The sequence below is a fragment of the Oncorhynchus tshawytscha genome, linkage group LG09 (genome assembly GCF_018296145.1).
Source record: "Oncorhynchus tshawytscha isolate Ot180627B linkage group LG09, Otsh_v2.0, whole genome shotgun sequence".
Lineage (NCBI taxonomy): Eukaryota > Metazoa > Chordata > Actinopteri > Salmoniformes > Salmonidae > Oncorhynchus > Oncorhynchus tshawytscha.
The window spans coordinates 64,810,783-64,862,020 of NC_056437.1; the positions used below are offsets into that span (position 1 = coordinate 64,810,783).

At 40.3% G+C, this 51,238-nt stretch overlaps 2 protein-coding genes across 6 annotated transcripts; one reads left to right on the top strand and one right to left on the bottom strand.

The window, feature by feature from the left end:
* Nucleotides 1-19,096: 19,096 nt before the first annotated feature.
* On the top strand, nucleotides 19,097-26,445 carry LOC112251677 (nuclear pore complex protein DDB_G0274915). Its single transcript, XM_042327866.1, has 7 exons — nucleotides 19,097-19,954; nucleotides 20,702-20,797; nucleotides 21,754-21,987; nucleotides 22,159-22,318; nucleotides 22,572-22,613; nucleotides 22,723-24,759; nucleotides 24,934-26,445. Exons 1-7 carry the CDS (start codon nucleotides 19,238-19,240, stop codon nucleotides 25,848-25,850), a joined length of 4,203 nt encoding a protein of 1,400 aa, XP_042183800.1. The 5' UTR covers nucleotides 19,097-19,237; the 3' UTR covers nucleotides 25,851-26,445.
* An 11,733-nt stretch (nucleotides 26,446-38,178) lies between these two features.
* ypel3 (yippee-like 3) lies at nucleotides 38,179-47,322 on the bottom strand. 5 transcript variants are annotated; one of them, XM_024437193.2, is made up of 6 exons: nucleotides 46,917-47,322; nucleotides 46,178-46,249; nucleotides 40,064-40,182; nucleotides 39,346-39,389; nucleotides 38,722-38,830; nucleotides 38,179-38,547 (listed from the first exon to the last, which is right to left on the bottom strand). In XM_024437193.2, exons 3-6 carry the CDS (start codon nucleotides 40,178-40,180, stop codon nucleotides 38,458-38,460), a joined length of 360 nt encoding a protein of 119 aa, XP_024292961.1. In that variant the 5' UTR covers nucleotides 40,181-40,182; nucleotides 46,178-46,249; nucleotides 46,917-47,322; the 3' UTR covers nucleotides 38,179-38,457. The 5 variants fall into 5 exon arrangements, with proteins under 5 accessions (XP_024292961.1, XP_042183161.1, XP_024292951.1 ...); XM_024437183.2 differs by having other exon boundaries at nucleotides 38,180-38,547; nucleotides 46,153-46,249; nucleotides 46,917-47,321; XM_042327227.1 differs by lacking the exon at nucleotides 46,917-47,322 and having other exon boundaries at nucleotides 46,178-46,250.
* Between the last annotated feature and the right edge of the window lie 3,916 nt (nucleotides 47,323-51,238).

Below are 51,238 nucleotides of genomic sequence, written 5' to 3' on the forward strand. Positions count from 1 at the left end.
AATAATTACATGTATAGTATAATCACTCATACTGTACAGTACCATGATGGTTCTAGTTCTCCCTCTCTCCTGCATCTGGCCACAAGTTCTCATCAACATCACATCTTGTGTCTTCTCTGGTGATGCATCTTGGAAAGTGTCTTCTGGAATGTCTAATCCAACCCTGGCAGTCTTCAGGAGAAGTGTCTCCACACCCCGCATTCATGGCATCCAGTAAGGACATCTGGTCATGTGGATGGCAGTCATAAAACTTCCACCTACATGGAGAGAAAAAACCTCCTCTATGTGGTTTAGGAAGGGGGGAGTATGGATGCAGGAATAGTACTGACATCCTGGGATGTGTGGGAAACCAGTCTGTGACTGCAGCAAAACCAGTCTGTGACTGCAGCAGAGTGCAGGAATGCCACATTATCCCACACAACAACGAAGGTAGGGGAGTTTCTTGCCCCTCTCCCCTCTGCCGGCACAAGTCGATTATGCAGGTCATCCAGCAAGTATATGAGCCTCTCTGTATTGTCGGGGCCAATGAGTGGTTTCTCTAACAGCAAACCATCATTGGACAGTGCTGCACACATGGTGATGTTAACTCCTCTGGCCTGTGACCTCCACGGTTGCTCTCTGTCCAATCACATTTTTTCCCTCCGCAGCATGTTTTTGCCAGGTGGAATCCAGCTTCATCCACAAAGAGGAATGTATGTGCAGTTTGCCTGGCTTCCATCTCCATTACTCTAAAATACAGTAAATCCATAGTTTTACAGTACTTTACATTATGCATAGCTGTGTATGTACCCTGTTTGGTTATTGAACAGACATCTTACCTGGACATATTGATACCGGAGTTCATTCACACATTCCTCTCAAAGGGTACAGCGTACCACTGCTTCATCCTTATTTTATGTTTCTCTAGGACTCACATTCCCAAAAGTGATATTGTCTGCCAGCACTCTGTCCTGAATTTCCCACAGTTTTATTGCATTGTTGCCAATTACCATGTCAACAATGGCAATTTCCTGCGCATCTGATAATATTCTGCCTCTCCCTCCTGTGGGAGGCAAACTTTGGATCCTACTGAAAAACACAAAACAATCAATATATTTCAAAATGTCAGTACATGTAAAAATGTGAATATAATGTATTGTACTGTAATATGTAGTTCAATTATCATTGAAGGATGCACATCACAGCTGTTGTTTGGCCAGAAAATGCTTACTATTGATGCAACTGTTGAACGCCGCAGATTTGGTTGTGCCCTTTCAAATGCTCAAAGAGAGACCATGGTTTACAATATGGTTAATAATTGTGGCCCTTATCTCATCAGAGACCACTGCTCTTGGTCTTCCTCTCCTTTGTCCTCCACGCGTTCTCCCTCTCCCTGCTACTCTTCTTTCCCCACCAACCTGTCTTCCTTGATCCATGTTTCCAAACTAAACCATTCCGAAGCCGTCCTCTTTTGTCTGTTTGGTAACGAGACTAAAAACAGGACACTTGGGTCGGCTTTCAGCTGAAATTACAATTGGAATGATTAAATATTCTGCTGAGATTTTCTATGTTTCAATCTGGTTACTGCAGAAATGCATGACATTTGCAATTATTCTGTTTTTGAATGTTTTTAACAGTTTTGGAAACAGTGTTTTAGCATTAGAAAACATTTTGCAGGTGGTGGAGTATGAATGTGGAAAGTGTTCATGGATTTCGGAGAATGTGGTCATTGAATGCATTTTGTGTGAATGCATGAAAAATGATTCACAGTTTGGTCCACATACACTTCTGTTTCGCTGACTGTGTGAAGAGTTTTGACAATGTGACTTCAGTTTTGACCAATGCATGTTAGCATTTGAAAGAAAACGGCAGCGCGTCACTGGTACTTCCTGTTTGAGTTTCTGCTTGACAGCATGATATAGTTAGGGTCAGATTTGCCAAATGGAGTTTTGCATGGGTTTCTGTGTGTGGAGTAATGACCTAGAGTTTTGTTGCCTGTAGTTGCACAGGTGACATGCTGGTAAAAATGAGGTAGAACTTGTTTCAGTTTCCCTGCATTAAAACCACCGGCCACTAGGAGCGCCGCCTTTAGATGTGTATTTTCTTGTTTGCTTATGACCCTATACAGCTCATTGAGTGCTGTCTTACTGCCAGCATCAGTTTGTGGTGGTAAATTGACACCTATGAAATGTATTTGGAAGAATACTCTTGGTACAGTGCCTTCAGAAAGTATTCAAAACCCTTGACTTATTCCACATTTTGTTTTTACAGCCTGAATTCAAATGAGATAAATTGATTCATTTTCCATCTACACACAATACAGCAAAATGACAAAGTAGAAACGTGTTTTTTAAAATGTTTGAAAATGTATTTGGCAGCAATTACAGCTGTGAGTCTTTCGTGGCAAGTCCGGGCAAGCTTTGCACACATGGATTGTACAATATTTGCACATTATTCTTAAAAGAATAAGCCACAATCACCTCATTCTTTTCTCTGCAGATTCTCAAAACACAATAGAAAGACATGTCTGTAAAAATCCCCTGCAAAGGGCTACTATTGACAAGAATGATTTGTCATAGTCAATGGGCTGGGAGAGTTTTACAGATAGGTCTTTGAGATGAGGAAGTTTTTTTTTGTTGATTGTGCAGGATTGTGCTTAGAGACAATACATTATTGTTGTGTTTGAGAACGATTGAAGGTGCCATTTCTCCTCAATCTCCAACACACAGAAATACATACTGCACTTCTAAGACGTTTCAAACCCTCTGCAGCCCCCCAGCCCATTCACTTTGTTGACTGCTCTTCTCTCAAAAGCAGCTCCAAATACAATAGTCTGTCTCTAAACACTTAGGTCCCAATCGGTTGACACCTTTGCCAAATAGGTGTCAATACGTCCCTTCCACAAAAAGTGTCAAATGGTAACACCACAACCATGTCTTTCCAGGAGATGTGCAATACCAGAAAATCTTCTACAATAGTTCCAAACAGTTGGTGGTTAAGGTCTACGAGCCCTATACCACTTCTGGCAGACAGACCAATTAGTGGAAGAAATATCAGAATTGGTTGCCTGTGCAAACGCAGCCAGTGTGGCTCAGCATAAGACCATGTAGAACATGTGTGAAACTCATTCCAAGGAAGGCCGAGTCTCTGTGGGTTTTCGCTTCTCCCTTGTACCTGATTGATGAATGAATTAGTAAGGACCTCCGCTCACATGGTTGTCTAGGTCTTAACTTGAAAGGACTAAAAACTAAAACCAGCAGACACTAAGCCCTCCATGGAATGAGTTTGACACCCTGATATAGAACCACCATAAAATAAATATGGATATTTTCTATCGATCTTCGAAATTTGTCTTCCTTTATAGATTCATAGAAAAATATGTATATAAGCTGTACAGCACTTTGTAGAATCAAACAGATGTTAGACGTTCAGATATATCCAAAGAATGTTTTTGACAAAATCAAACATACAGGGATGTGTACAATATTTAATGCTAATTAAAAAAGATAACTGGATATTCAACAAGAATGTTATATGGTAAATGTAACACACAAAAAATACAGTATGAACAGTGTAGTGCAGTTCAGTGTGTCCGAGTGTGTCTCAGGTAGGGCTGTGGCGGTCACGAAATTTCGTCAGCTAGTGATTGCAAGGAAATAACAATCGGCCTCACAGGTCACGAAATTTCGTCAGCTAGTGATTGCAAGGAAATAACAATCGGCCTCACAGTAATTCACATTTGTTAACATTAACACATTTAGCACAAGCCATTTTAAAAAGCCATTTAAAAAAGTATAATAAATCCATGTAATATAGCCTACACCTTCACAATAAATGTATTATTTATTTTAGACAGGTCAAAAGAAACATGAAATTCAGAAAATGTAGTCTATTTCAGAAGAAAATAATATCATTCTCTGAGTTGTCCTTATGTTAGGTCCTGATCTGGCTATGCCAAATGGCTGTGGGCTACAGTAGCTCATTTAGGGTAGCCTAGTGGTTAGATCGTTGGACTTGTAACCGAAAGGTTGAAATCGCCGAGCTGACAAGGGACAAATCTGTCGTTCTGCCCCTGAACAGGCAGTTAACCCACTGTTCCTAGGCCGTCATTGAAAATAAGAATTTGTTCTTAACTGACTTGCCTAGTTAAATAAAGGTATTACAAAAATTTAGCTGGCAAGATTAGCTTAGAATTCCGTGGCATTATTGTATATTATTGTATAGTATGAAGAATACAACTGAATCAAGATGAATCAAATTTAAATATTTTTCCAACCGATTTGAGGGAGTGCGCACATGCGGCTATTCTGTGTTGAGCGGTTAACAAAGAAATAAGTCCTCCTATATGCTTAATTTAGAGTTATTAATGTAACTTGAGTTGTTCTTCAAACGTTGGGGAAAAAATCTATGCCATTTGCGGCCCAGGGTGCTGCGTTGTGCCCTTCTCACTGAGTGTGCTGCGCAATCCGAACCGTCTATCACTCACACGCCTCTCCATCACTTGAGTAGGTCACATCCAATTCTGAGGTGCATATTGAAGATATTGGAAGAACTGTCCACATTTACTTTTCGTCAGCAAACAAGATGAGTAGGCCTAACGAACAGCAAAAGAGCGCCATCTGCAAACCACCAGAGTACAAAAGCCAAACGTATTCTGTTCTGTGCGAGAACTAAATCTTCCAGACATAGTCTGGGACAGTTGTGGGATGCGCTAGATCCCAAATGAATACAACCACTAGCACAAAAAAAACTTTTTTTATGCAATGTGGCTGATACAACAGATCAGAACGTTTCGCTTAAAGTGTTGATAAACTATTAGGTTATTTCTTCACATTAGAAGCGCAGCAATGCGCACATGGTAATAAACTATAAGTGCAAATGTTCCATTACCAGAAAACACCATTATCAAAAGTGACCGCAAATGCAATTATGCATGTAATGCTTTTATTATAAAGGTGCATTTTTATGGTAAAAATGATCTTCCCCAAAGTTGAAAGTCAAGTGAAGCTTCTGCTTATATATGCCAGTTAGGCTCTACACTCATTGTAAAGCAGATTAATGTGCTTAATTTTAAGAAGTTATTTGGCCACTTTAGTTGTGACACAAGCCTTACTAAAACGTCAAACAGATGTGTGGGAAGTGTAGTTCTCCAGTGAAATGTAGTTTCAGTGATGTGAACGTTGATTATGTAATGACAATAGGCTCTTCAGCTAATGAAGGTCTATCACCTTTGAACTAGTGTAGTTCAATTGGCTGCTGTATCTACAAGCGATTTTCATGGGCTAGGCTACATGAGGTGTGCGTCTATGATTCGAACAAGTCCCAAAAAAAGGCATTGTTTCTTACGCTGGGCATCATTCACAAGTATAATATATCATTCACAAGTGATAGGCTAATACTGTCACCCATCAGACTATTCTTGATTTAATCTTGTCTTTACATAATACTAATATATATATATATATATATATATATATATATATACATGCATATATATATATATATATGCATGACATTTGTTTTGATTTAGAATGAACCATTATCATGCACCTGTATCGAAACAGGGGCAGGAGGAAAAAAGACATGTCATCTATGCACTTAAATAGTGAATGGAAGACGCTTTTCATCATGGTTTATTTTCATGCCAGCCAGGTAGGCTATACTCCTGTTGTAATTATAAGCAATGTGCTTAATATTAGGAAAGTTGATAAATAAATATAGTAGGCCTAGCTTATACAAATGTCACGCAACATTAGCTCAAGGGCTCTTTTGAAGGGTTTGAATAGATTTTCGAATACATTTACATTGATGTCAGCGTGATTAGAGGAACAATAGAGTTCTGAGTTCCAGGCAGTTAGCAAGTTCGGTAGGCTACTACGGCTACAGCAGCATCAGAGCTTGGAGAAGCCTAAATACCATGACTAAATGGTCATGTGGAATTAGACTGCCTTCATGACTCTGACTGCCATGTGAAATTTGACCGCCTTCATGACTCGTGACCGCTGGTGTGGCGGTAATAGGTCACTGCAACAGCCCTAGTCTCAGGTATAGTAAAGTGCAGAGAACTGTAGTGGCTTATTGTTACACCAGATAATTTGATTTAACCAAAGAATGTTGGTATCCATTACTGGGAGTTACAGCATAGATACTCTGGTGTAGCGCAAAGAATTTTCAACCAACTCTGGCAATACTGTCTTCATCCTCAATTTGTGGAAACAAGAGTCTCATAAAATGATAACGTCCAGTTGCAGGGGTTCCGTTTGAATTTAGAAAATGCTCTGTTTTTAAAATAAACATTTGTTTTGCTCCATGAAGTAATCCAACAAAGTGTACGCTGCCATCTGGTCTTTTTCAAGTCTTCTCTCATTGATCGAGACAGGTGGGTGATCACCCCAAAGTACCGCATGTCATGGTGACAGACACCTGTCTCGGCCACCCAGGAACTTTGTCTGTCTTCTTGGTAAACAACTCCAGTGTTTTAGGTTATTGTCCTGCTGAAAGGTGAATTAATATGTCAGTGTCTGGTGGAAAGCAGACTGAACCAGGTTTTCCTCTAGGATTGTTCATGTGCTTAGCTCCATTCCATTTATTTTTTATCCTGAAAACCACCCAGCTCAATGATTTCAAACATACTCCTAACAAGATGCAGCCACCACAATGCTTGAAATATGGAGTGGTACTTAGTAATGTGGTTGTTTTGGATTTGCCCAAGACAAAACAAAAGGGTAATTGTTTTGCCACATTTTTGCCACTGTTATTACTTTAGTGTCTTGTTGCAAACAGGATGCATGTTTTTGGAATATTATCAATCAATCAATCAATCAATCAAATGTATTAATTAAGCTCTTTTTACATCAGCCGATGTCACAAAGTGCTATACAGAAACCCAGCCTAAAACCTCAAACAGCAAGCAATGCAGACGTAGAAGCGCGGTGGCTAGAAAAAACTCCCTAAGAAAGGCAGGAACATAAGAAGAAACCTAGATAGGAACCAAGCTCTGAGGGGTGGCCAGTCCTCTTCTGGCTGTAACAGATGATAACAGCACATGGCCAAGATGTTCAAATGTTCATAGATAACCAACACGGTCAAATAATAGTAATCACAGCGGTTGTAGAGGGTGCAACAGGTCTGCACCTCAGGAGTAAATGTCAGTTGGCTTTATATAGTCAATCATTCAGAGGTAGAGACAGCAGGTGCGGTAGAGAGAGAAAGTCGAAAACAGCAGGTCCAGGACAGGTAGCAGGTCTGGTGAACAGGTAGCCGCAGGAAGAACAGTTGAAACTGGAGCAAGAACAAGACCAGGCTGGACTGGGGACAGCAAGGAGTCATCAGGCCAGGTAGTCCGGAGGCTTGGTCCTAGGGCTCAGGTTCTCAGAGAGAAAGAGAGAGAATTAGAGGGAGCATACTTAAATTCACACAGGCCACCGGATAAGACAGGAGAAATACTCCAGATATAATAGACTGACCCGAGCCCGGGCTGAGACAGGAGGGGTCGGGAGACACTGTGGCCCCGTCCTACGATACCCCCGGACAGGGCCAACCAGGCAGGATATAAACCCAACCACCAAAGCACTGCCCCCACACCACTAGAGGGATATCTTCAACCACCAACTTATTACCCTGAGACAAGGTTGAGTGTTGCCCACAAAGATCTCCCCCACAGCATGAACCCGAGGGAGGTGCCAAACCTGGACAGGAAGATCACGTCAGTGACTCAACCCACTCAAGTGACACACCCCTCCTAGGGACGGCATGGAAGAGCACCAGTAAGCCAGTGACTCAGCCCCTCTAATAGGGTTAGAGGCAGAGAATCCCAGTGGAGAGAGGGGAACCCCCCTGGCAGAGATTTGCAAGGGTTGTTCATCACCTTCACAACCCTGGGCCATAATACACTGAATCGTAGGACCTGCTGAAGAGATGAGTCTTCAATAAAGACTTTAAGGTCGAGACCGAGTCTGCGTCTCTCACATGGATAGGCAGACCATTCCATAAAAATGGAGCTATATAGGAGAAAGCCCTGCCGCCAGGTGTTTGCTTAGAAATTCTAGGGACAATAAGGAGGCTTGCGTCTTGTGACTGTAGCGTACGTCTAGGTATGTACAACAGGACCAAATGGGAGAGATAGGTAGGAGCAAGCCCATGTAATGCTTTGTAGGTTAGCAGTAAAACCTTGAAATCAGCCATAGCCTTAAAAGGAAGCCAGTGTAAAGAGGTAATATGAGACATTTTTTGGTTCTACTCAAGATTCCAGCAGCCATGTTTAGCACTAACTGAAGTTTATTTTGTGCTTTGTCCAGGTAGCCGGAAGGTAGAGCATTGCTGTAGTCTAATCTAAAAGTGACAAAAGCATGGACTAACTTTTCTGCATAATTTTGGGACAGACAGTTTCGGATTTTTGCATTGTTACAAAGATGGAAAATAGGTGTCCTTGAAATAGTCTTGATATGTTTGTCAAAAGAGAGATCAGGGTCCAGAGTAACGCCGAGGTCCTTCACAGTTTTATTTGAGACGACTGTACAACCATCAAGATTCATTTTCAGATCCAACAGAATATCTCTTTGTTTCTTGGGACCTAGAACAAGCACATCGAGTTTAAAAGTAAAACATTTGCCACCATCCACTTCCTTATGTCTGAAACACTGGCAGGGCAATTTTGGGGCATCACCATGTTTCATTGAAATGTAAGCTGTGTATCATCCTCATAGCAGTGAAAGTTAACATTATGTTTCCGAATGACATCACCAAGAGGTGAAATACAGTTGAAGTTGGAAGTTTACATACACTTAGGTTGGAGTCATTAAAACTCGGGAATTCAATGGCTTAAATTTTTTTAATTTACCAAAAGGTGCCTTTTACATGGCATGAGAAAACCTCCATGGTCTTTGTGGTTGAATCTGTGTTTGAAATTTACTGCTCAATTGAGGGACTTTACAGATAATTGGATGTGTGGGGTAGAGAGATGAGGTAGTCAATTCAAAAATCATGTTAAACACTATTATTGCACACAGAGTGAGTCCATGAAACGTATTATGTGACTTGTTCAGCACATTTTTACTCCTGATTTTATTTAGGCTTGCCATAACAAAGGGTATGAATACTTAATGACTTAAGATATGTAATCTTTTCATTTTTAATTAATTTGTAAAAATGTCGAAAAACATAATTCCACTTTGACATTATGAAGTATTGTTGGTAGGCCAGTAACAAAACATCGAAATGGTATCGATTTTCAATTCAGGATGTAACACATCAACATTTGGAAAAGGGGTGTGAATACTCTCTGAAGGTTTCTTCACATTTTATTGTGTTACAAAGTGGGTTTAAAATGGATTTAATTGTCATTGGTTATCAACAATCTACACAAAATACTCTAAAGATTAATGCAAAGTAAAACACTAATATATCTTTATTAGATAAGTATTCATACCCAATGCATGTTAGAAACACCTTTGATAGCAATTACAGTGGTGAGTCCTCTTTGCACAACTGTATTGTACAGTATTTGCTAATTATTCTTCAGAAATTGATTCCAGCTAAAATCAAATTTATGTATAAAGCCCTTCTTACATCAGCTGATATCTCAAAGTGCTATACAGAAACCCAGCCTAAAACCCCAATCAGCAAGCAATGCAGGTGAGAAGCTCTGTGAAGTTGTTGGAGATCATGGCTAGATAGTAATGTTCATGTCTTGCATGTCAAAACTGTACCTTCACTGTTTTCTTGGTAAGCAACTTCAGTGCAGATTTGGTTTTGTGTTGTAGGTTATTGTCCTGCTCAAATGTGAATTCATCTCCCAATGTCTGGTGTAAAGCAGGTTTTCCTCTAGGATGTTGCCTGTGCTTAGCTCCATCCCGTTTCTTTTCATCCTGAAACACTCCCCAGTGTTTGCCCATATCAAGCATACCCATACCATGATGCAGCCACCACCATGCTTGAAAATAAGGAGGCACTTACTCAGTGATGTGTTGTGTTGGATTTGCACCAAACATAAGGCGTTGCCTTTAGGCCAAAAATGACATTCCTTTGCTGTGTTTTTTTCCGTCTCAGTATTACTTTAGTGCCATGCTGCATGTGTTGTAATATTTGTATTCTGTATATTTATAATTCTTCTATTCACTCTGTCATTTAGGTCATTATTGTGTAGTCACTACAATGTTGTTGATCCATCCTCAGTTTTCTCCCATCACAGCCATTGAGCTCTGTTGTTTTAAAATCACAAATGACCTCATGGTGACATCCCTAAGCCGGTTTCCTTCCTTTCCTGCAGCTCAGTTCAGAAGGACGATTGCATCTTTGATGTGTCTGGGTGGATTAATACATCAACCACAGCATAATTATTAACTTGGCCATGCTTAAAGAGATATTTAACGTCTGATTTATTATTGTTACCCATCTACCAAATCACTGCCCTTCTTTATGAGGATTTTGAAAAGCTCTCTGGTCTTTCTAGTTGAATCTGTGCTTGAATTTCAATACTTGACTGAGGGACCATACAAATATTGTCAATCCCTATTATTTCACACAGAAATATAATGTAACTTATGTGATTTGTTAAGCCATATTTGACTTCTGAACTAATTTAGGCTTGCCTAAACAAAGGGGTTGAATACTTATGCAATGGCTATATTTTAGTTGTTACATTTAAAAAAAAACATTTGTAGAATTTTCTTTTCACTTTAACATTATGGAGTAGATCAATGACAAATATTTACAATTAACTGTGAAAAAAAGTTAAAGGGGGTGTAAATTTAGGCACTGGAAAAATGTACCTCCATATCTGTAGAGAGAATATTTCCTAATCTATTCCCTCCCCGCATATCTGCCAACCAAAGCCATTAGTCCAGAGCCAGCAGGATGAAGAGCTGTTGAGATCTGCAGGGAGAGACTAGATTAGGGGGGATTCTCTCTCTCTCTATTCCAGTGAAAACCCTAGAGGAAGCATATGGGAGAATCTCTCACCAGCTCTCACACAACCACATTTGATTTTCATTACAACAGGCTGTTTATTGGAGGATTTCATTTGGTCGTTTAGGAACCAAATTCCTCCTTTGCTCCTATTACCAACACACTCATAAGCCAGCACACACACACACACACACACACACACACACACACACACAGACTTGCTCACTCACACACAAGCAAACACAAAAACATACATTTAAGGTCAATAAATGTTTTTTTACAGAACAGTGAAAGGAGACTGTAATTCGTCCGCATACAAATACAGGTTACAAGACAAACCAAAATTGTTAATATAGAAAGTAAAAAGTACTGTCATATATATGTATATACAAAAAATATATAATATGGTCCAACTCAAGGTGTCATAAAAAAAATCGCCCCCTCCCAAAGTTACAAGTATTTTCATATGACCCTCCCCTTGTACTGTAAAATACATTTAACACCCTCCCCCTCATAGAATTAACACAAAATAATGTGTTTACGACCACAAATAATAATAACTGTAGCGACCCTGTGTTTATGCTGTAAATGTGGATATCGACTTTGCCACTTCAGCATGCTTTTGTAGTAGAGTGCAGGCCACACGGGGCTAGAGGCCAGAAGGTTGAGAGTTCACTGGCCACCACAGACGAGCTCACTCTCCCTGACTGTTTCATTACTCTAGGGTCAGAGCCAGCTGCAGACAATGATCAGCTAGGGGGAAATCAGATTTTCAACATTTTGATGCCACATTTTACACCAACAGGTTTCTGTGCCAATGCATCACACAACCAAAACACAAAGCATGCAGATTTCAGGCACTTCAAAAATCATGGTTTGTGTTTTCAACACCACAGTAAATAGATTATTTCAATCTCGACAAACAGAAAATACATCCCTCCTACCTTGTAGGCTTACCCACTATCGAAGACTTTACTTCACAATCTCTGAATGTCAATAAACTTTTTGGTGTTTTGCAACGAATGTCTCCTTCCATTCATCAATTGTACGATGGACAGTTTGGATTGATTGACTGATTTTATTTGTCAGTTAAAAAAATACATATATGGTTGATTTTGCAAATACGTCACTTTTGGATGTGAAATGTTATGGAAAAGGAAACCTCTTGAAACTTTTTTTCATCTTTCTGAATATTTTCTTTACTCTGTCTGGAAACAAAATCTAATAGTGGTTGAAACCATACTACACTGCTCAAAAAATAAAGGGAACACTTAAACAACACAATGTAACTCCAAGTCAATCACACTTCTGTGAAATCAAACTGTCCACTTAGGAAGCAACACTGATTGACAATAAATTTCACATGCTGTTGTGCAAATGGAATAGATAACAGGTGGAAATGATAGGCAATTAGCAAGACACCTCCAATAAAGGAGTGGTTCTGCAGGTGGTGACCACAGACCATTTCTCAGTTCCTATGCTTCCTGGCTGATGTTTTGGTCACTTTTGAATGCTGGCGGTGCTTTCACTCTAGTGGTAGCATGTGTCGTGGAAGAATCAGAATTTGTTGGTAACATATGTAAGATGTTTTATATTCATCAAATGTGTGTAAGTTACTTCTCATCAGAATGGTATTTTTGTATAATACTGTGGCGAGGTTGCAGTTATCTGTTCTATGTCAAGACTAAGTTGCATGGGCCGCAGAGAGGGGAGAGGTCAAAGTGTCATCATGTGTAAACATATCTTTTGCTCCACAATGTCTGTGTGCCAGTCAGTGTGTCTGTGTGATCTTGTCCAGGATTGGTTGTATTTAGAATTGGTTGTATCTAAATGACAATTTGATATATGCCTGTTGATATGGAGGATTGGTTTATGGTTCTGAGGTTGAGAGAGGAGACAAAGCTGAACAATTAATTATGCCGATGCTGTCTTATCCTGTGTATCTTTGCTATAAAGGATCCCATTTGCCATTGTGTTGGGACTCTCAACTTTTCATTAGAGATACTGAACTGTTGAAAGTCAAAAGGCTATTGCAATGTGGAAGGGGCTCTCAGAGAATTCATTGAGAGACACTGAATTACCTGAGAGTCGCCGGATTGTGATAGAGCTGATATAATTAAAGATGGACTTTGATAACTAACTCTGACTTGTGTGTGTGGTTTGCTCCCATGATTTGGTAAGAAGAGGAAATTTCCACGACACATGAGACGGAGTCTACAACCCACACAAGTGGCTCAGGTAGTGCAGCTCATCCAGGATGGCACATCAATGCGAGCTGTGGCAAGAAGGTTTGCTGTGTCTGTCGCGTAGTGTCCAGAGCATGGAGGCGCTACCAGGAGATGGGCCAGTACATCAGGAGACGTGGAGGAGGCCGTAGGAGGGCAACAACCCAGCAGCAGGACCGCTACCTCCGCCTTTGTGCAAGGAGGAGCAGGAGGAGCACTGCCAGAGCCCTGCAAAATGACCTCCAGTAGGCCACAAATGTGCATGTGTCTGCTCAAACGGTCAGAAACAGACTCCATGAGGATGGTATGAGGGCCCGACAGCCCAACACCGTGCAGGATGTTTGGCATTTGCCCGAGAACACCAAGGTTGGTGGATGCTTTAGTCCAGGTCTGGGAGGAGATCCGTCAGGAGACCATCCGCCACCTCCTCAGGAGCATGCCCAGGCATTGTAGGGAGGTCATACAGGCACGTGGAGGCCACACACACTACTGAGCCTCATTTTGACTTGTTTTAAGGACATTACATCAAAGTTGGATGAGCCTGTAGTGTGGTTTTCAACTTTAATTTTGAGTGTCACTCCAAATCCAGACCTCCATGGGTTGATAAATTTGATTTCCATTGATAATTTTTGTGTGATTTTGTTGTCAGCACATTAAACTATGTAAAGAAAAAAGTATTTAATAAGAATATTTAATTAATTCAGATCTAGGATGTGTTATTTTAGTGTTCCCTTTATTTTTTTGAGCAGTGTATTTAAGAAAATAAAGATTTTTATCGGTTTCCCCAAATACCCGATGGGAAATATCATTACCACCATGTAATAAAATTTGCTATTGTAGTTGAAAAGGAAATTACAGAAATTGTGCCTAAGGTATTTTACAGTGTATATAACATTTCACATGAATTTAAATTTTTATGCCTTCTAGGCAGAGTTGCAAAGAAAAATACATATCTCAGACTGGCCAATAAAATATGAAGATGGGCAAAAGAACACAGACACTGGACAGAGGATCTCTGCCTAGAAGGTCAGCATCCCGGAGTCGCCTCTTCACTGTTGACGTTGAGACTGGTGTTTTGCAGGTACTATTTAATGAAGCTGCTAGTTGAGGACTTGTGAGGCATCTGTTTCTCAAACTAGACACTCTAATGTACTTGTCCTCTTTCTCAGTTGTGCACCAGGGCCTCCCACTCCTCTTTCTATTCTGGTTAGAACCAGTTTGCGCTGTTCTGTGAAGGGAGTAGTCAGAGCGTTGTACGAGATCTTCCGTTTCTTGGTAATTTCTTGCATGGAGTAGTCTTCATTTCTCAGAACAAGAATAGACTGACGAGTTTCAGAAGAAAGTTCTTTGTTTCTGGCCATTTTGAGCATGTAATCGAACCCACAAATGCTGATGCTCCAGATACACAACCAGTCTAAAGAAGGCCAATTGTATTGCTTCTTTAATAAGCACAACAGTTTTCAGCTATGCTAACATAATTGCAAAATTAGCCTGTTAAAATTATAAACTTGGATTAGCTAACACAACATACCATTGGAACACAGGAGTGATTGTTGCTGATAATGGGCCTCTATATGCCTACGTAGATATTCCATTAAAAATCAGTCGTTTCCAGCTACAAAAGTCATTTACAACATTAACAATGTCTTCACTGTATTTCTGATCAATTTGATGTTATTTTAATGGACAGAAAAAAACAATTCTTTCAAAAACAAGGACATTTCTACAGTAAGTGACCCCAAACTTTTGAATGGTAGTGTATGTATTCATCATTGTCATGTCTAAATGTCCATATTCAGTGCCTTTGGAAAGTATTTACATACGTTTTCAGACCCTTTACTCAGTACTTTGTTGAAGCACCGTTGGCAGCAATTACAGCATTGAGTCTTCTTGGGTACGACGCTACAAGCTTGGAACACCTGTATTTGGGGAGTTTCTCCCACTCTTCTCTGCAAATCCTCTCAAGCTCTGTTAGGTTGGATGGGGAATGTTGCTGCACAGCTATTTTCAAGTCTCTCCAGAGTTGTTAGATTGGGTTCAAGTCCAGGCTCTGGCTGGGCCACTCAAGGACATTCAGAGACTTGTGCCGAAGCCACTCCTGCGTTGTCTTGGCTGTGTGCTCATGGTCAGTGTCCACGTTGGAAGGTGAACCTTCGCCCCAGTCTGAGGTCCTGATCGCTATGGAGCAGGGTTTCATCAAGGATCTCTCTGTACTTTGCTCCTTTCATCTTTGCCTGGATCCTGACTGGTTTCCCAGTCCCTGACACTGAAAAACATCCCCACAGCATGATGCTTCCACCACCATGCTTCACCATAAGGATTGTGCAATGTTTCCTCCAGATGTGGTGCTTGGCATTCAGGCCAAAGAGTTCAATCTTTGTTTCATCAGACCAGAGAATTTGTTTCTCCTGGTCTGGGAGTCTTTAGGTGCGTTTTGGCAAACTCCAAGCTGGCTGTCATGTGCGTTTTAATGAAGAGTGGCTTCCGTTTTGCCACTCTACCATAAAGGCCTGATTGGTGGAGTGCTGCAAAGATGGTTGTTCTTCTGGAAGGTTCTCCCATCTCCACACAAGAACTCTGGAGTTATTTCAGTGTGACCATCGGGTTCTTGGTCACCTCCCTGACCAAAAAACTGTTTTTGCTTTGCCATTATGGGGTATTGTGTGTAGATTGATGAGCATTTTTTTTTATATAATACATTTTAGAATATGGCTGTAACATAACAAAATGTGGGGGAAAAAAAGTATTTCATAATAACATCCTTTTTGTTCAGTAGGTGCTCAACATAACAACAGGTGTGTTGGACACAGTCACTCATATAGAGGTCTATAGCATTATTGCCAAATAGTTAGCTCACGTTAACTAGCTAGTACAGATGGAATATCTGTCAGCTAGTTGGCAGCTCAAAGCTGTCACCTACAATCAAATAACATGGCATAGTTGTTGGCCATGTTGTTGGCCAGAGATCTTTTGGGATTAAATATAAAATAATATTACTCAAGTAAAAGTGAAAGTCACCCAGTAAAATACTACTTGAGTCTAAAAGTCTAAAAGTATTTGGTTTGAAATATACTCAAGAATCAAAAGTACATGCAATTGCTAAAATGAATCAAAAGTAAAAGTATACATTGTTTCCAATTCCTTATATTAAGCAAACCAGACAGCACCAAATTATTTTGAAAAATTGTGGACAGCCAGGGTCACACTCCAACACAATAATAATTTACAAACAAAGCATGTGTTTAGTGAGTCTGCCAGATCAGAGGCAGTAGGGATGACCAGGGATGTTTTCTTGATAAGTGTGTGAATTAGACAATTTTCCTGTTCTGCTAAACATTCCAAATGTAACGAGTACTTTTGGGTGTCAGGGAAAATGTATGGAGTAAAAAGTACATTATTTTATTTAGGAATGTACTGAAGTAAAAGTAAAAGTTGTCCAAAATAGAAATAGTAGAGTAAAGTACAGATACCCCAAAAAACTACTTAAATTCTACTTTCAAGTATTTTCTCTTAAGACCTCTACTTGAGAGGCTCAACATAACAATCCCTGTTACAACATATAATGCCAGAAACCTTGTAAATGCTGCCACAGTAGCTGGACTTGGGTCACAAATAGGGTGCTTTTTAGCTTTGCCAAATAAACAAAAAATAACTAAAGTAACTGTTGGCATTCATTTTCCCTCTGTACTTGAACTGTGACCCCAAAACCGCAATACATAATGAGCCGTGCTTTACACCCCTATTAAATATAGGGCTGTTGTATTGTCAATTTTTGTTTCAAATCTAGGTTGATTTTAAATCATGGCTGATGATGACTTTGCAAATGCTTTATACTGTAGACCTAAATGTCATCATTGATTATTTTAGTTATAAAGTATGGTTACATTTCATTTTCCTTGTTAAAAACTTATTCAGGATCGGTGTCCCTTCTGCAGGACAATTGAGCAATAGTAGGCTAATGTGATTAGCATGAGGTTGTAAGTAACAAGAACATTTCCCAGGACATAGACATATCTGATATTGGCAGAAAGCTTGAATTATTGTTAATTTAACTGCACTGTCCAATTTACTGTAGCTCTTACAGTGAAATAATACCATGCTATTGTTTGAGGAGAGTGGAATGGCTTCGATAGAAACAGTAAATCTATTTTGTTTTTAAGTAGAGAACTCTCAACAATCATTCACAATAGCACATTGAAAATAGTTACTGGCAAATACCATAACTAAGCAGGGCTGGGCTTGGTTAAAATCCTGGATGGGAGGCCAAAGTGTATCTTTAGATAGATCACAGTGCTCCTATTGTTTTGTTTTTCTGATAGTGGATATAATGTTGAAGATCTGATGTTGTTTTAAAGGTACAAATTCAACATATTTTATACAAGGTTTGTCTATGTAAAAATTTGGCTTACATGATGACATAATCCTGTGGTTGAAATTTCACTTTAAAAACAAAAGTTGATTCAAATTGTTTGAGTTACAAACGATAAACAATCTATGAAAAGCTGAGCTCCCACAAACATGTAATATGTTTTGCTCTATGACGCTCAAACACTATTCAAGAGTCGTTAGAAGATCATAAGGAATCCTAGGACATAGTATCTATAATACTGTAATAAGCTCACATATAGCTGCTGTCACAATCTACAAACTACACAGTTGTCACTGACTAGTTGGATATTAATTTCCCATTGAGCAAACCATTTCTGTAATTACAGCATTCATATAAAGTCATTTTTAAATATTTTATTCTTTTATTGACAGTTTGTCAATAAAACTCATGAATGCAAATGTTGATGCCAAATTGTTTTGTGTTTTACTTGTAGCCCTGGTTGTCTTAAAAATGTATATATAAGAGCTGGACATGCAGATAAATTTAAGTCAGTTAAATGAAAATCCGAATTTTGCTGGGGCCTCGGGACTGATACGGTTAAGGACATTCTCTGCTGCCAATTTGGTCTTTATCCCAAACCTGTGACCTCATCGTGTACATTAAAATAAGAATACATGTATGAGCGGAACTGAAAGTGAAAATAGATATCGCATTGCACTTACACTGAGTGTACAAAACATTAGGAACACCTGCTCTTTTCATGACAGACTGACCAGGTGAAAGCTATGGTCCCTTATTGATGTCACTTGTTAAATCCACTTCAATCAGTGTAGATGAAGGGGAGGAGACAGGTTGAATAAGCATTTTTAGGCTTTGAGACATTGATTGTGTATGTGTGCCATTCAGAGGGTGAATAGTCAAGACAAAATATTTAAGTGGCTTTGAACGGGGTATGGTAGTAGGTGCCAGGCGCATCGGTTTGAGTGTCAAGAACTGCAACCCTGCTGGGTTTTTCACGGTCAACAGTTTCCCATGTGTATAAAGAACGCTTTCGACACCTTGTAGAGTTCATGCCCTGACGAATTGGGGATGTTCTGAGGGCAAAAGGGAGTGCAACTCAATATTAGGAAGGTGTTCCTAATGTTTTGCTAACTGTGTATATGTAATTCATTTTCAGAGTAAATACAAACTTAACTATGTATTCCCTAAAATAATCTCATCACACATCTCATCAAATCTCTGAAAATGTTGTGACAGTAAGAAGAAGCTGCATATATATATATATATATATATATATATATATATATATGATCATTAAAAAAGCCTCAAACTAAACAAAGAAAATGTCCATTACCATATTCGGTATGTTGATTAACAATATACGATAGAAAGAGAATAATAGCCACATATCAGTAGATGTGTGGAAACTTGATAACCCTACAGAAGGTAGAGGATTTTACATAAACTTGAAACGGTTCCGTAACGACAGACGCTGGAAGACCGGAAGCAAGTACAGGTTGAGGATTTTATAGTAAATAAAAACAAAAGCCAGAGAAGCGTCTGGACAAGAGAAACAAAACAACATCGATGCAGATACGGGAATGAAACGGAGGAAGTGACAAATATATGGCAGGCAATCAATGACGTGATGGAGTCCGGGTGAGTCCATGAAGCACTGGCGCGCGCAACGTTGGTGGCAGGTGCGCGTTATGGTGAGCAGCCTGGCAACCTCGAGCGTCAGAGACAAAACTAATGAACAATGTGACCATACCCACAGTGAGTCAGGATTTCAAGAGAAATGAAACTCTTTTTTTCTTTCACTATATGTTCCCGTTCTCTTCAGTCAGTGAAGTACCCACCTCAGTTCTCTATTTTACGCTCTAGACTAGTTACCGCACACAACTTGGTTAGCTGTAGATTAGACACAATGGCGAGTAAAATGACAGCCTCTGTCTCATTGGAACAGGACCTCTTCAAATGTCCCATCTGTCTAGACCTGCTGAAAGATCCGGTGACTATGCCTTGTGGACACAGTCACTGTATGGGCTGTATCCAGGGCTTATGGGAGCAGGAGGACCAGATGGGAGGTCAGATCTGCCCCCAGTGCAAAGAAAGTCTTACACAACCTTGGCCCACTCTGAACCAAAATACTATTCTGGCTGAAATGGTGGCGAAACTGAAGAAGACAGAACTCCAAACTGCTCCTCTTACGGAAGATGTGGTTGCATGTGACTTCTGCACTAGAGGAGCGAACCAAGCTGTCAAGTCCTGCCTGGTGTGCCTGGCCTCTTACTGTGAGACTCACCTAAAGCCCCACTATGAAAACCCTTCCTTTGGAAGGCACAAGCTGCTGGATGCTACCCGACGATTACAGGAACGGGTTTGCTCAACTCATCACAAACTGCTGGAGGTTTACTGCAGAACCGACAAACTGTGTGTGTGTGTGAGTTGTGCACTGTACGATCACAAAGGCCATGTCATCGTCGCTGCATCAGCTGAAAGAATGGAGAAGCAGGTAGGTGCTAAAACCATAGACATTAAAGCCAGTAGATCGTGGTAGCGCTGACGTCATCCACGATTTTCCTATGGAAAACTCCCAATGGCGGATGAAGCCAGGAGTATTAGAATTTGAAGTGCGCTATATTGCTGAATGGGTCTGAATGGCACATTAAAACATGGTTTACGGTGAAAGTGGCCGTAACTAGTAAAGGACCATGGTCGATGTAGTCGTTTTCATCCTGCCTGAGAGAGTCAATCTAACGCTGCGTGGTCCTGTGTGATGACAAATGTAGTAGTCTGAATGGATCACTACTTAATAAAATATCTGAATTTGTAGCGAACTTTAAAATAATGAATCGTGGAGATCGAACTTGATCTAATGTTAGAGGCCCAAACGGCCGTAAAATGTTGTTTTGTTTGGCCGTTCTGGCGATTGTAATTTACATAGGTTTTATAGAGCAGACCAGGGCGTTGGACACCACTAGGTTGATACGCAGGCCTGGCTAAAACTCATTGGGCGAACATAATTTAACTTTATGTGAAAGGTAATCTGAAGCGCTCTGGCACAGTGATTTAGTTCTGCCAATTAGCCTAATCTTGTAAATCACATCCTGATCTATGCTGGTTATCACCTATAGTCTCACCTGTGTCACTATCTGTTCAGCTCTACTTATCATGTTTCCTTTGGTGCTATTAGTACATTTGTTTGTTAAGAAAGTGGAAAGCTCATGTTGCGTTGTCTGGGGCTTCTCTCTGCACACAGAAAGAGACAGAGGCCACAGGAGGATCATGTAGACAGAAAGTCAAGGAAAAGGAAGAGGAGGTGGAGCACCTGAGGGGAGCTTTGATGTCGTTTAAGGTGAGCCAGGATGTTTTGCAAGAGATGGGCTACTGTATATGATCAAGGTAAGAGCGAGGGAGTGGTGGTGGTGGTGTTTGACGTGAACTTAATCTGCCACAACTTTATCTGTACACATGTTGTACTGCATTGTATCTGTTATCTCCATCTTATTAGCGTTCTAAAGTACTAGTGCATCTTTTAATTAGATTAGATTCATTTGATTAGATGACCTTTATTATCCCACCAATGATATATTAATTTGGTAATTTGCTTAAAAAGACCAAATATGTAACACAAAATAGTACACAATACATTTTATATGAAAGTACAATAGGCTGCAGATTTACAGTGCAAGTGCAATACATATTTACTGTACACACCTATCAACTAGTCAACAGTCCAATTAGACTATCCATTTTACAGCCTAATGGTTGTTGGAATTAAAGAGTCCTTATATCTGTTTTTCCTGAGCTTCTTTTTTAAAGAAGTCGTCTTCCCCTAGCCAGGCTATGACTGAATTTCGGGTGAAGGGGATGTGTACTGTCCTGTAAAATGTTACGTTTTCTGAGGATGAGTTTTGTGTACAGGCTGGAAGCAGTTGATTCTTGGTCCATACTACCAATGATCCTTCCCCACTGTCTTGATCAGGCACTGAAGCTTGGCCTTGCGCTCGCATGTTGCCAAATGCATGTCAGACCAAAGGGCAACACATTCTGCAGGACATATTTGTAAAACATATGTGGGATATGATGATTAACATTAAAATGGTTTTGCTTTTTATTTTTTATTTTTTTACTATCTGTTCTAGTGACTGTTTCTTTGCAAGGGCACAGACATTGAATTGCTGTTTGTTTGTTTATATTGGTATTTATGTGGTCACTCTTATCGACTGACTCCCTGTTGATCTTTGTTGGGGGTAATTAAGTACCAGAACATTGAGGCAGGGTCTAAATCACTATATTCCTTTCGATCAGCGCTCTGCAAGGGAAGCTGTTCTGGACAGCACCAGGACGCTCTCGGAGCTGAAAGTATATCTGGAGCGGAGGGGCAACCAAGTGAAGGAGATGATCAGGGCTCAGGAAAAGGTGGAGGTGAACTGGGCGGAGGCCCAACTGCAGCGTCTGGAGCAGGAGATTATTGCGCTGAAGAAGAGAGACTCTGAGCTGAAGAAACTCACACTGACCCAAGATGACGCATACTTCCTTCAGGTATAAGTACTTCTTTGTTTAATACTCCTTACACAGAGTAGTAGAAGTAGAAACTGGATTATCTTGAGGATAATCGGTTTTGCAGAATGATATCTTTAAATGAACAGACATAATTTGCTGCCCTGGAGTTCAGCTATATGTGAAGCCATTTTCTTTCTTCAATCTTTCAAGCATTACCAAGACCCCAGGAGCTCTCCTGTATCTGAAGACTTGCCGAGCATCAACATTGACCCGCTGTGTGATTTTGGGACAGTAAAGAGAGCTTATACTCATTTCAAGGAGCAGTTGGAATGCTTCTGTGATGAAGGAATGAAGAGGATATTGAACACAGGTAGAATTTCAGTGGTTCCCCACTGGGCACAGACGTCAATTCAATGTCTATTCCACGTTGGTTCAATGCAATTTCATTAAAATGACGTGGAAACAACATTGATTCAACCAGTGTGTTCCCAGTGTGTTAAGACAGCATGTGAGATGTGAATGAGGTACTGTATATCTTTTGAAAACCCTTGAATTTTGGAGTCTGGGTTTTAAAAGCTTGTAAGAAATAATAATAATGTGTGTATCTGTGTCCATTTCCACAGTAAAAGCCATCCATATGCTTCAGTCACCAAAGCCCAGCCAATGTAAGTGTGTTTATCATCTCAGCATGCAGAATTTTTCAAGAAACCCCCCCACAAAAAACACAAAATACTGTAGCCTATGTGAGCTAAAATGTTTGTGCAATTATTTCAGTTTCAGCTCCAAAGACAATTGGTCAAGCCAATGGGAGCCCCCCAGCCTTCAAGCCCGCCCTGGTAATGGGGGAACCTGCAGTAACCTGCGACTCTCCCCTTTCCCTCTGTACAAAGTCCTCTATCTTGAAGTGTTCTTCTATGAGCAAACCTCCAACTGGCTCAGCGATCCTATTCACCGAAAAAGGGCCATCAAATGACACTAAACCTGCTGCTAGAGTAGAGACCATCCTCACCAAACCCGTGTCCACCACTGACAACCTTCTCTTGACCAAATCGGCATCTAATATGAACATCAATCCCCTGCTTACTAAATCCTCATCTAACACTGAAGGGTTCACCAAACCTGCATCTGGAGCTGGTATAGCAGTCCTTAACAGCACACCTGCTACCACAACAAGTAGCAGCATTTTCAATTGTCCTGTCGGTGTTTGTGGTAAGCCTGCAGTTGACGTGGATGATTTTTGTAAGGCAGCATTAAACACTGACAGCGGTCCTTTCACCAAACTTGTATCTGACAACAATAGTAGAGAAAAGCCTAGCACAGGTTTCTCCTTTGGCGAGCCTAAATGTAACGCAGGCTCATCCCTCTTTGGCAAGCCTGAATCTAACACAGGTTCACCCCTCTTTGGCAAGCCTAAATGTAACGCAGGCTCGTCCCTCTTTGGCAAGCCTGAATCTAACACAGGTTCGTCCCTCTTTGGCAAGCCTGAATCTAACACAGGTTCGTCCCTCTTTGGCAAGCCTGAATCTAACACAGGTTCGTCCCTCTTTGGCAAGCCTGAATCTAACACAGGTTCGTCCCTCTTTGGCAAGCCTGAATCTAACACAGGTTCGTCCCTCTTTGGCAAGCCTGAATCTAACACAGGTTCGTCCCTCTTTGGCAAGCCTGAATCTAACACAGGTTCGTCCCTCTTTGGCAAGCCTGAATCTAACACAGGTTCGTCCCTCTTTGGCAAGCCTGAATCTAACACAGGTTCGTCCCTCTTTGGTAAGCCTGAATCTAACACAGGTTCGTCCCTCTTTGGCAAGCCTGAATCTAACACAGGTTCGTCCCTCTTTGGCAAGCCTGAATCTAACACAGGTTCGTCCCTCTTTGGCAAGCCTGAATCTAACACAGGTTCGTCCCTCTTTGGCAAGCCTGAATCTAACACAGGTTCGTCCCTCTTTGGCAAGCCTGAATCTAACACAGGTTCGTCCCTCTTTGGCAAGCCTGAATCTAACACAGGTTCGTCCCTCTTTGGCAAGCCTGAATCTAACACAGGTTCGTCCCTCTTTGGCAAGCCTGAATCTAACACAGGTTCGTCCCTCTTTGGCAAGCCTGAATCTAACACAGGTTCGTCCCTCTTTGGCAAGCCTGAATCTAACACAGGTTCGTCCCTCTTTGGCAAGCCTGAATCTAACACAGGTTCGTCCCTCTTTGGCAAGCCTGAATCTAACACAGGTTCGTCCCTCTTTGGCAAGCCTGAATCTAACACAGGTTCGTCCCTCTTTGGCAAGCTTGAATCTAACACAGGTTCGTCCCTCTTTGGCAAGCCTGAATCTAACACAGGTTCGTCCCTCTTTGGCAAGCCTGAAGCTAAAGGATTCTCATTTGGCAAGCCTGCATCTAACACAGGTTCACCACTCTTTGAAGTCCTGCATCTAACACAGGTTCACCCCCTCTTTGGCAAGCCTGAAGCTAACACAGGATTCTCATTTGGCAAGCCTGCATCTAACACAGGTTCACCCCTCTTTGGCAAGCCTGAAGCTAACACAGGATTCTCATTTGGCAAGCTTGAATCTAACACAGGTTCGTCCCTCTTTGGCAAGCCTGAAGCTAACACAGGATTCTCATTTGGCAAGCCTGCATCTAACACAGGTTCACCACTCTTTGGAAGTCCTGCATCTAACACAGGTTCACCCCTCTTTGGCAAGCCTGAAGCTAACACAGGATTCTCATTTGGCAAGCCTGCATCTAACACAGGTTCACCCCTCTTTGGCAAGCTTGAATCTAACACAGGTTCGTCCCTCTTTGGCAAGCCTGAATCTAACACAGGTTCGTCCCTCTTTGGCAAGCCTGAATCTAACACAGGTTCGTCCCTCTTTGGCAAGCCTGAATCTAACACAGGTTCGTCCCTCTTTGGCAAGCCTGAATCTAACACAGGGCCCCTCTTTGGCAAGCCTGAAGCTAACACAGGATTCTCATTTGGCAAGCCTGCATCTAACACAGGTTCGTCCCTCTTTGGCAAGCCTGAATCTAACACAGGTTCGTCCCTCTTTGGCAAGCCTGAATCTAACACAGGTTCGTCCCTCTTTGGCAAGCCTGAATCTAACACAGGTTCGTCCCTCTTTGGCAAGCCTGAATCTAACACAGGTTCGTCCCTCTTTGGCAAGCCTGAATCTAACACAGGTTCGTCCCTCTTTGGCAAGCCTGAATCTAACACAGGTTCGTCCCTCTTTGGCAAGCCTGAATCTAACACAGGTTCGTCCCTCTTTGGCAAGCCTGAATCTAACACAGGTTCGTCCCTCTTTGGCAAGCCTGAATCTAACACAGGTTCGTCCCTCTTTGGCAAGCCTGAATCTAACACAGGTTCACCACTCTTTGGAAGTCCTGCATCTAACACAGGTTCACCCCTCTTTGGCAAGCCTGAAGCTAACACAGGATTCTCATTTGGCAAGCCTGCATCTAACACAGGTTCACCACTCTTTGGAAGTCCTGCATCTAACACAGGTTCACCCCTCTTTGGCAAGCCTGAAGCTAACACAGGATTCTCATTTGGCAAGCCTGCATCTAACACAGGTTCACCACTCTTTGGAAGTCCTGCATCTAACACAGGTTCACCCCTCTTTGGCAAGCCTGAAGCTAACACAGGATTCTCATTTGGCAAGCCTGCATCTAACACAGGTTCACCCCTCTTTGGCAAGCTTGCATCTAACACAGGTTCACCCCTCTTTGGCAAGCCTGAAGCTAACACAGGATTCTCATTTGGCAAGCCTGCATCTAACACAGGTTCACCCCTCTTTGGCAAGCTTGCATCTAAGACAGGTTCACCCCTCTTTGGCAAGCCTGAATCTAAAACAGGATCCTCCTTTGGCAAGCCTGCAGACCAGCCTGGTGTCGTGGAGATTTCTATTTTAGAAAACTAAACCAAGCATTCTCCTATCAATGAAGAAATGCTGTTATCAGGGTTACACATCATGGGATTACACTAGAAATTGTAAATAAATAATAATACAATGAGTTTTCCCATGTTAATATACACGTGTGTACTTTGATTTGTTATGCAGTACCAGTACTGTGATGGATTTGATGTTCTCTGTACTGAATTAAATGGATTTCTTCCACTGATTTAAAAACTGTAATATACCCATGATAATTTAACAATTTTCTGCCAGAAGATGGCATTCAAACAACAGTCTCACTCTTATGCAGTCCCTAAATTCTCGTGGTCTGTTTTGAAAAATATGTATTCTGACTTCAATGGGACAATCTGGCTAAATACAAATGTGACAGCTTGATATTATGTTGGTGCAATTGTAGTTTCTTACATATTGTTTCTGTATTTACCATTAAGTACAATATGTACATAGCACTTAACACATGGATCTCACAGCCATTTTTATGTATTTGTTTGGTGTGTGTGTGTGTATGCATGTGTGTTGCTGTTTTCATACTGACGGCCTACCAATCAAATCAAATGTTATTTGTCACATGCGCCGAATAAAACGGGTGTAAACCTTACCGTGAAATGCTTACTTACAAGCCCTTAACCAACAATGCAGTTCAAGAAAGAGTTAAGAAAATATTTACTAAATAAACTAAAGTTTAAAAAAAATCTACAAAGTAACACAATAACAAGGCTATGTATCAGTACTTAGTCAATGTGCAGGGGCACAGGTTAGTCAAGGTCATTTGTACATGTCGGTAGGGGTAAAGTGACTATGCATAGATAATAAATAGCAGCAGTATAATAACAGATGGAGTGGGGGGGGGGGTGTCAATGTAAACAGTCTGGGTGGCCATTTGATTAATTGTTCAGCAGTCTTATGGCTTGGGGGTAGAAGCTGTTAAGGAGTCTTTTGGTCATAGACTTGGCACTCTGCTACCGCACGACAAGCGGTAGTGACCTCCATCATTCTTAAATGGAAGAAGTTTGGAACCACCAAGACTCTTCCTAGAGCTGGCCGCCCAGCCAAACTGAGCAATCGGGGGAGAAGAGCCTTGGTCAGGGAGGTGACCAAGGACCCGATGGTCACTCTGAGAGAGCTCCAGAGTTCATCTGTGGAATCTTTCAGAAGGACAACAATCTCTGCAGCACTCTACCTATCAGGCCTTATGGTAGAGTGGCCAGACGGAAGCCATTCTCAGACCATGAGAAACAAGATTCGCTGGTCTGATGAAACCAAGATTGAACTCCTTGGCCTGAATGCCAAGTGTCACGTCTGGAGGAAACCTGGCACCATCCCTATGGTGAAGCATGGTGGTGGCAGTATCATGCTGTAGGGATGTTTTTCAGTGGCAGGGACTGGGAGAATAGTCAGGATTGAAGGAAAGATGAATAGAGCAAAGTGCAGAGATCCTTGATGGAAACCTGCTCCAGAGCACTGAGGACCTCAAGCTGGGGCGAAGGTTCACCTTCCAACAGGACAACAACCCTAAGCAAACAGCCAAGACAATGCAGTGGTGGCTTCGGGACAAGTCTCTGAATGTCCTTGAGTGGCCCATCGACAGCCTGGATTTGAACCCGACGCTCCCCATCCAACCTGACAGAGCTTGAGAGGATCTGCAGATAAGAATGGGAGAAAATCCCCAAATACAGGTGTGCCAAGCTTGTAGCGTCATATCCAAAGAGACTTGAGGCTGTAATCGCTGCCAAAGGTGCTTAAACAAAGTACTGAGTAAAGGGTCTGAATATCTAATGTGATATTTCTGTGATATAACATTCTCAGGAAATATCACAAAAACCTTTATTAATAATCCATTATAAGTTCCTGTAATGACAATTCATGTTGAAATGCTGGAATAATCCCTAATTGTTCACTCACATTTTATAAAGGTGTAACAATGGCTTATTATTTGGACATTATAAGGTCTTGCCCTTTTAAAAAACATTATTCCACCACTGACAGTGTTGGGGAGTAGTTCTGCTTCAAGTAATTCAACGAGTAATTTAACTACATTTTGCAGTAGCTTGATGCTAGTTTAACTCTATTCAAATCTTTGATTTCATGGTTAATAACATTTTTTACCCACTTTTTTAAATGACACGTGTTCTGTCACAGTAATATCTGACTCCAGATTGATCTGTTTTTGCAGTCATGTTCCATGACTTTGCATTGAATGACATTTCATATAGATAATTTTTCCTGAGCCAGGTTTTAAAGTAGCTTTAGATATCGGTAAACAAACTATATTTCTCTTATGGGTAGCTTTACTGTAGCTCAACTTCTTCCAGTGTGAGGTAATTGGTAGCTTGGTAAACTATATTTACAGAGTAGCTTCCCCAACACTTACCGCTGACAATTTTTTTACCACGAGCAGATGTGGTCTACACACTACAGATAGACAAAGCAAAGTTTTCCACTGAGCTTGTGGCTGGGTACAGTTTTCACCCCCTTTTTACCCTAACCAAAACGTACCTGTTCTTCAAGTCTACAGTTACAGAGAAAGCCGTACACCACAGATCTCTTACAACATCCGTACCAACGGTATGACTGCAGTGTATTGATGTGGCGTACTGATATATGACATCACGTCAGTAAAGGAATGCGGTGCTTGTTACACGGACAGTGGTGGTGAAAAGACGTGGAAGTTTACCTCTGAGTCTGGTCGATTCAATTCAGTATAATATCCTAACTTAGCACAAGTTGTAAGTATAGGATTTAACAATGTCGACATGTCGCAACCTGACTAAAACTATTATTGTAGGAGTCTTTCTCATTCACTCTGTTACAGGTCAAAACACTCTCAGTTCAGGTTAGTATTTGTTGTGTGTAAATTGCCCTATGAATGACGCCTGTTCTAATGTGCACTCTGACAGGGCCGACCTGTCAGAGTGCACATAGATGGGAATTAAATGAGAGCGGGCCCATATTTACAGTGCCTGGTGAAAGTCTACACACCCCTTGCACAGCTGTCAAATTTTGCTGCCTTAAAATTATATATACAGTACTATGCAAAAGTTTTAGGCAGGTGTAAAAAAATAATAATGCTGTAAAGTAAGAATGCTTTCAAAAATAGACATGTTAATAATAGATTACATTGATCAATTAACTAAATGCAAAGTGAGTGAACAGAAGAAAAATCTAAATCAAATCCATATTTGGTTTGACCACCCTTTTCCTTCAAAACAGCATCAATTCTTGTAAGTACAATGCTCTATCCATTTTCACTTTCAGTTCTGCTAAAATTGTAAGTGATCATACATTTCTTTTTCTTTTAATGGGCACGATGAGGTCACAGATTTGGGATGAAGGCCAAATTGTCAGCAGGTAATACGTTAACCCCATCAGTTCCGAGACCCCAGAAAAAAATGACTTTTCATTTATCAGCATGTCCAGCCATTACATTTAGCCTCACAATTAAGTGTTTTACCATTTTCTTTTCAGGACAACCAGGGCTACAAGTAGAACACAAAAAAATGACATCAAGTTTTATTAACAAATTGTCAATATAAGAATGGCTGCAAACGAATAAACCTGATTAAAAAAAATAATTTATATGAATGGTGTAGGTATTCCTAATGTTTTGTACACTCCGTGTATGTTGAACTAAGAGTTGTGCAGAGTTTGTAGAATCTTATTCAAAATGATTTACAGATGTAAAGGTGCTTCCACCAAGTATTGACTCAGGGGTGTGAAGACATACGGTCACATCCTGACCTTAGTTCCTTTTTTATGTCTCTATTTTGGTTTGGTCAGGGCGTGAGTTGGGGTGGGCATTCTATGTTTTTCATTCTATGTTTTGTTCCGTGTGTCATATTTCTATGTGTTTGGCCTGGCATGGTTCCCAATCAGAGGCAGCTGTTTATCGTTGTCTCGTTTATCTGATTGAGAACCATACTTAGGTAGCCTGTTCCCACCTGTGTTTGTGGGTAGTTCGCGGTCTGTTTTTCACATTACAGGACTGTTTCGTGTCGTTCGCGCGTTGTTGTTTTTTGGTCATTCAGTTTATTTAATAAAATTTACTATGAACACTTACCACGCTGCGTGTTGTTCCGATTTTTCATATTCCTCATAATCAGACGAAGAGGAGAGCCGTTACACATACGCAATCAAGACATCTTTAATTTTAACTTTTTCTTTCACTTTGAAAATGTGGAGCAGGTTTTGGAGATCAGTAGTGGGAAAATCAAATCGAATCCCTTTTAAGATTTTAAGGCAGCAAAATGTGAATTGTACAAGGGGTGTGTGTCAGGCGTGTACGTACTTCAGGTGAAGTCAGATGCAGAGCATTGTGAACAGGCGCACACTTTATTACGGTAGGAGAGATATACAGACGGACGCAGCTGCGTCAAAAAACTCCCCCAGCCAACAAGGCAAAGTGTATAGCGCGCATAATAGTCACACAACATAAATGTATAACAATACAAATAAGCTTCATGAAAACACACGGAAAATAACAAACGCTTAGCCTAGTGCGTACAACACGTAACACACAAATAATTACACACAAAGACATGAGGGGGAAGAGGGGGATACATGTAGTGTGATTGGAACAAGACAAAACAAATGGATAATAGAAAAATGGAGCGGGGATGGCTAGAAAGCCGGTGACGTCGACCGCTGCCCGAACAAGGAGAGGGGCCGACTTCGGCGGAAGTCGTGACAGTGTGTAGACTTTCACATTGCACCCTTTCAATCTCTTTAGAAAAGGAGTGCTGATCTAGGATCAGTTTGGGCTTTTAGATCATATTGAATCTGATAATTATAGTCAGGGTGGACCTCGTCCTAGATCAGCACTTCTACTCTGTAATCTTTAATAAATATTGACCCAGACTTCTTTTTTTAAAATGTAAGACTTATGTATGTGTAGTCATACATGCTTACCATTGTTTCGTTATATGTGTGTTGTGCTGCTTTAGTTATTTCTCAGGGCTTTTAATAAGAAGGCATAGATTGGTTTGGCTGATGAGGACCAAATGGACATAGGTGGAGGATGGAACCCCACTGACCACAGAGTAAGATATTTGTTTCTGTCCACCTAGCCTATCAAAGGACAAGGAGGAGCTACTACCATATTGCCTATCCAATCCTTTAGGATCTAGGGATCAATTTGGGATTGGCCTATATAACATCCAACATTGTTGTGTTTGTAGCCACTGGAGGGAGAGGGCTCCTGATAATTGCGAAGAGGCGCTGGTGTAAAGTACTTATGTAAAAATACTTTAAAGTACAAATTTTTTGGGGGGGGTATCTGTAATTTACTTTACTATTTATATTTTTGACAACTTTTACTGTTACTCATTCCTATAGAAAATAATGTACTGTTTACTTCATACATTTTCCCTGACATCCAAAAGTATTCATTATATTTTGAATGTTTAGCAGTACAGGAAAATGGTCCAATTCACGCACTTAAAGTATTAAGAGAACATCCCTGGTCAGCCTCTGATCTGGCGGACTCACTAAGCACAAATGCTTCATTTGTAAATTATGTCTCTGTGTTGGAGAGTGCCCCTTGCTATCTGTAAACAAAAAATAAATGGTGCTGTCTGGTTTGCTTAATAAAATAAATTAGAAATGATTTATGCTTTTACTTTTGATACAAGTATATTTGAGCAATTACTTGAACTGTTGATACTTAAGTACATTTAAAACCAAATACCTTTAGACTTTTACTGAAGTAGTACTTTACTGGGAATTTTTTGGAGTCATTTTCTATTAGGTATCTTTACTTATACTCAAGTATAACAATTAGGTACTTTTTCCACCACTGCGAAGAGGTAGCGGAGGACTCTGTGGAGATCTTGGTCAATCCTTTAGACCCCCTGGAGAGCTGGAATGACCTGTCCTATGTCAACCATGACTGACCCTGGATCTGCGAGACTAAGGCTTGTCACAAGCCTTAACACAATAATCATAGTAATATTTTTCTAGTTTTGCAGAAAGCATGGTGAAACTACTGTTTCTATGTTTTCTGTCTGTGTGTTTGCTATGTGTATGAGCCACAGGCCTGTCAGCCAAAGACACATTTCCATTATTAAATAGAATGGACAATAACGATTTGAACTTTAACTAGAATTGCTGTATTGTTGGAGTATGTATTTGTGCTTTTACCAGTCCAGAACGGTGTCTAAAATGTAGTTCACCAAAATTCCATCCACAGCTTTTATTAGAGTCAAGTCATACAACGTTTTCACCCCTGCCCGAGGGTCCCCATTAGCTTTTGACAAAGCAGCGGCTATTTTTCATGGGTTTCACATTTCTCTCTCTTCTGAACCCTCAACCAATTTGATCAATATGATGATGAAGCCTATCTCTCTGCCTCATATTTCTGAACAGCTGCAATTTGAACAAACGTTCCAAAAATATATATGAAGGCTACAACCTTCTGTCTGTTGTAATGGATATTGCCATAGCACAAGCAAGACGCAGTCTACACATTGCATTGATGTCATCTTTATAGTTAGGCTGCCATATAGCCAGCAGCCTGGCTCCTGTTTAGGCAATGTTGCAATGACTATGGAAAAATAACATTAAATCACTATTGACTGCCTGTCTGTGTCTTGCTTGTTTGATATGTTGTGTAGGCTACATAGGGTGAATTCAGAAAAAGTGGGACACTTAGCATTTCCGTCTTCTGTAACCTCTTTCGACATTGTCATGAAATATGACTTCGTCATTTCTTCAAACAATCATCTTTATTTAATATTGATTAATTATTGCAACAATGAAACTGTTGACCCCACACTCTTGAGTGTGTTGCCGACAGCTTAACTGATAATGAAAAAAGATACTGTATATAGGAGACGTAAAAATGCTTAGTTAGGGCTGGTTTCACCCCTGCCATGCTGATCGGGGGGGGGGCATCATAAGCCACCTTGGGTTTATCTCCTGATTATCTGCACAGGATGTTATTTTAACTCCAACCTGGCTTAGTTTCCCAGGTGCCAGGATGAAGATAAGACAACGAGGGATTGTTCTAACTTTTTCAGGCCATCTCTATCTCGGGTAACACAAACCACATCTTGTCTATGTAATGCCGACTGTAGGTTTTTATCAACAAGTCATTAACAATTGTCAGCTCAAGCTCCAGAGGCCCAGCTCAGTCCCACAGACACAAATGAGAGAATACTCATCATATATATTCTATTAATAAACAGTATTAAACATAATATTGTAATTTTTCTCTCACAACATCTATATTAGCCCAACATATGATACATTTATGAAATCCACAAGACGTTTCCTAATGACACAAAAAGGCCAAATGTTGATATAATAGTCACAGGAGGCATGACACTCATTTGTGTACACTGAGCCAAAACCATATTTTCAGTTCGTGGGACACCATTATTCTTCTTTGTATAAGAAACATGAATGTGTTGTGATTCTGGATGGCCAAATTGTTAGCAAGAATGCCAACAAACTGCCATGTGGGGAATCGTAAGTGGCTAATTTCAGCTGGTTTCATCTTGTTATTGATACCATGTCTTGTTTTGAAGTGTTTTGACTGATTTCATGTCAATGCTAATATGGCTCAAATTCGCTACCTAGCTAACCAGCAACTGTAACCAATGTATTTGAGAGACAACAAGTGGTCATTGTGCAAATGTATTTATGTTTTTAAGAAACATTGGAGACGAAATACAGCTTACGTGTGGTCAACAATCTACGCCAACCTCATCTGTTTTGCCCCATGGTTGTACACGCGTCCAACCTGTCTATGCTATCAGAGACAATATAATGGCATAGCATGAACATTAAACAGGTGCACATTGTGCTTGGGAAAATTAAAGGCCACTAACATGTGCAGTTTTGTCACACAACACAATGCCACAGATGACTGAAGTTTTGAGGGAGTGTGCAATTGGCATGCTGACTGCAGTAATGTCTACCAGAACTGCTGCCAGAGGATTTAATATTAATTTCTTTAGCATAAGCCTCTATCATAAGTCATTTTAGACAATTTGACAGCATGTACAACCGGCCTCACAACCACAGACCATGTGTATGGTGTTGTATGGGCGAGCGGTTTGCTGATGTCAACATTGTGAACAGAGTGCCACATGGTGGCGGTGGGGTTATGGTATGAGCATGCATTAGCTACGAACAAATAATTTTTTATTTTACCTTTATTTTACTAGGCAAGTCAGTTAAGAACAAATTCTTATTTTCAATGATGGCCTAGGAACAGTGGGTTAACTGCCTGTTCAGGGGCAGAACGACAGATGTGTACCTTGTCAGCTCGGGATTCGAACTTGCAACCTTTTGGTAACTAGTCCAACGCTCTAACCACTAGGCTACCCTGCCGCCCCAATTGCATTTTATCGATGGCAATTTGAATGCACAGAGATACTGTGATGAGATCCCACGGCCCCATGTCGTAAGAATCTGTACACAATTCCTGGAAGTTGAAAATATGGCCTGCATACTCACCAGACATGTCACCCATTAAGCAGGTTTGGGATGCTCTGGATTGAAGTGTTCCAGTTTTCGAATGCATACAGTGCATTTGAAATGTATTCAGACCCCTTCACTTTTTTCACATTTTGTTACGTTACAGAATTATTCTAAAATTAATTTAAAAAAAGAATCTCATCAATAATGACAAAGCGAAAACAGACATCAAAACTATGAAATAACACATATGGAATCATGTAGTAACCAAAATAGTGTTAAACAAATCAAATATATTTATTACTTTAAAATCTTCAAAGGAGCCACCCTTTGCCTTGATGACAGCTTTGCACACTCTTGGCATTCTCTCAACCAGCTTCACCTGGAATGGTTTTCCAACAGTCTTGAAGGAGTTCCCACATATACTGAACACTTGTTGGCTGCTTTTCCTTCACTCTGCGGTCCAACTCATCCAAATTGGGTTGAGGTTGGGTGATTGGGGAGGCCAGGTCAGCAGCACTCCATCACTCTCCTTATTGGTCAAATATCCCTTACAGAGCCTGGAGGTGCGTTGGGTCATTGTCCTGTTGAAAAACCAAATTATAGTCCCACTAACTGCAAACCAGATGGGATAGCGTATACATGCAGAATGCTGTGGTAGCCATGCTGGTTAAGTGTGCTTTGAATTCTAAATAAATCACTGACAGTGTCACCTGCAAGGCATCCCCACACCATCACACCTCCTCCTCAATGCTTCACGGTAGGAACAACACATGCTGAGATCATCCGTTCACATATTCTGCATTCCAACTGCTCATCAGACCAAAGGACAGATTTCCACCGGTCTAATGTCCATTGCTCGTGTTTCTTGGCCCAAGCACGTCTTCTTCTTATTGGTTTCCTTTAGTAGTAGTTTCTTTGCAGCAATTAGACCATGAAGGCCTGATTCATGCAGTCTCCTCTGAATAGTTGACATTGATATGTGTCTGTTACTTGAACTCTGTGAAGCATTTATTTGGGGTGCAATTTCTGAAGCTGGTAACTCCAATTAACTTATCCTCTGCAGCAGAGCATGAGAGACAGTTTCCTCATCATGGTGCTTGATGGTTTTTGCAACTGCACTTTTAGAAACTTTCAAAGTTCTTGACATTTTCTGAATTGACTGACCTTCATGTCTTAAAGTAATGATGGACTGTCATTTCTCTTTGCTTATGTGAGCTGTTCTGAACATAATATGGGCTTGGTCTTTTACCAAATAGGCCTATCTTCTGCATACAACCCCTGCCTTGTCACAATACAACGGATTGGCTCACATGCATTAAGGAAAGAAATTCCACAAATGACCTTTTAAGAAGGCACACCTGTTAATTGAAATGCATTCCAGGTGACTACCTCATGAAGCTGGTTGAGAGAATACCAAGTGTGCAAAGCTGTCATCAAGGCAAACGGTGACTACTTTGAAGAATCTCAAAAATATAATATATTTTGATTTGTTTAACACTTTTTTTGGTTACATGATTCCATATGTGTTATTTCATAGTTTTGATGTCTTCACTATTTTTCTACAATGTAGAAAATAGTAAAATAAAGAAAAACCCTGGAATGAGTAGGTGTGTCCAAACCTTTGACTGGTACTGCATATGAAAGGACAAAGCAAGCGGTCACGTGACACCATTCATTCCTATTTGAAGACTCAACAGCTCTTGAAGCCAAAAGAAGTCGGTTAAGATGAAGATGGCATCTCATTGAGACATGCACAGTTTTAGCTACTCCAGGACCAGGAAGTTGCCATTTCTCCCGACAGTTGAAGAACTGCTCAGACGCGCTGTTCGAAACAGAGGCGTGCTTCACCCGCACCATACTGAAAGCCTAGCGGAGCCTGCCTAACTATCCTCAAAACTCCGAAAAGGCGCACTGCGTGATTTCAGACCGCTATCTATCCCCGCTCTATATCTGCAAGCTGTTGTCTAGAGCGTACGTGCCAAGGCCGGAGTGGGCACATTTTCTATTTAATTAAACAGTTGTGACAAAATTATTGGTAGAGTTGAAAGTGCGAGTTGAAAACACATTGAACTTTCGATTTTATTCGGTTCATGACAATTTACGCGAAAAAGTACATTTTTATGTGCACTATGTCATCACGCACTGCTTTTCATCCGCAACCGGACCATTTGGTGGAAACACCACTTGTGGAAAAATGCACATATTTTGTTTACGCAGATTTTGGAATATTCGCATGAAAATCGGTGGCCAATTGGATGGAAACCTAGCTACTGTAACAGAAACAACAGGCAGATATATTTACCACATACTTTAATGTGAGAGTTCAGGTTAAAATAAAATACTTTAATGGAAAAGCTTACATAGTCACAATCTGCTACATAATTATAGATATATTCATCCTTTTTGATATTACACATTGCTCTCTTATATTATCAAATAAATGCTTATGTACATGCTGCTCAATGTTAAGCTGTATTTACAAGATTGATCTCAAAAGGAAATAATGTAAAAATGGATATCCAATTACACATCAGAAACAATAGATTTTACCCCCAAACTAAAGCATTTGCTAACTGTCTAGCAAGTACTGTATCAGATCATACAATCTTACACTGTACACTCCCACTGCATACACACTCACACACAAACCATAAAATGCATAACCACAGGCAGAATACAGAGAAAATACCCATACGCCAAACATTTACACACACAGTATTCAAACTCACACGGGCCAATCGCACAGAAACACTTACAAACTGTGTAATGCTGCAGCCTTTAACATCATTAACAACTGAATACATCGATTGTCATTTAAAGGATAAAAAAACATGACCAATGTTATATTGCTGACACTTTAACCACGCGCACTCACACCCTACTGTATTGCACTTGATACTCCATTTGAGATAAAACAGTAACATGACACGGCAACAAACGTAATTACTTTTTTTCAACTCTGCTTGTACCATCAAACATTAAGTATGAAGTCTTAAAACACACACAAAGCAAGGTAACTTGCTTTTTGCACACATTCACCTAAAAAAAAAAAAAAAGGGAACAGCCTTGAGGGCGCTAGGTTTTTGCATAACGGTCTAATTGTCTCAACCCTGTGAATTGCACTTAATGAGAGAGAATTTAGTTTTTTGTTGACTACGATCCCACACCGATGCACGGACTACATGAGAAGGATTTAGTGAGGTTGCTAAGGAGGTGGTCGCACTGCAACACACACACTCGTAAACACACAACTCACAGATGCCCGAGTGTATACAAACTCTTGCTCGCGCTCACACACTCACTGGCACTCACACAGCCTGTACTCCCTCATTCTCTACCACAATAGAACTAAACATTGGGATATAGCGATATTGACAAAGGTGCTCCCATAATAGTGGGGTAGATTTGATATAAAACTCGTAAAACCTACGAGTGTGTGTGTATAGTTATATATACATGTATCACACACAGAGTATACAAAAACATTAAGAACACCTGCTCTTTCCATGACATAGACTGACCAGGTGAGTTTATGGTCCCTTATTGATGTTACTTGTTCAATCCACTTCAATCAGTGTAGATGAAGGCGAGGAGACAGGTTGAAGAAGGATTTGAGATAATTGAGCCATGGATTGTGTATGCGTGCCATTCAGAGGGTAAATGGGCAAGACAAAATATTTAAGTGCCTTTGAATGGGGTATGGTCGTAGATGCCAGGCGCCAGTTTGCCAGTTTGATGCCAGATGCCAGTTTGTGTCAAGAACTGCAACGCTGCTGGATTTTTCACACCCAACAGTTTCCTGTGTGTATCAAGAATGGTCGACCACCCAAAGGACATCTAGCCAACTTGACAACTGTGGGAAGCATTGGAGTCTACATGGGCCAGCATCCCTGTGAAATGCTTTCAACACCTTGTAGAGTCCATGCCCCAATGAATTGAGGCTGTTCTGAGGGCAAAAAGGAGGGGTGCAACTCAATATTAAGAAGGTGTTCTTAATGTTTGGAAAACTCCTTGTGTATATAGATATATGTATAAAAACAAACATCACATGCTATTCTTGGCAAAGCTGTATGAAGTGACGGAGTGACAGAGCCGATGGCCCTTACACAGAGTGAGGGGACACACATTCAGGCCAGGAAGAACAACGGACGAGGGACGAAACATCAATTAAAACATCGCCCTTCACCTCTCAGTCCCAGCCGTTGTCCTTTATCATGTGGGACAGCTCAATGATGAACTTTCCCTCCTTGTACTTCTGACTCAACTCAAAGGCCTGCTCCTGTAGGAAGAGGGATAGAGGGGGATAAGAGGCGGGAATGCATGGTAGACAAGCTTAAAAGACATCCACATTTTCTGAGGATGGGGATTGTGGATATTATTTGAGTTCTTCATTCTTTACAGTGTGTAGACATAGAGCAGTAGTAGCATAGTATGTGTGTGTGCTGGTCCTTACGTATTTCCAGCCCAGTGTGGTGTGGCAGTTCTCACAGTAGATGTCTGCCACAGCGTGGAGCCCGGTGAGTAGCAGCCTCTCCTCGGCAGGACCACAGCCCACATTCACCCTGAAAACACCAGGAACAAGAACCGCAGGTCAATTACCGCCATGGTTCCCCGCCACAAATGTCCGTTTTGTGACCTGACCTAAGCTTATCAGATTTTCTGGTGACCCACCAGGTAAGCTTTTATATTTATTTTTTTAACAAGAAAAGTGATAATTCTATCCAGAACCTAATATTTAGCCCCCACATCAGGGGGAGTTTGCTATGCACCAGCTGAGAAATGACATGCTAACTACTAAATGCAAACTACAGCAAAAACAGAACGTGACCTCCACTGTTAGGATAGTGAACTGGCTTCAGGGTGCATTGTATGGCTTACAGGACTAGCGTAAATACACTGAAGTGGCATAAGGAGAACCTGGCAGATGCATGATAATGACAGTGTACTGAGGCTTGAGCGGTACCTAAGTTAGGACTGTGTTTTAAGGACCTAAAAGGGATACTATTTTGTTCATTAATTATGGGTACACTGTGTAGGCTATATGGTCATACACTGGATGACAAGTAAAGATACTCACACAGAGTTGAAGAGGTAGGCACGACCCTGGCTACCCTGAAAAGACTGGATGACAGAAAAAATGAGAATGAACTCAAATGTGCCAAAAAGACAGGGAGAAAGAGCGAGAGAGACAATGCAAAATCAGTGGTTTTAAGGAAAGAGAGGGTTGAGGAGCAGACTTGAAGCACAAGGCATCTTGTTATGACATACATTATCTGAATTAGGTCCACATAATTAATTATACCTAGGAGGAGCAGTTTATATGAAGGAACTTTGAATGCCCATTGAGCTAGCAAGCTAACGCTTGTGTGTGTGCAGGGCGGCACCAGAATAAAATTAAATCCAAAGTGAAATATGATAACTAGGCATATAGTATCCTTAACTGACATTGAAAAAGTAAATCCATCCTTTCCTGGGGGAGGGGCAAAGATTCTCAGCTTGCAGCCAGATGCTGGAATAAGTTTGAGTGACCCTCTCTTGCTTTGTTGCGTTTTTTTGTGGGACTAGAAAAAAAATGTAAAATAATGTTAACCGGTTTCCATGCTTTTAAAATAACGGTTCTGTTCTGGAACTGTATGGATCACTTTCGCTCCCGGTTCAGTTTCTGTTCCTTGAAAAATACCATTATTTTCCGTTTTCGGGTTCTGTTCCCTGAACCGGTTCCAACCCCTGCAACCAACTATATTCAACTATATGGAATTTAACCCACTAGCCATAAATGGTCCCTGTAGTCTCACCTTGGAGATGAGGTCATCATGGTTGGCCAGGTGTGCTCGGCAGTGAACACAGCTGTACCTGCGGTGGCACGAGTCTAGGTATGCTTGGAACGTCTTAGCCTTTGTCAGCTTCACCATGTCTGAGGAGATAGAGAGGGAAACAGAGTGACTTAACGCTTAACAGGAAAACAGGAGAGGAGACAGAGGGGATATTGGGCATTACAAGGGCTCATAATGCTAGTCTATCCCTAAATGTGATTGTAGTAAACCCTAAACTTCACTATTTGTGTCGTGCAGTAACCATGAGAAAATGCATTTTTTGTAAGCGTATTTGCCAAATAGGGTTAGGAAAAGTTGGGTAAACAAACACAAACAAAGAATAACATATGATTCCCATTGCTTTCAAATGAAAACTGGAAAAAGAAAATGAAAGTGTAAGAAACAAGTTTAATAACTTTTGGCTGTCTGTCCTGTCCAACATTGCAAAAAAAGTAATGCCAGCATTGCAGAAACGTATGCACTCAAATGTTAATTTCCTCTCCATTTACACATGACAGGTCACACCTTGTGATGGTACAAGAGTGTCACAAAAAATGTCAAAAGGAATATGAATCACACAATAATGAACTAACTGTCTTATTAGGAGTGGGAAACAGGACTGGGCACATATTAGCCATATGCATGTCTAATTACCAATGTAAAGTTAGTTTTATATTCACACATTTGGACATTCATCAGACATTATCCAAAAGCAATTTAAAATGGTAAAAATCAATAGCGTTTTCACGGATTATGACAGAATCATCAAACTAGGTATGATTTATTCTATACATTTCTAGTATACTTTTACAACCTTTGATTTGAGTAGAAATTGCAGTTTTTATTTGATAGAAATACATAAAATCTCAAATATTGCATTTAAAGATGAAGAAATCTATAACTAATTCAGTGATTGTTGCAGAAAAAAGTGAAAATGTGCATTTATTTGCAATAACTTTAAAGAAATGTTCATGTCAAGCGCAATTAGACAATGTCACCATAAAGTTGTACAATCTTAAATTGTATGCCAAATCAATGTTTTCATTTTAGTGCAACAGATCCACATGTTAAAGTAGTTACAAGGCACGACATTCCTTTTTTTATACTTCTCTAATTTAACAGCAAAGAGGCCCCTTTTCCAATCATTTTCTATTTTGGCTTTGTTGAAGTCCTTCTTTGTCATCCCCAGACAAGCTGAATGGTACCATCTCTGGCACACAAAGCTGCAATATTCAAAACATAAAACAGGGTTATGTTTATTTACATGTAAATTACAGTTCTGGAATAACCAAATTCCGCTACATGCTTTTGCAAATAGGAACATTTTAAATGGATTTTTGTTCAATTGCTAAAATGACATGCATTTGACCACAAACTGACAGAAGCACACATAACTGAGGTGTTAATCATGGTTGAGTATTCAGGCAATATACAATTGAAGTCAGAAGTTTACATACACCTTAGCCAAATACATTTAAACTCAGTTTTTCACAATTCCTGACATTTAATCATAGTAAAAATTCCCTGTCTTAGGTCAGTTAGGATCACCACTTTATTTTAAGGATGTGAAATGTCAGAAAAATAGTAGAGAATTATTTATTTCAGCTTTTATTTCTTTCATCACATTCCCAGTGGGTGAGAAGTTTACATACACTCAATTAGTATTTGGTAGCATTGCCTTTAAATGGTTTAACTTGTGTCAAATGTTTTGGGTAGCCTTCCACAAGCTTCCCACAATAAATTGGGTGAATTTTGGCCCATTCCTCCTGACAGAGCTGGTGTAACTGAGTCAGGTTTGTAGGCCTCCTTGCTCACACACACTTTTTCACTTCTGCCCACTAATTTCCTATGGGATTGAGGTCAGGGCTTTGTGATGGCCACTCCAATACCTTGACTTCGTTGTCCTTAAGCCATTTTGCCACAACTTTGGAAGTATGCTTGGGGTCATTGTCCATTTGGAAGACCCATTTGCGACCAAGCCTTAACTTCCTGACTGATGTCTGGAGATGTTGCTTCAATATAGCCACATCATTTTCTACCTCATGATGCCATCTATTTTGTGAAATGCACCAGTCCCTCCTGCAGCAAAGCATCCCCACAACATGATGCTGCCATCCCCGTGCTTCACGGTTGGGATGGTGTTATCCGGCTTGCAAGCCTCTCCCTTTTTCCTCCAAACATAACAATGGTCATTATGGCCAAACAGTTCTATTTTGGTTTCATCAGGCCAGAGGACATTTCTCCAAAAAGTACAATCTTTGTCCCCATGTGCAGTTGCAAACTGTAGTCTGGCATTTGTATGGTTGTTTTGGAGCAGTGGCTTCTTCCTTTCTGAGCAGCCTTTCAGGTTATGTCGATATAGGACTTGTTTTACTGTGGATATAGATACTTTTGTACCCGTTTCCTCCAGCATCTTCACGAGGTCCTTTGCTGTTGTTCTGGGATTGATTTGCACTTTTCGGCTCCAAAGTATGTTCATCTCTAGGAGACAGAAAGCATCTCCTTCCTGAGCGGTATGACGGCTGCGTGGTCCCATGGTGTTCATACTTGCCTACTATTGTTTTTACAGATGAACATGGTACCTTCAGGTGTTTGGAAATTGCTCCCAATGAAGAACCAGACTTACATTTTTTTTCTGAGGTCTTGGCTGATTTCTTTTGATTTTCACATGATGTCAAGCAAAGAGGCACTGAGTTTGAAGTTAGGCCTTGAAATACATCCACAGGTAGACCTCCAATTGACTCAAATGATGTCAATTAGCCTATCAGAAGCTTCTAAAGCCATGGCATAATCTTCTGGAATTTTCCAAGCTATTTAAAAGGCACAGTCAACTTAGTGTATGTAAAATTCTGACCCACTGGAATTGTGATACAGTGAATTATAAGTGAAATAATCTGTCTGTAAACAATTGTTGGAAAAATTACTGTCATGCACAAAATAGATGTGAATACCAACTTTCCAAATCTATAGTTTGTTGACAAGAAATTTGTGGAGTGGTTAAAAACACGTTTTAATGACTCAAACCTAAGTGTTTGTAAACTTCCGACTTCAACTGTAAATCATATAGTAATAAAGGCATATATTTGAAAAAAAGTATGTGTTGATAAAAAAAGGTATCACACATCAATGTTATATCAAACATTACAATAAATGCAATATTTGAAATCAGTTTAATCGTCACTTGTGCCAGATACAACGTGTGTCTATTACAGTGAATTGCTATCATAGTATGTATCTAGTATCTCTCATAGTAGAATAATAACATAAGAGTCATGATAATAGAACATTAGACAAATAATACATGGATAACCCCGATAAAAAAGTTTCAAGACAAAGTTTCATACTTCTAAATGTCTTGAAAGATGAAACTACATGAGTTTTCATAGCCTGTTGTATTACACCAAGACAAATCCAGTTGGTCAGATCATCATTTTTCTCTGGATGATGCAAAGCACACATTGAACAGTCTTGCTTCGCATTGAAGACTGGAGAAAAAGATTGCAGAGGGGTTCATTTACAGTTCAGAGGCAAATCATAATGTATACATGTAGCCCAAAAACCAAACATGTACCAAATTTCACAGTGGGTGTGAGACCTGGAGAGGCCTACAAGTCAGTGTCTTGCACCCACTGTGAAATTTGGTGGAGTATCAGTGAAAATCTGGGGAGTGGCACAAAGTCACCCAAAATCATTGTGAAAGACCGGTGGAGAGCATGCCAAGATGCATGAAAGCTGTGATTGAAAGTCAGGGTTATTCCACCAAATATTGATTTCTGTCAAAAAGTTTTATAAAATTGTATTGTGTTGTTCAAAAACTAATATTAAGTTATTTTCTTAGTATTATTTGAGGTCTGACAACACTGCATGTTTTTTGTTATTTTGACCATTTTCTGCAAATAAACACTCTAAATTACAATATTTATATTTGGAATATGGGAGAAACGTTGTCAATAGTTTATAGAATAAAACAAAATGTTTAATTTTACCCAAACACATACCTATAAATAATCAAATCAGATTCATTTTGATCACATTTTGCAGTGGTCTCTTCATTTTTTCCAGAGCTGTATATATACACAGTATATATGTACACTAGCGTTCAAAAGTTTGGGGTCACTTAGAAATGTCCTTGTTTTCCATGAAAACGTACATGAAATTAGTTGCAAAATGAATAGGAAATATAGTCAAGACGTTGAAACGGTTATAAATAATTATTTTTAATTGAAATAATTATTGTGTCCTTCAAACTTTGCTTTTGTCAAAGAATCCTCCATTTGCAGCCTCGCAGACCTATGGCATTCTAGTTGCCAATATGTTGAGGTAATCTGAAGAGATTTCACCCCAAGCTTCCTGAAGCACCTCCCACAAGTTGGATTGGCTTGATGGGCACTTCTTACGTACCATACGGTCAAGCTGCTCCCACAACAGCTCAATAGGGTTGAGATCCGGTGACTGTGCTGGCCACTCAATTTTAGACAGAATACCAGCTGACTGCTTCTTCCCTAAATAGTTCTTACATAGTTTGGAGTTGTGCTTTGGGTCGTTGTCCTGTTGTCGGAGGAAATTGGCTCCAATTAAGTGCCGTCCACAGGGTATGTCGTTGCAAATTGGAGTGATAGCCTTCCTTCTTGAAGATCCCATTTACCCTGTACAAATCTCCAACTTTACTACCACCAAAGCACCCCCAGACCATCACATTGCCTCCACCATGCTTGACAGACAGCATCAAGCACTCCTCCATTCATTTTTTCTGTGTCTCACAAATGTTTTTCTTTGTGATCAGAACACCCCAAAATTCAATTTGTCTGTCAATAATACTTTTTCCTCCAATCTTCCTCTGTCCAGTGTCTGTGTTCTTTTGCCCATCTTAATCTTTTATTTTTATTGGCCAGTCTGAGATATGGCTTTTTCTTTGCAACTCTGCCTTGAAGGCCAGCATCCCGGAGTCACCTTTTCACTGTTGACATTGAGACTGGTGTTTTGTGGGTACTATTTAATGAAGCTGCCAGTTGAAGACTTGTGAGGCATCTGTTTCTCAAACTAGACACTCTAATGTACTTGTCCTCTTGCTCAGTTGTGCACCAGGGCCTCCCACTCCTCTTTCTATTCTGGTTAGACCAGTTTGCACTGTTTTGTGAAGGGAGTAGTACACAGCGTTGTACGAGATCTTCAGTTTCTTGGCAATTTCTCACATGGAATAGCCTTCATTTCTCAGAACAAGAATAGACTGACGAGTTTCAGAAGAAGGGTCTATTTCTGGCCATTTTGAGCCTGTAATCGAACCCACAAATGCTGATGCACCAACTACTCTAAAGGCCAGTTGTATTGCTTCTTTAATCAGAATAACAAGTGTCACCTGTGCAAACATAATTGCAAAATGGTTTTCTAATGATCAATTAGTATTTTAAAATGATAAACCTGGATTAGCTAAAACAACGTGCCATTGGAACACAGGAGTGATGGTTGCTGATAATTGGCCTATGTACGCCTATGTAGATATTCCATTAAAATCAGCAATTCCAGCTACAATAGTCATAACATTAACAATGTCTACACTGTATTTCTGATAAATGTGATGTTATTTTATAGGACAGAAAATGTGCAAGGACATTTCTAAGTGACCTCAAACTTTTGAACGGGAGTGTATGTTATGGTTCACTCTCCACTGTGGAATGTCCATGTTGATCCTCTCGGTTGTCTTGGTCCTCTTGAGCCATCCACCGATCTTTGTTAGTCAGGCCTGACCCCTTCATCCAGTAGTTCTTTCCTGTAATCTAATTTAATATGACTGAAGATGCAGAATTTTCTGCCAAGCCCCTTTCTAATAGGGTATAACAGACTCTTTAGAACTTTGAACACATGCCCTCCTAGATGGACTACATGCCCTCTATCAAATAAAAACTGGAATTTTTCCTCAAAAACAAAGGTTGTAAAAGTATGCTCAACATGTATAGAATAAGTCATACCTAGTTTGATGTTGTTGTGACAAACAGTAAATTAGTTATTGATTCATACAGTTTTAAATGGCTTTAGGCTAATGTCCGAACGTGTGAATTTAAAACCAACTTTACCTCGGTTGTCTAATTCGCAGCTCACTTCTTGGTACAATTACAGCAGGGTCCGTGCTATCAAGCGATCCTCCGTGCTATCCACGATCCTTGGAACGTCCTTACACCATTGAAGTTCACATTTTAAAAAAAGTTTTAAGTAAGGGTTAGGGGTTAAGTTTTGGGTAAGGACGTCGCAAGGATAACGCTGACCATTGCACCAGCCAGAACACAACATGCATTGACCTACTTTACTGTACCAGCTAAAACCGACTATGTATGGTCAGAGTCAGTAGCGCTCTATAGATGGATGGGGAAAATGTAACTTTTTTTTTTAAACTCAAAAGTCTTGGGTCATTTAAAACGGTTAAATGTCCATGTGAAAATTCATCATTGTAGCTAGAGCAATTTCAAAATAACGGGCAGTATGAATGTCACGGCATACACAACAACAAGCAAAATATAACTATGATCCTTGTTGGCCTGCTAACGTTAACCTAGCTGACTCGCTCCACATTCTGACAAAGCAACCAGCTAGCCAAGAATTCCCCAAAACGATTCATACAGTGAATTCTTCACCGACAGTCTTCCTCTCTACCAAGCTATCAATTTTAGCCAGCTATCGTGAGAGATTAGCTAACATGCTGACATTAGTTTAGTAGCTATCAACTGAACCATATTCTGGGTTTTACAGGAGGCGTTTAATATGTTTACTGTAAACCCGCCATGTCAGGCTCAGCTAGCAACATGGAAGGAAATACAAGCGCAATAGAAAATAGCTCACTCACCTAACGTAGTTATCGGATGTTCAATGGAAGACCTAATTTTAACGAATATGTGACCAGAAAACTACCGTTGGATAGGTCAACTGAGATGCATCGGTAAATTGCTCAATCGTCTAGGGGATAGCTTGTTTTGTCACTTCTTCAGCAAGAAACCATCGGACGGATCCAAACCAAACAAACAAAAATCGTCTTGCAGCTGTTCTCTCGGTCTCTCACACTTGACAACAGGAACAAGTTTTTCTCTGAGATGAAACCGTTTCGTGTATTTTGTCGTTAAAATTATAAAGGAACTGTAGCTACTCCGAGTATTTTTTTTAAGGATAGGATATTTTCGTGGTGCGAGGTTAAACTTTCAATATTATCCAGGGTTTGTTTACAACGCTGGTTAAGGAGGCAGTACCAACACGTCACCAGCTACAAAACAAATCCCCGACGACCAATGAGAATCGTCAGATTGACTGGGGGAATGTAGGTCAGCCAATTAGGTTGAATTGTCAATTATTTTAACCTTCATTTAACTAAGCAAGTCAGTTATGAACAAATTCTGATTTACAATAACGGCCTCTACCGGCCAAACCCTCCATCTAACGCAGGGTCAATTGTACTGGACACCCGATCATGGCAGCCCGGGATTGAACCAGGGTCTGTAGTGACGCCTCGAGCGTCTGAGATGCAGTGCCTTAGACCGCTGAGCCACTCGGGAGTCCAAATAGACTCGTATCTACGAGGAGATTCGACTAATATCGCCCGGGCGCCAATGTAGCGTGTTCTGCACTGGCTGAACGTTTACTGCATTCGATTCCCGGGCATGTTTCTGAAGCCTGGATAATGTTGCCTTGTTGACAAAATAACCAAGCGGCGCAGATTTGTTTGATTTGAACAAGGCGCTCCTCCCTCAGCGACTTCACCCAGTCACGTGACGAGCCACAGTGGACCGGTTTAACCTGGGCCAGTTTATTAGAACTCTGCCACAGTTATGGTTCTTTCAAGACAACTGGCGTCAGTGACGTCAGTGATCTGAATGTCGGAAAGTCGGGGCTCTAGAAAGATGCCCGAATTTTCGAATTGGAATCCCGAGTTGGATGACCTTTCAAAATATTTTTTTTGAAACCTGGAGAAAAGCCCCCTAAGCAAGCTGGTCCTGGGGCTCTGTTTATAAACACAAACAGACCCCACAGAGCCTCAGGATAGCAACGTAATTAAACCCAACCAAATAATGAGAACATAAAAAGTAAATTTCTGACACATGGGAAAGAATTGACCAAAAAACAGCACAAACTAGAATGCTATTTGGCCCTAATGAGAGTGAACACAGTGGCAGAATAACTGACCACTGTGACTGACCCAAAATGAGGTCTTCCATTGAACATCCGATAACTACGTTAGGTGAGTGAGCTATTTTCTATTGCGCTTGTATTTCCATCCATGTTGCTAGCTGAGCCTAACATGGCGGGTTTACTGTAAACATATTAAACGCCTCCTGTAAACCCAGAATAAGAAAACCTTTAACTATGTACAGACTCAGAGAGCATAGCCTTGCTATTGAGAAAGGCCGTCGAAGGCAGACCTGACTCTCAAGAGAAGACAGGCTATGTGCAATGTATTGATAAAAAATAATCTTGTCCAAGAGAGATTGACACGGTTATCAAAACGTCACGGCAGGGTAAGCCTACACGATACACAGCCCTTATTTGAGTATTTTTTAAATTCCCTATGTGAAAAATGTATGGTGGAAAACGATTGGAAACATTCCCTTGTTTCACTGCAAGGTTTTATGGGTATTATACCTCATATGGTGGTACTGTATATGCTGCGTTCATAAGCTATTTGGAACTAGGAAACTCTGAAATGTTCCATTTGCTGAATCGTTGAATGTGGCACGTGTATAATTACAACAAGCAGTTGTAGTTGTCCGAGTTTCTTAGGTCCAACTAGCACATGAACGTGGCGTCATACCCTTTTTTTTACAAGGGATTGCGTGACAATTAGTTTAGCAACCGCCTGACAATGTGAATGTGATTGGTCAACAGTCTGCAAGTGGGGCATTAGACGTTTCACCATTCAAAGGCCACCGGGATTCCTGTCTCCTACTTTCTAAGTGTCTCTGCCGGATGTTCCGATTTTCAGTGGAAATGGAAAGAGAGCCTGTGACTCAACTTCCTCTTTTGGATATTAACAATGTAGAAGTCATCTGAATCCTTTTCATGTTGTTCTTGTTCACGCAAGAGAAAGATCATAGAGATCCTATTAAATTATTCTAATTCCTAATTCTATGATACTGTAGCTCAAGACAGTATACTAGCTAAAGTTTACTTGCTACATTACATAATAACATAATAACTAATAATTGTAGGACTATTAACTGTGGGCCTACTAATAAAGCCACTGTTAGATGGTCATACCATCATAAAGCCACCAACATAAATGAAAACAATAGAGCAAATGCAACTCAGGGGGAAATTATTGTTCTAAAAACAGAATAAAATCATTATACATGAACAACTAAATGAAACCTTGTTTCCAAAGGACAAATTTCCAATCTAATGTCCATTGCTTGTGTTTCTTGGCCCAAGCAAGTCTTTTCTTATTATTGGTGTCCTTCAGTAGTGGTTTCTTTGCAGCAATTCGACCACGAAGGCCTGATTCGCACAGTCTCCTCTGAACAGTTGATGTTGAAATGTGTCTGAAAATGTCTCTGCAGCAGAGATAATTCTGGGTCTTCCTTTCCTATGGCGGACTTCATGAGAGCCAGTTTAATCATAGCGCTTGATGGTTTTTGTGATTGCACTTGAAGAAACTTTCAGAGCAAATGGTGGCTACTTTGAAGAATCACAAATATAAAATCATTTTTGATTTGTTTAACACTTTTTTGGTTACTACACAATGTGTTATTTTATAGTTTTGATGTCTTCACTATTATTCTACAATGGAGATGTGAATCCAACATATAATTTGTTAACTTGTCAACGAATGCACTTTAAATAAAGTTTTATTTGATTTAGCCCTTTTCTTTAACTTTATTTTTTGTTGAAATGGAGACGTGAATCCAACATATCAATGACTAATTTGTAGACAAACTGGAATTTAAGCCAGACTAAATCAGTGGCACAGATGGAATTATCCCAAGCAGAATATAAATCTCCCTCAAATGTTTATACTTGAAACACTATTCAATATCACAAAGTATTAGGGGGGGGGGGTGTAATGGTACATGAATGGTACGGCGACCTCGGTTTGGTCCGCACTGTGAACCTGAATGAATACATAACAAAAATGTTTTTAAATATAAAATCACTAGGCCTATAGGCTATGCCTACGATGCATATACCATTGCCTCTTGAGTAAATCTGAGGTGAAAAAACATTGTAGGCTATTCCGTTAAAACAACTATAGCGTATGCACACGTTGTAATCGAAATTCTAATCTTAACTGGCGCATTTCAAACTATCATTTTGTGAGGCACAATCTGGAACTAGTTCTGTATGATGGCGAGTGGTGGAGTCGATAAACAAGAATTGGAGGATCCTCCATCATTTAAATCTCCAGTTTGGGAGCATTTTGGCTTCACTGGAGATTACAATGGTGATGGGACAGAGAGCTGTGGATAAAACGTTAACAATATGTCGCTACTGCTCAATGAGAGTCAGTGGTAGAAAAAGTACCCAATAGTCATACTTGAGTAAAAGTAAAGATACCTTAAAATAATCAAATTAAAATAATAAAATAAGATACCTTAAAGCAAAATACTACTTGAGTAAGAGTCTAAAAGTATTTGGTTTGAAATATATTCAAGTATCAAGTCGACCGTGAATGCCCTCAATTCACTCAGTCTCCTCTGAACAGTTGATGTTGAGATGTGTCTGTTACTTGAACTCTGTGAGGCATTTATTTGAGCTGCAATTTCTGAGGCTGGTAACTCTAATGAACTTATCCTCTGCAGCAGAGGTAACTCTGGGTCTTCCATTCCTGTGGCGGTTCTCATGAGAGCCAGTTCCATAATAGCGCTTGATGGTTTTTGAGACTGCATTTGAAGAAACATTCAAAGTTCTTGAAATGTTCCATATTTACTGACCTTCAAACATTCAAACTTCAAATATATGAGAGGTTAAGGGTAGAGGAATGACAAGTTAAAAATAAACAAAATAAAACTATTGTTAAATAGTGTCCTTAAAATGTATATAGTATGTATAAGCAGGAAATACAGGCCGTTGTTGTTCACTTGTTTGCTCCAATTGGGGAAGGGGTGGAGGGGAATAAACAAAATATATATATATTTTTAAAGATGTGTGTGTGTGTGTATATATATATATATATATATATGTGTG

Bases quoted from the DNA above. Each gene is read 5' to 3' on its own strand.
- LOC112251677 (XM_042327866.1), top strand. From the start codon at position 19,238: ATGAAACTCTTTTTTTCTTTCACTATATGTTCCCGTTCTCTTCAGTCA. The intron at 21,988-22,158 runs GTATAAGTACTT...CAATCTTTCAAG, and splicing joins ATGACGCATACTTCCTTCAG to CATTACCAAGACCCCAGGAG. The intron at 24,760-24,933 runs GTTCGTCCCTCT...CATCTAACACAG, and splicing joins CAAGCCTGAATCTAACACAG to GTTCGTCCCTCTTTGGCAAG.
- ypel3 (XM_024437193.2), bottom strand. From the start codon at position 40,180: ATGGTGAAGCTGACAAAGGCTAAGACGTTCCAAGCATACCTAGACTCG. The intron at 39,390-40,063 runs GTGAGACTACAG...TCTGTCATCCAG, and splicing joins ATGATGACCTCATCTCCAAG to TCTTTTCAGGGTAGCCAGGG. The intron at 38,548-38,721 runs GTAAGGACCAGC...CTCTTCCTACAG, and splicing joins CCACACTGGGCTGGAAATAC to GAGCAGGCCTTTGAGTTGAG.